Source organism: Dipodomys merriami, unplaced genomic scaffold (genome assembly GCF_024711535.1).
Source record: "Dipodomys merriami isolate MVZ:Mamm:240054 unplaced genomic scaffold, mDipMer1.0.p SCAF_4, whole genome shotgun sequence".
In the NCBI taxonomy this organism is placed as follows: Eukaryota; Metazoa; Chordata; class Mammalia; order Rodentia; family Heteromyidae; genus Dipodomys; species Dipodomys merriami.
This window is the reverse complement of record NW_027205603.1, coordinates 30,950,051-31,022,139: the sequence shown is the minus strand read 5'-3', so window position 1 is coordinate 31,022,139 and position 72,089 is coordinate 30,950,051.

The following is a 72,089-nucleotide window of genomic DNA, read 5'->3' as shown; positions in this document are numbered from 1 at the left end:
CAGGGGTTATACTGTGGGGGAGGAACATACAAAGCAACAAAAAAATCATCTTATAAATATGTTAGAAACAATAGCAAGAAAGAAAAACCACTTGAGTCCTTATCTTGGGGTTCATTTTACCTAACATCAACTTATCTGACCGTTTCTGCTTGTCTCAGGCATATACTAGTTATTGCAAATAAGGGAAACCATGGGACCTATGCTTCTTTGGGCCTGATTTACTTCACTTAATATAAATTTTTCCAAGTCTTTCTATTTCCTAACAAATGGGGCAATGTCATTCTTTCTGGTGGAGGCATAGAATTCCATTGTGTATATATGCCACATTTTCTTGATCCATTCATCTACTGAGGGGAATCTGGATTGGTTCCATATCTTAGCTATGGTAAATAATGCTGCAATAAACATAGTTATGCTGGTAGCTGTAGTATGGTCTTGTTTGTGATCATTTGGCTAAATGCCCACAAGTGGGATTGCTGGGCCATAGGGGAGCTTTATATGGAGTCTTTTAAGGAGAGAACTCTTGAGTTTTTCTCAGACAGTATAAACTATAGAATCTGAAGACTGGTAATTTGTAAATTATGTTTTCTGTGTGGTTGAGGGATTCTCAATTCTAGTACTGAACACAATGATTTTCTTCTTTAAGTTCATAGCCTTAATTAAGTCTACAGAATGCATTTTTATTTTGTTTCGTTCTGTCAGTACAGGGGATAGAACCCATGGCTTTGCACATGTTAACACGTGCCCTATCTAACCTATACCACTGATCCTAAAATATAATGATAATCATAATTATTATATGATTATAGCACATCATCATTATTATTACCATTGTTATTGCAGTACTGGGGTTGGAAATTAGGACATTGTCCTTGATAAGCAGGAATTATCCTACTTAAGTCATGCATCCAGCCCTAGAATTGCACTCATGTAAAGTCTGAGCTCTGCAACTAGTTTCTCTTCTATCTTCCTCACTTGATAACTCTGAAACATTAGGTAAGCTAGCGTCTTCAAGCCTTTGATACTTGGAGATAATAATAATTCCTATCTCAAAGGTTTGTGAAGAAAAGAAAGCAAAATTACTATAGTATTTAACCCAGAAGAAGGATTAGTCCATGGGAACTTCCAGCATAGGTATCAGCTTTTATTTCCATAGGACATTATTAAAATTTACTGAAACTGCAAAAGCATACAATGGTGGAGAAGACAGAATGAAAGAGGGTTAATCTGATGAAAGTATAATGTATGCATCTATGAAATACTATAGTGAAACTTCTATTAACAATTAACGAACATTAACAATAAATTAAAATAGCAAAAAGCTCTTCTTTGTTTTCTAAAGACAAAGTCAGGTAGACAGGGTTCCATGATTAGAGGAAGTACCGCCACTAAACTTCAGGTCTCTATGTATGGATGAGACTTTGGAATGTTGTTTCCAGATTATCCTCCACTGTACATCTTCCATCAATTCCTGCCATTATCCTGATCCAGCCTGTAGTCACATGGGAGCCAGGATCCAGCTGGAGAGCCCAGATGGTTACTGCCTGCTGAATGTTCATCAATTTTCTGCCTGCTCTGAAAATGTTCTGGCAGCCCAACAAGACATTCTAAACCAGAAGAGGGAGTTTCTGCCTTCTCCAAGCTTGGCTTCCTAGAAAGAAGGTTTTTCTTCCAAATTGCTGAACACTGGGAGCAAACCTGACAAAGTAGGTAACATGTCGTGCAGGTGCATGATTTACCACTCAAGTCAGAGATCCTCCAATCATCAATACCCACATCTCTTGAGCATTGAGCCATACATTAGACTTTTATTTAAACAAAAGGTTATGATCAGAGCCTTCCTGACTTAGTTTCCTTCTGCAGCTATTAACTATCCACAATGCCTTCTTGGACTTTATCCTAGGTAAAGCTAACTAGACCAGAATGAGAATTTCCTCACTCTCCCTTCTATTCAACTGTGCACTTGTGAAGATTTTGTTGAATGACACAAAAATCTGTGACGCACTGACCAGGTCCTTCACCTGGCATGATGGCCCTTCCAACTTCCTTCCACTGGCCTTCACTTCTGTAATGAAATGTTTCATCATGCCCTTCCCCCAACACACACATACACACATCTGTATTCCAGATTCCAGAGAAGAAAAGAAAGGATAAACTGCTTTTTGGAGGTCTGTGGTTATGCTTCAAATCACAAAACCCAAAACAACAGAGTGAGATGGAAATGGAGGGATGCTGAGCTAAGTGCCTATCTGGATCATGTGTTTCAATTTAAAGTAAAATCCAGAAGGGATAACATGTTTTCTGCTTCTGTGAATTTCCTCCAAACAAGGCTGAAGTACTATTTCCACACAATGGCTTCACACATAAATATTCTAGTATCTTTTTACTTCTGGAAAATTCATTTTAAGTCTACCAGTTGTTGCCAGAAACTGAATAGTATTGAATCCTACACACAAATATGATGATTTTCCCATATATAGTTATCTATAATAAAGTTTAATTTGAAAATTAGGCACAGTAAGAAATTAATACAATAGTACTAATAAAATAAAACATTTGTAACAATAAAATTTTAAATATATACATTGTTTTTGTATAATTTTTTCACTCAATTTTTTTCACTTTGGATGATCATAAGTATCTAAATCCAGGGAAAACTGGGATAATCATAAGTATCTAAAACCAGGAAAAACTAAATGAATGATGGGCACAGGGAAACTACTATATTGTCATAAGATAAAATAACACCAGATTTGAAGACCTTAATTAGATTTTGTTCACCATACTAGAATCAGAAACCCTCCAGTCCTGAAAGTCTTCAAGAATTATATGGTCAGACACAATGTGTAGGAAAATGGAAGCAAGAGATCAGGTTTAAATCGTTTGTCATGTTTAAAATTCTAATTACACAAAACTCAGTCATTAGTTACATGAGTACACTCTTAATTTAGTCCTGCTTAGCACAAATGACACCATATTGGTCTGATTCATTAGGCCCCTTACAAAAGCATAAACCAAATCAATGGCCTCCTGCAAATTTTATTTTACAGTATAAAAGGGGGAAAATCCAACCAGTCACAACAAATATCCCAGCCTTTGAACAATCACAGAATCATTCACAAAAATTTAACTAAATGCTTTAAAACAGCATTGAAAATAATTATAAATGATGCCTAGGACTTAAGAAATATTTTTTATTTTTAAAAATCACTTTTTTTTAATGAAGAAAGACTGTAGAAAGTATCAGTTTCCCTGAATTATAAGATGTTCTCAGAAGCAATTGAAGTTTTCAATAGTACTCTTGAAAATCAGGCCAGAAACCTCTCCAATTTCAACTTACTTTCTTCGGTGACATTTTCTGCCTCCCCGTGTTAAAGTTTTATTTTTCAAGGGCCCTCAAAATTGTGACTATCTATGACCTTCATCCCAATCCTTTAGATTATAATGAAAAATACCATGCTCTTCATTTTCAGGATTTGTGACCAAGAAACTTACATGCAACTTTCCTTCAACTTTCACAAAAATTTCAGACTAAGATTCAAACCCCTCTTCAATGTGACTCTATTACTAAGTATCTCAGATTAGAATCTTATGTTGAATTGTCACTGAGTGACCAATCCTAGAGAACAATGTTCAAGGCAAACCAGGAGCTATCCCACAGGGCTGGGGGATGTGCTGAGGACATAATGAAAGAAGCTGCTATCCTATGCAGCCAGTCACCAACTGTGGCTTGTTCATGAATGCCTAGGAATGTGTTTGATTTAACTTCAAATCCATTCAAGCATTTCTTTGTGCCTTGTGCTGGTTGCAAAGGAACTGATTGTCACCTTTGTATTCATTGAAAAGCTTATTTCCCTCTGGTTTATTGTTCCCACCAAATCCTACATTTCTTTAGGACTGGAATATATAAGCCTTTAACCACTGGCTGGAACAATGTTTTGTACCCATGAAGAGCGCCATGAAACTACGGAGTGATGAATAAATATCAGTCTTCCAGAATTCACTCACTCATACCCCAATTTTCTCTCATGTGTTAACAGCTCCTTTGTTACAGAATAGCAAATCTGATTTATTCCAGGTATTGAAAGAAAAGGCAGGTTCTACCTATTCTGGAAACTGTTGGAGAAGCAAACAAGAATGAAAAGGATGGCCTCACTGAGGGTCATGACAGGTGAGAGAAGACAAGGAACTGCGGAATACTTAAGAACTCTGAAGCCATCTGATAGAGTCAGGTCCTAAGATTAGCCACTCATTGTGTCAACATGTGTACCCACTCTTCTTTGTTGTAAGGTAACTTACCAAGAAAGCCACACTTTGGAAGATGGAATTTTGGAGTCTTTATTACACAGTTAGCAGGCCACAGCCATCCAGTTGTTACAAAGGCCTGCAGCCCCCCAATACACTTAACACCTCTAGGAAACAGGCCAGAGAGGAAAGAAAGAACAAAAACAATACCAACAAACCAATTCAACTCCAGTGGAGAGCTGAATTGGGATCTCATGATGACCAAAGACAAGCCAGGACACAGAACATGATCACGAAGATACAGGTGGCATCTATGATGTTCCATGCCTAAATAGGGTCAGGCCAGGGAGCTGGTTCACAGGACACTCAGTCCAAGGCACTGAACTGATGACAGGTTCAGTAACCTATCAGCCAACTGCCTGCCCCTGTCTCCAGGGATCCAGTGCCCATCACCCAAGAAGGGGGGAAGGCATCACCCTCCCCCACCATCAAGACAAGATGCCAGACCTTAAATGGGTATACTCAGGTACCAGCAAAACTTTTCCATCTAGGGACGATAGGCCTTAACCTTCCATTTAGGGTATGCTTAGAGGCTATAGGAGGCTGGTGATTTAAGCCATTTAGGGAGCTAATCAATGCAGCATCAGAGCATATGCAAAGATTTCCTAAGGCTGTGATATCTGCATTTCTCCAAAGCAGAGTTCTCCTAGCTGACCCCATTGAGCCAGGCATCTGTACTTCAAAGGATGGCTTGTCTCAATTCTAGGCATTGGAGCTGGGTAGACAGCCCACTATATCCTGCCCAGTCACTAGGATGCCTCAGCCTTACTTCACTTAAAGTGTGTTAGATACAAAATAAAGACAAAATAGTACTTGTAGGGTGGCCATAGGATTGAAGGTCAGTAAAGTAAGTACACGCTAAACACTCATAAATGTTCATTGGTATTATTAGAGAGGGGGAATCAGAATTTCAAGAGTGTAGCAGTTACTGAGAAAGGGATGGTTGACTACCATTTACCAATTCCTAGGTAACACTTTATCAAGCATTATTCTTGGCTCCCAACTAAAACTGCCTCGATTTTAAGCAGCATAGATAGTAGTGAGAGAGGGGAACTGAAGGACCTGAATTCAAGTGCTTGTTCTTTGTTGATTGGCTGAGTCTTAAATGTGCCCCCAAAATACCTTCTGAACCTCACATTATTTATCAGAAAATGCTGGGAGTAGTAAGTGACACAACAGAAGCAAATCCTTCTCTTCCTCTTCCTCCTTCACTTCCTCATCTTCCTCCTCTTCCCTCTCTTCCTTTTCCAGTTCCTCCTCTTCCCTTTCCTCCTCCTCTACCTCCTCTCTGTCTCTAGGTCCCTGACTCATTGTCTGTCTCTTTTTGCCTGTCTTTCCCTTCCTTTATCCTATTTCAAATAAAAATCTCAAACTGAATGGAAATATGCCTCATGTTTGTTTCTTTACCCCAAGCATCTGAGCAGATGAGAGACAATTGAAATAATACACTCCATGTGTTGAGATCATGCCAAAACCCAAGTGGAACTTGTCTCTTATGACATGATGGAGCACATAGCTGAGACCCTGTTCCTCCAAAGCCTGACCCAGCATGAGAGGCACAAGGCCTTCCAGTACCACCAATGTCTTGAGGCCTCATATTCAAGCCAAGTTTGTCAGACTTTGCCTTTCAATGTACACTGGAGGAATCCTGCTGGGTTTTTTTTCTCTGCTGTCTAGTTTGTGTTGCTTCTTCTCTTTTCCTAGATCATAGTCAGGAAACACACTGGTGACCATGAATAATTGATAATTGGAGATTCTCCATGTGAAAGAACTCTTATTCCTAAGTATATCATAGAAAAGTAATCAAACACCAGGTAAGTAACTGAATGAGTCAAATTGCTTATAAATATATCAAACTACAGTTGTGTGTTCTTATATTACTATGTGTTGAAAGAAAACTCCATAGAGGTATAGGCCCAATCTTCTGTTTGCTCAACAAGGTCATGCATGAACTACTTATTTGAGTCTCCTACCTGGCTGGCAAACTCGATCCCTCCTGGCAGAACAACATGAACATTTTCAAAGGGAGCAGGGAGAAGGGAGATCACACATGCATCTGATGATCAATAATGAATCTTGTCGTGTAACATAATCTTCTCAGTGACTCCAGAAAATAGGATAAGTTAAGCTTCCCAATCACAATATCTGAAATTCAAAATGCTCAGACTTTCTAAGATTTACATGTAGCCAGAGCAAGAAATCCCACTTATTCTCATGTTACAGACAAAGTGCAGATACACTAAAATAAAGAGCACACACCTCAGGATTAAGAGGAAGAGTCTGAGGGTTTTATTACAGCATGGTGAATATAGCTAATAACCAAATTCTGTGTATTGAAATTTTGTTAAGATTATTTTCAAATGAACTGATCACAACAACTGTTAAATATTTGAAGTAATGAGGTAATAGATATGTGAACTACTTGATTAATTATTCCACATTATAATGAAAAATTATAGCAGCAATTGGTGCTGGTGGGTCATACCTGAAGTTTTAGCTACTCAGGAAGCTGAGACCTGGACAGTTCAAGGACAGCTTAGGCAAGTTTATCTTCAATTAACCAGCAAAATTCTGGACTAGAGTCATGTCTCAAGTGGTAGAGCACCAGTCATGAGCAGAAAACCCCACAAAAAACAAAAAACAAGCTAGGTGATGGTGGCTCACACCTGTAGTACTAGCTACTCAGAAGGCTTTGATCTGAGGATTCTGGTTTAAAGCCAGCCTGGGTAGACAAATCTGTGAGACTCTTCTCTCCAGTTAACCAGCAAAAAGACAGACATTCAAGTGATAGAACATTAGCCTTGAGAAAACTAGCTCGGGGACAGTGCCCAGATCCTGAGTTCCAGCCCCAGGACTGGCACACAAAAGAAAAGGGAAAACTTAGCAAGAGCATGAAGTCCTGAGTTCAAGTCCTGGTACTAATACAAAAAGAAAAACATAAAAGCATTCATTACTACTATGTACCCCATAAATATAGATAACTATAATTTGTCCATTTATAAACCAAAACTAGAAAACAAAATGTTTGAGCCTTGTGGCTAAAAGAAAAAAAGTTGATGAGGTCAAATAGGAAACAGACTTACTAAACTAGATTATTTCTTGGCCCTATTCAGACATAGATCACCACTCTGTTCTGCACACTGTAGTCCTATGGAATTTCCTAAGAAATACTTAAAAGCGCACATCTGGACTATAGAAAAATATTGCTGATCAAGTAATTGTAACCCTATTGTACTTGTTTAAATAAGGATACAGGTGGATCCATTGCAACAATGAGATGTACAAGTTGTTATGTGGAAAATGAACTTTACAACTTTGGTTGGGGGAGGAGGAGAATTGGCAGGGGGGAGGAGGTGGGGGGAAGATGGGAAGGGATGGGAAGGGGAAACAAAGGAGGAGGCTACAAGGCTTGATAAGAAACGTACTCATGGTTCCGGGAAGATGGCGGAGGAGAAGCTGGAATCTGAACAAGCTTTCGCATAGAAAGCAATTTTAGAGTTCTAGTGAACAGTCCTAAGCCAGAGAATCACACCAAGTGTGCCATCACAGGACAGAGAGTTAGACAAGAGAGGGGAAGCCAAGGAAACACAGCAGCTGCCGCTACGGCGGCAGGGTCACGGCGGCGACCACCGCCGCGGGGTCATACCTGAGACACAGAGAGTCCGGGACGAAGGAGCCAGACGCAGCGGACGAGCGGATTCTACTCAACACCAACAAGAACCGACAAGGAGCGGACATCTTCATCCTGCTGTTTGCAGACCAGAGACGACCCAGGATCCAAGACTCGGCGTGAGTACAAGCCCGACATCCTCACTCCTTCTCAGGAAGCAGAGGAGGGAAGGCTACCCCTCCCCCCCCAGCACCGGTGATCTCCATCTTGGATACCGACAAAGCTCGGAGGAGCTGCTAGCTCCAGCTCAGGCCTTGGAATAAAACGAGTCATTTAGCAGGTCACAAGAACTTAACGGCGAAGTGACCTGCCAGACTCAGCACCATCCAGGGAAAAGTCACCCAGCTCAGGCGCCAGCCATTGGAGTGCCTTGCCTCACTGGGTAACCAGAGCCAGAGGCTGCCCCTCCTTCTAGCAGCCACCACAATCAATTGAAAAACAGAAACCCTGAGAATGGCTCCAGGCTGGGCGCTGTGAGCTTTATCACAAAATAGCCCCAGGGAAAAGCTACTCTTTGTTGAAAGGCCTCAACTCTACCCATAACCTAGCCCCATCACCACATCCCCCTCTTTTGTGACTCTCAAAGCAGATCACCCTCCCAGAAAACTAACCTGGGAGGGGGATCTCAAAATCTTGGGTAAAGCAGAGCATTTTTCTGCCTCTTCCAACCAACCGACTTAAGAAACCAACCAAGCCACAGGACCTCAAGCTGACCAGAGACTCCAACAAGAGACTGGTTAGAGACAAAAGGGAGATACAGGATTCTTCCCACTCCTCCCCCCCCCCAAAAAAAAAGATCAAAAGACTTTTTTTCTTTTTTTTTTCTTCTTCTTCTTTTCTTTTTTTGCTTGTTTTTTGTTTTTTGCTACCTAATATATATATATATATATATTTTCCCTTCTAAAACTTTTATTAATCTTTCATTTTTGCCTCTTCTGAAAAAATAATTGTTTTCCAGTAACTTTTTTTTTCTCATCTTATAATTTTTATTTTAGGAATATGTGAATGAGCGTTTTCCTTTCTTTTCTTGTCTTCTTTCTCTTTTCATTTCTTTCTTAATTATCTTTTTGTTTTTTGTCTAGCTCTACTGAACTTCTGATCTTTTCTTCTCCCTTTCCCATCCTTAAAGTTTTTCACATCTCCTCTATGTCCCTCCCCTTCTCGGAACATATTCACATTCCTCTCTAAATAGACGGTCTTTTAACTTCTATAATAACATTAATTTTTACATTTCTATTTTTTTTCTGGTCTCTCTCTCTCTCTACTTGCATCCTACCCAACCCATTTCCTGCATTGTGATTAGGACATAGTTAACTCTCCCTGTGCCTCCCCACACCAATCTATTCCTATTTTTTACCCACATCTCTCCCTAATCCTAATAATTTCTGGTTTTCCAAATTCTTTTCTGCGGTTCGAAGTACTTTAACATATAGTTGTTTGATGTTGAATAGATGTATCTGTTGAACTAGATTGTATCTGTAGACTATTGACTGTACAAACGCAAACTTTGGTTGATGGTTGCCTTAAGATAGTGTTCTAGCATAAAACTGGTGCAATCTTCATCTCAAATGGGCCGAGTAAGCCGGAAAAACACAAGAAAAATGGCAAATTCGGGTATCTCAATTCCCAATCTTGATAATCAGGGATTAGAACAGATAAAGAATAATCCAGAGGAGAGTTCCCAAATAGCTCTACAAACACTAATAGCAAACATGATAAATGAGAAGTTTGACAATGTACAAAGGACTTTGTATGAGCGTGATAGGGAGAGAGAGGAGGCATCCCAGAAGTTTATACAGGAATATCATAAGCGTGAGGAAGCTACTCAAAAACTGATACAGGATTTGCGTGAACAACTTGAGAATGCTCAAAGAGAAAGGGAGGAATGGCGTGAGCAGTCAGAGAACACTCAAAGAGAACTGCAGGATTCCCACGAACGGGAAGAAAAAGAACTGCAGGAATCCCACAGACAGGAAGAAGCTAATCAAAGAGTAATTCAGGAATTGAGAGACCAGGTAGAGAATACACAAAGATCACTAAAGGCATTCATGGAATCCATTAACAAAGAGCTGAAGGAAGTCAGGGAGACCACAAAGGGAATGCTGAATGGAACCCAACAGAAGGAATGGGAGTCCAAAGAAACCATAACCAATCAACTAAGTGATTTGAGAACAAACACTGAACACCAAATTAAGGAAGTAAAGAAATTCATACAAGACCTAAAACAGAGCTTCAACAAAGAACTTGAAGCCATCAAAGCTGACCAATTAGAAGGAAAAGAGATAAAAAAACAAAGTAGAGAGACTTGACAGCAGGTTAGACCATGCAGAAGATCGAATGTCAGGGATTGAAGACAGCCTAGATATTATAGAGAAAGAACATACAACCATCCAAGACAAGTCCAAGAAATATGATAGGTCTATCCAACACCTGGAAGACACCATCAGAAGGCCCAATCTAAGGATAATGGGTGTAGAGGAGCACCTAGAAACAGAAGTTAATGGTCTAGGAAATTTGTTTAACAGGATCCTAGCAGAGAACTTCCCAAACATACAAAAAGATAGGCCTATTCAGATACAAGAAGCTTTTAGAACCCCAAATAGACCAGACCAGAATAGGACTTCCCACCATCACATTATAATCCACACAGGATCAACCCAGACCAAGGAAAAGATCCTTAAAGCTGTCAGGGAGAAAAGGGTAATCACCTACAAAGGGAAACCAATTAGAATCACCTCAGATTTCTCAGCAGAGACAATCAAAGCAAGAAGAGCCTGGAATGACGTATGCCATGCCCTAAAAACAAATAATTATCAACCAAGAATACTGTACCCAGCTAAACTCTCCTTCATACCTGAAGGCCAAATAAAAACCTTCCATAGCAAAGAAAAATTGAAACAATACATCTCCACCAAACCAGCCCTACAAAAGATTCTTAAAGATGTCCTACACATAGAAAACCAACAAGACCGCAACAAAGGCCAAGAAACTGCACCCAAACTGAGAATCCAAGAACCTTAGGAAGAACCCAGTTTTCGCAGCCCCCAAGAAGGTGGATAACATGGCAGGAACTCCCAAATACCTCTCAGTACTATCTCTTAACGTTAACGGACTGAACTCTCCAATTAAGACCCTTCTATCTGCTGCCTGCAGGAGTCACATCTTGCCCGTAAAAACAAACACATCTTCAATGTTAAAGGCTGGAACAAAATCTACCAAGCAAACAGCCCTCATAAACAGGCGGGAGTCGCAATCCTAATATCAGATAAAATAGACTTCAAACTAAAATTCGTGAGAAGAGATAAAGAAGGTCGCTACATACTAATTAAAGGATCTCTCCTTCAGGAGGATATTACAATTCTAAATATCTATTCGCCAAACAATGGAGCACCCAAATTTATCAAAGAAACACTACTTTCCCTCAAATCCCATATAGATCCAAAGACATTAATTGTAGGGGATTTTAACACACCACTCTCCCCACTAGATAGATCAACTCGGCAAAAACTCAACAGAGAAACCGCAGATCTAAACAGCTGCATAGATCAACTAGACTTAACAGACATTTACCGAACATTTCACCCAGCAGCATCAGAATACACGTTCTTCTCAGCAGCACATGGAACGTTTTCTAAAATAGACCACATTTTAGGCCACAAAGCAAACTGGTCTAAATTCAGAAACATTGAAGTTATACCTTGCATTCTCTCTGACCACAAGGGAATAAAATTAGAACTCAACACCAAAAGCCACCAAAGAAAGTCCGGTATCACATGGAGGCTGAACAACACACTGCTGAATCATGAGTGGGTCATGGAAGAGATTAGAAAGGAAATTCAAATGTTCATGCTATTCAACAAAAATGAACACACAAATTACCAGCTCCTCTGGGACACAGCAAAGGCAGTACTCAGAGGCAAGTTTATAGCTCTGAGCTCCTACATCAACAAATTGGAGAGATCGGAAACTAACAATTTAATGACACATCTAAACCTCCTTGAAAAAGAGCACCAAGATAAACCCCAATCCAGTAGACGGAAAGAAATAATCAAAATTAAATCAGAATTAAATGAATTAGAATCCAAAAAAACTATAGAAAGAATCAACAAAACAAAGAGTTGGTTCTTCGAAAAACTTAACAAAATTGACAAACCTTTAGCAAATCTAATCAGAAAAAGGAGAGAACACACCCAAATTAATAAACTCAGAGATGAGAATGGAAACATCACCACAGAAACAACCAAGATTCAGAACATTATAAGGGAATACTTCTCAAAACTTTATGCTAATAAGTTTGAGAACTTGACAGAAATGGACCTTTTCCTAGGAAATATTGACATGCCAAAACTAAACCAAGATGAGTTAAACCAGCTTAACAGGCCCATATCAAGCATTGAAATAGAAACAGCAATAAGAGACCTCCCAGCTAAGAAAAGTCCAGGACCAGATGGTTTTACAGCGGAATTTTACAAGGCCTTCAAAGCAGAGCTCACACCAATACTCCTCCAACTCTTCAATGAAATTGAAAGAGAAAGCTCACTACCAAACACATTCTATGAAGCCATCATAACCCTCATCCCAAAGCCAGGCAAGGACTCATCAAAGAAAGAGAACTATAGACCCATTTCTTTGATGAACATTGATGCAAAACTTCTCAACAAAATTTTGGCCAATCGACTTCAACAATTCATCCAAAAAATCATACACCATGATCAAACAGGATTCATTTCAGGGATGCAAAGCTGGTTCAATATACGCAAATCAATTAATATTATTCATCACATCAACAGGAGCAAGAATAAGAACCACATGGTTATCTCAATAGATGCAGAAAAAGCATTTGACAAGATCCAACACCCCTTTATGATGAAGGTTCTGGAAAAATTAGGAATCCATGGAACATTCCTCAATACAATAAAGGCTGTATATGACAAACCTACAGCCAGCATTATACTCAATGGTGAAAAACTAAAGCCATTTCCTCTTAACTCAGGAACGAGACAAGGATGCCCACTCTCTCCACTTCTCTTCAATCTAGTATTAGAATGCCTAGCTACAGCAATAAGACAAGATGCAGACATAAAGGGGATCCAAATAGGGAAAGAAGAAATAAAACTCTCCCTCTTTGCAGATGACATGATCTTGTATTTAAAGAATCCCATGGACTCCACTCCCAAATTACTCAAGCTGATTCAAAACTTTGGCAAAGTAGCAGGTTATAAAATTAACCCCCAAAAATCAATGGCTTTTCTATATGCCAACAATGAGAAAAGTGTGGCTGAAATTAGCAAAGCAACTCCATTTGTAATAGCCCCACAAAAAATAAAATACCTAGGAATTAACTTAACCAAAGAAGTGAAGGACCTCTATGATGAAAACTTTAAAATCTTGAAAAAGGAAATCAACACAGAACTTAAAAAATGGCAAAACCTCCCATGCTCCTGGATTGGCAAGATTAACATCGTGAAAATGGCAATACTTCCCAAGGCTATCTACAAATTCAACGCGATACCTATCAAAATTCCACCCTCATTCTTCAAGGAAATAGAGGAGGCAATCCAAAAATTCATATGGAACAATAAAAGACCCCGAATAGCAAAAACGCGCCTCAACGGAAAGAACACTGCTGGAGGAATATCAATACCAAATTTCAAACTCTACTATAAAGCCATAGTAATCAAAACAGCTTGGTATTGGCATAAGAACAGACCTCAGGACCAATGGAATAGAATTGAAAACCCAGAAATGAACCTACAGACCTATAGCCATCTAATCTTCGATAAGGAAGCTAAAACAATAGAATGGAAGAAAGACAGCCTCTTCAGTAAATGGTGCTGGCAAAATTGGTTAACTACATGTAGAAAACTAAAGCTAGATCCTTATATATCACCCTGCACCAGAATCAACTCCAAATGGATCAAAGACCTTGAACTCAAAGCAGACACTCTGAAAACATTACAGGATGGAATAGGAGAAACCTTAGGTCTCCTTGGCTCAGGCCGAAATTTTCTGAATAGAGACCCGGAAGCACAACAAATCAAAGAAAGGTTGGACAAATGGGATTGCATACGGTTGCAGAACTTCTGCAGGGCAAATGACATAGCTAGCAAGATCAATAGAAAGCCCACCGATTGGGAGAAGATCTTTACTAGCCATACAACAGACAAGGGTCTCATATCTAAAATATACTTGGAACTCAAAAAATTAAACCACCCAACAACAAATCCTCAAAGAAACAACTGCCCAATAAATAAATGGGCAAAAGACTTAAAGAGAAGCTTCTCTGAAGAAGAAAGAAGGATGGCCAATAGACACATGAAAAAATGTTCAACATCCCTAGCCATAAAAGAAATGCAAATCAAAACAACATTGAGATATCACCTCACTCCAGTTAGAACAGCAAAAATCAAGATCTCTAAGAACAACAGATGCTGGAGGGGATGTGGACAGAAAGGAACCTTACTTCATTGTTGGTGGGAATGTAAACTTGTTCAACCACTTTGGAAAGCAGTATGGAGGTTCCTCAAAAGACTTCACATAGATCTCCCCTATGATCCAGCAATCCCACTTTTGGGCATTTACCCAAATGTTTACAAACAAGACCACACTAAAGCTACCAGCACAACTATGTTTATTGCAGCATTATTTACCATAGCTAAGATATGGAACCAACCCAGATGCCCCTCAGTAGATGAATGGATCAAGAAAATGTGGTATATATACACAATGGAATTCTATGCCTCCATCAGAAAGAATGACATTTCCCCATTTGTTAGGAAATGGAAAGGCTTGGAAAAAATTATATTAAGTGAAGTAAGCCAGGCCCAAAGAAGCATAGGTCCCATGGTTTCCCTTATTTGCAATATCTAGTATAGGTATGAGTCAAGCAGAAAAGGTCAGATAATGTGATGTTAGGAAAATGAACCCTTAAATATGTATTTTAATGTTATCGTTTCTTTCATGCATATGTTTCTAACGCATTTATAAGATTATTTCTTTGTTGCTTTGTATGTCCCTCCCCCACAGTGTAACCCCCGCTTTCACTATATTTGATGTCAGTATAACATGTGGAGGAGATGGGGGCAAACAAGTCGTTTAAGGATTCAGGTGGACCTGTTGCAACAATGAGAAGTACAAAATGTCATGTCAAAACCAGCTTTACAATGTCGGTGGGGGGGGAGGGGGGTATAATTGGGTGGGGGGAGGGGGGAGGCTGGGAAGGGAGGTGAAGGGTAAACAAAGGAGGAGGCTGCAATGCTTGGTAAGAAATGTATGCATTATCCTGCCCATGTACTTGTAGCCCCTCTGTACAGTATGTTCTCAAATAAAATAAAATAATATTAAAAAAAAAAAGAAACGTACTCATTATCTTGCCCATGTAATTGTAACCCCTCTGTACGGTATTTTCACAATAATAAAATAAAATAAAATAAAATCTTATTTTAAAAATATTACTGAAAAAACAACAAGAATTTTCTAGAGGTCAGTAATTATTTATGGAATGACTGAATGAAAAGCCAAAATATGATCTCTGTTACCATTATCTTTATTTCTCCAATTTTAGTGTGTACTCCTGTGCTTGTGTGTGTGTGTGTGTGTGTGTGTGTGTGTGTGTGTGTGTGGTGTGTGTGTGTATGTGTGTGTCTCCTTCTGTGAGTGCCTTGACTTTCTCTTGTTGGAGGGAAAAACTGAATGAAATCCTCCTAAAACTATAAACAAAGGTAAGTTATGTTAGTAGCCCAAGAGAAATCCTATGTAAATAGGAAAGACAACCTTAAGGGAAATGAGCCTACTGTAAATCTGGAAGGCCTGGCATATACAGACTGCCTCTTGGTGGAACAGAGAGTCTGTGTCATGATGCCTCTGACTCAACAACAATTATGCACCTGCTTTCTCAGCCCGTTGGTGAAACTAACTCTTCGAGCCAAATTGCCTAATTTGCTGCTGCTACTTCCTACTAGCCAGAAACTTAATTAATTATCCAACAGTTGTGCCCCAGAGCCCTCCTGCCTCTAGCCCCCTTTTACCTGCCCTCCTTTCCTATCTCCATCATATCCCCTACCTCATCAAAGTAGTTAAGTATCCTTTTCCCTTATGGAAACATTCACAAACATTCACAGAAACATTCACAAACATATACCTGGCAAATCAGCCCTTTGTAAATACATAGACCTCAATATTCCCATGATTTCTTCTCATTACATGTTAACTAGGTTTGGCCCATTAATTTATTCAAAAGTATAACATTTCCATTCTTTTCAAACCATGGAAAGAGTTTGGCAGTTTTACTACCAGTGGATTCGATCCAAATTAAAACGGAACCCTCTTTGAAAAGTGATCAGATGACATCATGACAGCCCTTCTTTGCTATGTTAGTGTTCGCTCCCAAGTCTAGACAACAGACTATGGAGGTTCTTGCCTTTTGTGAGATAGCTCTTTGCTAACAAAAAGAAAGCAAAAGGAGAAGCAAAATCCAGGTTACTGGTGGCTTTCCATTGGGTTCCATTGTTTAGTACTTTTATTCATGCTTAGACTTGGCATCTTGAGGAGCTCCTTTGATTTGGAGTGGTAAAATGGAACTAACTCAAAAATACCAGGCCATAGAGTTCTTAAGCATGCACTAACGTGAAGTGGAAATTTCTGGACCTGGCATTCAAGAAATCCTTTGTGTGTCTGAGATCAAGTTCTCTGTGTTATAAATACAGCAAAGAACTCAGAAATAGTAGTTACGACTTTGTGGGTCTTTCCAGTGGTCAAACTTGTGAAGGAGTCCAGTATATAGAACGGATTGAAGCCTGGCTCTGGTAGCTCATGCTTATAATCCTAGCTATTCAGAAGAATGCGATCTGGGGATCACTGTTTGAAGCCAACCCCAGGAAGAAAGCCTGAAAACTCTTACCTCCAATTAACCAGCAAAAAGCTAGAAGCAGAGGTATGGCTCAAGTGGCAGAGTAATAGCCTTGATTAAAAAAAAAAAAAAAAGTGAGAGTGTGAGGCACTATGCTCAAGCCTCAGTACTATACCAAAAGAAAAAGAAAAAGAAAGTTTGAGAGGTTTGAGGTGGGGAAACAAAGAAAAGTTATTTCAAAATCACTAACTAGAGGCTGTATAGAGCTGAGCTGAACAGATGAACAGGAAGGTGACGAGAATGAGGCTGTGATTTGGAGTCCATTGGATCAAATCAGTGCTACCAGTAATAAGAGAAAGGTGGAATTTTGAAAGGTTTGGAAAGAACATTGTTTATTATATATATATATATATATATATATATATATATATATATATATATATATATATATAGTTTAAAGACATATTATAAAACCTACTTGGAGATGTCCAACTAGCAGTGAAAATCTTTGACCTAAAGCTTGGGGGGAAACGGGCTAAGTCCATGTTAGAAACTTCTAGCTGAAAGTGACAGAAAGAAAGTAGAAAAAAGATGAGGACACAAATTAGTCTTTGTAGAAGTTGAGCAGAACAATAACAACAAGCAATAATCCATCCTGCATTTCTCACATTCTATCACCTGTATTTACACATCTGTGCTGCCCATGAAATACTGTGGAAAGGGCAGAGAGGAAAGCTCTGACTCAACGCATTCTATCCGCCTTACATGAATGAAAAGCAGATGATTATGTACACTAAAAGAGAAGGGATTAGCCAGTATTTCTGCATGGGTCAGCTATTCATCAGAGCTCTTAGCAATCTGGAATCTCTCAAGAGTGGCAGGTCCCAAGTTCGGTGTGCCTTTAACTAGTAAGAGAGATCACAGTGTTCCAGGACCATGGTTGTTTGTGAGAAACATGTTAGACAGTTGTTGACCGTATTCCTGAGAAGGGATTCAAGAGAACAGATGACTGCTCCACACATGCTAGTCAACTACCATGAAAGGTAGCTTTGCTGAAGTGGAGAGGGCATGGAAAGCCACACTGTTATCTTGAATATGATCCAAACCCAAGGAACAGCTCTGGAACTACAGAATTAGGCTTTGAGAAACTAATGTTGAAAATAAAATCCTTAAAGTTTATTCCATGCAAAGGGAATGCTATGGTGTTGCTAAAGTAAGGGCCACCTATAGTATTTGGGAAGAAGGATGATCAACCATATATATTACAGACCTCTTAGTTTTTAAACTTCTTAATGAGGAGTAACAATGTATTTATCTTTAATTATGCTTCTGAAATAACACACACATTATTAATATGAAACAAATATGATAAGAATCCCAAGACACTTATATTCATATATGAATGTACTTCTATACGTATATGTACAAATGTAGTTCATGTCAACAAAATATGTGAAGAACTGTAAAGGTGATGTACTGAGGGTTTACAGTTACATACATCAAGTAATGAGTACATTTCTTTTTTAACAGAAACTCTCCCATTTTCTTCCAGTTTTTCCCCTCCCAACCACCCAGCCCCCCAAGTTGTATAGTTCATTTCCCCTATAGTGTCTAGTGAGTATCATTGCTAAATTGGTTCACACTTTGTCCCATCATTTCTATTCTTCCCTTTCCCCTTCCCAAATCAGAGAAACTTATATGCAAGACAGAAATTAAAAACATGATAAAAAGGAACAAACCAAAGGAAAACAATAACCACAAACAGTGCAATAAAAAACATCTTGATCCCATTTCTTGGAGTTCATTACGATATACATCATTTTATATGATCATACACACATAACCATTGAGCCCTTGCCATCCTCCCCTAAGAATATCCTCCTTTGTTCTCACTGTGTGAATGTTCAAAGTTCTGTTTAATTAATGATGTCCAAGTGCAACTAAAAATTGTTTTATTCACATTAAAAGTTAGCATTATTATTTTATCAAAGCAAAACACTGCCCCTGCCACTCATGCCACCTTTATGTTCCATAGCAGCCTTCTTTTTCTTTCCACACTGAAATAAATTTTGGGAGAGTAAAAAGCTAACACAAGGAGTAAATATGCTTAATAATGGATATTTGTTCTGAACTTTTATCTTACTATTTAAGTTTTGTATTTTAGAACAATGACTTCCAGTGTAAGGCCCTCTTTTATAAATAAAGCTACACTCATTCACGTACATATTCATGGCCATTGCAACGGGCACTTTATGGACTGCAAATTATGCCCCATTTATTATTAGTAGAAGACAAAGAAGTTGTTATAAATTTTTTCAGGTTATAGCACAGATATCTCTAGGTACAAACAGGTTGGCTTTTAAGAATCAGTGAGGATTATAGCTGCAATTGATTAAAACAATAAATGCAATTAAATAAAACGTTTCTAATTGTACTTTTATAATGCACTGGTTGTCTTTGAAAGATATGAGTGAACTGCTCATTATTTTGAAGGCTGGTAAATTAAAAGAAAAGCATTTTCCTGCCTTTTCAATGTAATCCTGATGTCAGAATAATCCAAGAATTGATAAAAGGAATTTTCTCTTCATGGAAATCTTCTAGATAATGAATAAAATATAAATGAAGGTTAGATTTAGGGTTGGCTTTAAGGTTTCAACCCCATACCACGATAAAAGAAAAAAGAAGAAAATCAACAATAAATGAAAAATTGCAGTTTATAAGAAAGTAATAGACTGCAGCAATAGGCCTCACCAATGGCTTGGTAAGCTGACAAAAAACGAGATTGCCCAGTCTGTGCATCTCCAGATGAAGGTAATTACCACCATGTTGGACCAAGTCTTGCTCATATTAGCATTTCAAAACTGAGTTTGATCAAGTGTTTAGATCTAATTACCAATTTACAGAAAATTCAAGGGACCAACACCATGTCCATGCTTCACAGATCCATACATGTGCAGTCTACAGAAACATGGAACTTGTATCTCAACAAAAGTAAACGCAAGCAATATAAATGACAGGCATTCTGTTAGATCACTGAAGGGGAGATCACTAGTCTTAATATATGGAATTCACTTTATTCCTGTTAACTCAATCATACTATAAAATAACTTACACCCTGTGAGAGAAATATGAATACTAAGTCTTGATGATGTTGAATAATTTATTTATCTTAGGTATATTAGTGAGTTCTCATTTTTAAGAATATATATCAAAATATGTATAGATGAAATCCTATCATACATGGGTTTACTTAAAATAATCCTTGCCATAGGACAGTAAGTGAAAACATACATGAAAACGATGACCAACATGAAGAAGGTTCTGGAAACAAAAGCTGGAACACCAGATTCATTGTTTCATACCCTTTTCTCTTATGTCTGAAGGCCAATTTCCTAAATAAAACTTATTATTTTTCTTTTCATCCAGATTGCACAGAAATGTACTGAATAGAATTCCAATTATGTGTAGATATATTATTGAATTTCATCAATGAAAAAGAATATAGAAGCTAATTCTCTAGTTTATTGAATTAATTTTATGAGATATCAGCTATAGAGTATATTATATATGATGTTTTAGAAAGCAAGCCATTGTTTTAGATAGTAGAACACTTACAAAACTTTTAGTTTCTGTAGTATTAATTAAGTTGGAGAACACTATGAAAGAGAGATGTAGACCAAAACTCTTTCCTCGAGTGTTTAGTCACTGGAAACACACATGTGGAAGCCAGAAGGTACACAGTTAAAAGACTGTGCCAGAGAACTTTTATTTTATTTTAAATACCAAAGCTATGTCTTATAGAAACAGTAATAATATTATAAACCCAGTCACACAAGTTTCTCAATGAGTGAAGGAAAAATGTTATCTTTTTCTGTACTGTATAACACATGTAGTAAAATGGCAATAGAAGAACTTAGTGTTAATTTATTCATTTATTTATTAATGCTCTTCTAGCTGCCAAGCCATATGCTAGGAACAGGAAACACCAACAACATGGAAATATGTACAGTATTTCACAGTGTCACACCTGACCAACTAAAAGCAAGTGACAAATAGTTTTCCAGAGTGAAGGAAGATGGACTTATTTCCTGGGTCTCTATGACAAAGCCTCGCTTGAAGCCCCTCTTGCTTCTTTGAAAGTGTGCTTGTGATTTCTTTCAAGGTATCCCCAGCACAGAACAAGCTGCTTGAGATTTAACAAGTGTTTGAAAATGTGCTTGTGATTTCTTTTAAGGTATCCCCAGCACAGAACAAGCTGCTTGAGATTTAACAAGTGTTTGAGAAATCTTGTGGGAAAGAAAAAGAGAAAGAGAGAAAGCAAGAAAGCAAGCAAGAAAAGAAAGAGAAAGAAAGAAAGAAAGGAAGGAAGGAAGGAAGGAAGGAAGGAAGGAAGGAAGGAAGGAAGGAAGGAAGGAAGGAAGGAAGGAAGGAAGGAAGAAAGGAAGGAAGGAAGGAAGGAAGGAAGGGGAGAAGGAAAGATCTGGATGTCCATAAAAATCAGCAATAAGCTCAATTTATTGTGTAACCCTTCAGTAAAGATAGAGTAGGCCTGAACAAATATATCTTGTGTCATCACAAACTTGAGACAATAGTTATGATCTATTTCATTTCAGTCCTTTGGTGTAATATGCAAAACATAACTGTCTTAGATAACATGTTGCGTTTCAGGGTAGATACCAAAATGCCATGAATTTAAGTGTAAAACTAATCTGAAATTCTCCAAGTACGTTTACTGTGAAGTCATGACCTCTTAACAAAATGAGGAAGATAATAAATTTACTTAGATTCAGGCAAACTATTTTCTGCTTTCTAAAATAAGGCAAAAGTCTCACTAAATGGAGAGTAAAGTATTTGGGAATTGCAATCCACTTTTTAACTAGAAAACAGATTAAGGTTTAGAAATATGGAATTCTGCAGAGAAAAGGGATTCTGAAATTATGTATTTTCTTTGTTTTCTTCTTACTATTTCAAAATGTAGGTTTTTATAAAGACTTCTCCGTATTCCTTTCGATTTGAAAAAAGAGAAACCATGACTTCAGTTTTTTCTCCAGGATGGACTAATTTCTTCTGAATGATGGATTCAGTCCCAAGGTATAAATGAGTTGTACAAAAAAAGTAAATAAAATAAAGAGGAGCAGCAAAGATCAGAGAATCTAAATAGCTATCAAACTCACAGAACTACATTCTTTTCAATGGAGTGGAAAGAGAGAGAGAGAGAGAGAGCATCGAGTCTGAAGACTAGTACTCTTTCATTTATTTCTCTTGAGGTGGGGGTCTCTCCCCCCCTCTTTCTCTTGAGGTGGTCCCCCCTCTCTCCTTTTAAAACATTAGCTCCCCTAAAACTTGAGACACATTTGGACATAGAATGTACTCTCCAAATTTGTATGAAGTAATTTTAAAGAAATCTGAACCTGGTTAGTGAATTAGGGCTAGGAAAGGACCAGTAAGGCACAGGCCAACAGTGTGGGGTACAATGGAGCAGCATTAATCACCTTTCTTGTTCCTGGTGAATCCAGACAACAGGTTGCAAGACCAACACGTGTGTTTAGACCCGATGCAAAAGCCCCATCACTTTTCTACCTTCATGTTCTCAGATGGGAGGATATCCAATCAGTTGAGGAGATCATTGCTGGGGAAGCCAATCACAAAGTGCCTACATGCCAAGAAAAAGACCAGTCCCTTCACTTACGTCCTCTTATTCCAAGAGGAGAGGGGTCCAGCCAGATAGGAATTTACATGCTCTGGTTTCCAGAAAAAAAAAAAAAAAGGATCCAATTAGAAAAACCCTTGGTAGCATACTGTCATTGCTTACCAAATCAAACTAAAGATTCACCTCCAAGAAGGAGGAAACTAGGGACCAAATATCTGGAGGAATCAGACAAAGAATCCATGGACATATTTCCACTGACAGGGAAATCTACTCGTCAGGCTTGAGTCTCTGCTAAGTCTTTTTTCTTTCTTTTTCTTTTTGCTTTTCCTTTAAGTTTCAAAAAAAACTTACCACGTTAAACTTTCCTGCATTTTTGTTCTTTGATTGGAGCGAAAACAAACCTGCCCCCAGAAGGTATCACTCTTTCCTTCAAATCATAAAATTTACTCATAACAATAAAAAGGAACATAATGAGGTCTTTACAGAACTCCAGAAAATCATGCGTTAGCTATATTCTTCCTCTGTACAAAAAGTCAAAAGTCATGGGCCCAGACCCTGTGTGCTGATTATTAAATTAATTCTGAAAACTGTGTGTGTGTGTGTGTGTGTGTGTGTGTGTGTGTGTGTGTGTGTGTGTGTGTGTGTGTCTTTGCTGGTGAGAACTTAGGGCATGAAAACTACACTTTCCCTTAGATTTTTCATGCAAGGCTAGTGCCCTACCACTTACTTTTTGGTGGCCAGTTGGAGATAAAATTTTCATGGACTTTTCTGCCTGGGTTTACTTTGAACTACCACCCTCAGATATCAGCCTCTTGAGTAGCTAGGATTATAGGCATAAATCACCACCAGCACCCAGCTGAAAACAATTTTTAAACTCATGTTGAATGTATGTATTTTTTTCAATGATGGGTATTTTGAAAGGGTGTAAAAACCCTCTATGGAGCAGGGGAGCAGGGGTATGATAGCCAATTGAACAGAAACTGGATTCATACAAGAATTCTCTCAATATGCAGCACTGCAGATTTTTAAAACTAAATGATTCAACTTGGAAGCTAAAATATTTAAGAATACTTAGAATACCTCAATGTATTGGAAACAAAGTGATGAAAATTTAACTGGCTATATCAATACAACAAAATATGGCTCTAAATGCCTATTTTCTTTGACATTTTGAAGAAGAAATTGGTATTATCATGAATTCACAATTTTTCCCTGCTGTGGAAGGTTTTTATTTGTCCCTCCTTTATGAATGAGAGCTTAGCTGGGTACACTATTCTTGGTTGGTAGTTGTTTGTCTTTAGGGCATAGCATACCTCACTCCAGGCTCTCTTTGCTTACAAGGTCTCTGCTGAGAAATCTGTAGTTATTCTAATTGGTTTTCCTTTATAGGTGATTGTTCTCTTCTCCCTGGTAGTTTTAAACATCCTTTCCTTGGTCTCCATTGATCCTTTGCAGATTACAATGTGGTAGTGGGATGTCCTTGTCTGTTATGTTTGGGTTTGTAAAGGTTTCTTGTATCTGGATAGGCCTATCTTTTTGGACATTTGAGAAGTTCTCTGCAAGGATTCTGTTAAATATATTTCCTATTCCATTAGCTTCTTTCTCTAGGTCCTTCTTAATACCAATTACCCTTAAATTAGGTTTTCTGATTGTATCTGGTATCTCTTGTAGGGATATCTTGTTTCTTGGATTTGTTTTGAATAATTTCCTGTTCCTTTTCTGTGAAGTCCTAGACTACTTTCAATTCCAGAGGATCTATTTTCTGAGCTCTCTAATCTGCTTTCAAGACTCTACTTTGTTTTTTATTTCTCTTCCTTCTATTTGATCCATTTTGATGGCTTCAATTGCTTTGTTGAAGCTTTGTTTTAGATCTTCTATTCTTCCTTGATTTGGTTTTCAGTATTCTCTCTCAAATCTTTTAGCTAAATGGCTATACTTTCATGGGACACCTTTTCCTTCTGTTAGAATTTATTCTACTTTATGTTTGTGGATTCCACGAATCCCTCTATTAATTTTTGGTAAACCTCAACACACTCACACATAGCCATTTGCAGGCTTTCAATCTTTTCATTGATCATGTTTACCAGTAGTGTTTGTATAGCATTTTGAGAACCATCCTCTAGGTTTTTCATTGACTGCTCTGTTGCCTATTTATTTTAAATGGGAGTTGAGGTTCCTTGACTTGGTTTCTTGTGCTTCTATGACTGTTCTACCCATTTAGAAATTAAAGAAAATCCAATAGCACACCAGAACACAATTTTAAGACATGGACTGAACCAACCCAGAGCCTTGCATTTGCACAGACTTTGGTATTTTCACACTCTCTCTCCCTTTTTGGATATAAAAACAGATTCCCCAGATACCACCACAAGATAAAAACCCAACCCCAAGTCCTGTAATTGCATTGATTTTAGAGGTTCAAAATCATAGATAAGTATTCCTCTATCTATCTCAGTTTCTCTTTATTAGGGAAGGGGTATTATGAACCATAAGTGGGGGTTATATGTAGTTGTTACCAGTGAACAAGTCTGTCATGAGGTTTAAAGCAATCTGGAACAAAAGGACAACATGATGAGCTTTTCTGACACTGTCAAAATGAATACAGATATAGTCTAGCTCAACAACAAACAACTAAGGATCAATGAACTAAGAAAAACAAAGAGGGCATAGAGAATCAGAAATTAAGAGGTATAATGAAAAGTAGGAGGAGAAAAGAAGAGTAGCAGAGTGCAGGGAAGGAAAAGAACAGAAAGAAGATAACTAATACCTAAATTCAGAGAAAGGAAAGAGAAAAAGATATGTAAAAAAATAAAGAAGTAAGGCTGGGAAGGTGGCTCAGTGGTAGAGCACTTGCCTTGCATGCATGAGGCCCTGGGTTCGATTCCTCAGCACCACATAAGCAAAAAGAAAAAAGCCAGAAGTGGCACTGTGGCTCAAGTGGTAGAGTGCTAGCCTTGAGCTGAAGAGCTGAGGGACAGCGCCCAGGCCCAGAGTTCAGGCCCCATGACCAGACCCCCCCCAAATAAATAAATAATAAAATAAAGAAGTAAAAAATTTAAAAATATATGTATAAAGAAATAATTACAGGGGCTGGGAAGGTGGCTCAGTGGTAGAGCGCTTGCCTTGCATGCCTGAGGCCCTGGGTTCGATTCCTCAGCACCACATAAGCAAAAAGAAAAAACCCGGAAGTGGCGCTGTGGCTCAAGTGGTAGAGTGCTAGCCTTGAGCTGAAGAGCTGAAGGACAGCACCCAGGCCCAGAGTTCAGGCACCACGACCGGACCAAAAAAAAAATTAAAAAAATAAAAAAAAAGAAATAATTACAATTAAGTTAAATTAATATTTAAAAATACTGATTGAGAAATACAGAATTGAATAATCAAAACATAATCTTAAGTATGCACACAATGAAGGAGGAGGCATTTTAATTACTGTCAGCTATGTATCTAGGAATGACTAGGACAGCAATGAAGTAGAATAAAGAAAAAAATGGGAAAAAATAAAGTAAAAATAATAAAAAATAGAAAAAGTGAAAAAAATAGAAAAAAATCAATTTATTTGGGTGATCTTGTTGATTTCCTTGTGGTGGTCAGTTTTCCTTGTGGCTTTAGTTGGTTTCTCAATGGGTTTGTTTGAGCACGCAGAAAAACGTTCGGCCTTACAGACTTGGGGTCTTTGTGTCCCTCCTCCCAGACTAATTTAGTGGCAGAGTGATCTGTTTTGTGTGCCATGCAGGAGGGAGGTGCTGTTTTCTGTAGCTTGAAGTCACTGTGAGCAAGCTTAAGTTTGGGTGGGGTTGTGGCCTGTCTGGAATCAGTGGCTTTTCCCAAAAGGGCTAACTCCTGACACTCTCTTTTGGCCCAGCCAGGAGCCACTCTTGGCTTTCATGGCCTATCTAGTTTTTTATTTTTGTTTTCTTCCAGTGAGATTTGTTGTCTTTTTAACCCCTGCAGCCAGCTAAGCTGCAGTTTTCCCTGCTGTCTGGAATGTCTTTGTTTGCTGCAGAGGGGTGGGGCTCCTCTGGCTGGTTTACTAGGTAAAGAAATTTGCCCTTTCCTAGGAGAAGCTACCTCCTTCTGGGTGGGACAGCCTTCCCAAGAGCAGAGCTGACTCTCACCTGTCAGATTCCTTCGCCCTGTTGAAAAAGTACTTCAGTCGCTGCTTCTCAGGCTCAAGTTATCTGCTTGCTGCTTTGGCAGTGTCTAAGCCAATATCAATGTTGCTGTTCTCAGGTGGTGGGGAAGGGCTACTGTCCAAATGCTGTTATGTAAGGGGTGCGGGTATCTTTTGTGGGGTACTCATAGTTTCCCTTTTCGGGACCACCTGTGATCTGTGTCCACCTGTGTCCAGCAGGATGTGGATTTCTACTCCTAGTTATCCAGTTCATGCTGGAGGTAAGTGAAAAGCTGCATGAACTCTGTCTCTGGTGCCTTTGTCCCTGCTTTGTCCACTGCTGTGGCTGCTGCCACCAGCACCAGCATATCCTCAAATCTGTCTTCCTAAGCAGGTTTTCTGAATTTTTCCTCTTTAGTCCAAATCTGTGCACTATTATGGCTCACTTAGTGTGACTGTCTAGCCATGGACTTTGCTGGAATGCTAAAACTAGTTTCTTCACGAAACCTCAGACTACCCAGCTACATCTCTGCCATCTTCCTGGTTTTCCTCTCTATGTCCTGCTTGAACAGCTCATCTTACATTTCATTTTGTTTTATTATTTTGACAATACTGGGGAATGAACTCAAGGCCTCGCAATTCTGGTACGCGACAACTGGAGCCATGCCTCCAGTCCTGTTTTTGCTGGTTCTTTTGGAGACAGTTCAGTGAACTTTTTTGCCCAAGCTGGCCTCAAATTGCAATCCTCCAAGTCTCAGCCTTTTGAGTCATTAGGGTTATAGACATGGGCCACCAGTACCTGGCCCATCTATCTTTTATTGTATGCCTTTATCCCGTTTTCACTGCAAGTTCCTTAGCAGCAGGAGATGAGTTTAGTGTCATGTGTAGCCCTCCATGACAAAAAAGACAAAGGCCCCCAAAAGACAGTGGGTTTGTTGAGATTGTTATGAACTGTATGTTGATAACCTTGGCTACCCACGTAGGTTCCAGAGCAGTATGATAAAGTCATATGCAATGTCTAGTAAGAGGTCACAAAAATAACTGCAAGCATGCATATGCCATCCTGTGGCTTCTAGTTTAATAAGAACAATTGTAGGAAGATTTGAAGGATCATAAAGGGAAAACTAATCTGAGTAACACATATAGAAGGCTCTTATAGGAGCTCTTCTTGCAGCCCCTTTCAGATTTCCTGGACCAGGTAGAGAGTAAGGAAGTGCACAAAAAGAAACCTCAACTTCTAAGAGCTCTTTACTCTAGAATCAACAGTCCTTATACTCATCAACAAGAAAGAAGCATTAAATTTAACACAAGGATTAAGCCTGAGAAGGCATGGAATTGACCAGAATCCAGAGAACAAAAACTGCCTTTATACTGATCTGGTCTTTCCAAAATTCTACCATGGAGTCCCTTCTTTATTACTTTTACAGCCACCCATCAGCAACACAGAAGAGTCACCTCCAAGTTTGGCCCACTGTGTTCACTAGTAGAATGCATGCTCTCTACCTCTACCTTTATTTTCTGCTCCTGGTGCAAACCTCTACCCTTCAGTCCTGGCAGAAGAATGGTACATCTTCTCTGCTGTAAATGGGCATATTTGGGTACAGTTTCCATATCTTTAAATGTGTTAAAACCAGTTTGTGTTTCTTCTTGTTTCTTTTCACTAAACCTGGCCACAGTCCCAGAAACCTGCCAGCCTTCTACCTAGTGATTGTAGGTCAAGATGTGAGCCACAAAGAACCGAACCTCCTGACTGTGCTCTGCTAAAGGCCTTATAGGGGCTCCCAATGTGGTGTTTGTTTGGCATATAGCAGAGAGTGACTGGAGATTTTGGAGTTTGAGCCTGTGGCCTCAAACTCTGGCTTCATAAAGTAGTCAACAGCCACTGTATGCCCTATGATGTTTGATTAAAGTCACCACAGAAGTGGTGGCCTCTTCCTCTGCACAGCTGACATCCTCTTCTGACCCAGGGACCCAGCTTATGTCTTTTCTTGCAACTCATAACCATCAGCATTGGCTCAGACAAGATTCTGCTGTTTCCAAGGTTTCAAACACAGACAAGGAGCATCTTGTCCCAGCTCCATCCAGGGAAATCATTGTGGCCTAACCCAGCATTTATTTCCTAGGGCTTTCTCAAGGTCAGCTTACATCCATGGTATGGAGGAATTTGAGTTCAACTGTGAAAGTTTTAGAAGAGGGTAAGAGTAGGTAGGAGGAAAATGTTAGCCCCCTTTCTAAAAAAGTTCTTTGGTCTCAGATTTTAGGCAAACTGGAGACATTATCTTAGTGAGTGAAGACAGAATTTGAAGTTATACATGATATTTTTCTTTCTCTTCAAATAACATTGTACCTTTCAGAGGAGAGGAGTAAGATCCAGAGTCTAAAGTTCATTTTCCAAGTCAGTCACTGCACTCCCTTTTTTTTTTTGGTCAGTCGTGGGGCTGGAACTCTGGGCATGGGCACTGTCCCTGCGCTCTTCAGCTCAAGGCGAGTGCTCTACCGCTTGAGTCACAGCACCACTTCCTGTTTTCTAGTGGTTTATTGGCAATAAGAGTCTCATGGATTTTCCTGCCTGGGCTGTCTTTGAACCATGATCCTCAGATCTCAGCCTCCTGATTAGCTAGGATTACAGTCGTGAGCTACTGGTGCCCAGCTGCAGTCACTTTTTATGGAGATCTTTTCACATTTTCAAGTCTCCACCTGTATCTCATTTATCCTAATAAGAAGAAAGAAGGAAGAGGAGGAGGTGAAGGAGAAGGAAGAAGAAGAGGATGTAAAGGAGGAGGAGAGAAAAAACAGAATATCTTCATATTTTCAAGTCACCACCTGTGTCTCATTTATCCTAAGAAGAAAGAAGGCAGAAGAAGGAAGAGGAGAAGTGGACAAGAAGGAAAACCAGAAGTGAAGGATGAGAAGAAGGAAAAACCGAAAAGGAGGAGGAAGAGGAGGAGGAAGAAACCCTTACATACACTAACTATATCAAAGTTTGAATCCCCATAGCAACTCTATCAAATATTGTCACCATTTTGCAATGATGACTAGAAAGGTTAAGTAACATACCCAAGATCACACAGCTAAACAGTAAGCTAGGATTCAAATTCAGTATCCAGCACCAGACTCTACAATCTTAAACCAGTCTACCAAACACTGATAACTGCATCCTAAAGGTTCAAGAATTTTTCTGGGTAATGATAAAGTGGTAATAAATAGCTATCAATAAATAAGCCTAGAGAAGCAAGTTCCTTTGTTTTATCTGCAAAATCCGTTACTTAGCTCTTTTTTTTTTTTTTTTTTGTCTGTCATAGGGCTTGAATTCTGGGCTTGGGCACTGTCCCTGTGCTCTTCAGCTCAAGGTGAGCCCTCTACCACTTGAGCCACAGCACCACTTCCAGTTTTCTAGTGGTTTATTAGAAATAAGAGTCTCATGGAGTTTCCTTCCTGGGCTGTCTTTGAACCATGATCCTCAGATCTCAGCTTCCTGAGTAGCTAGGATTACAGGCATGAGCCACTGGCACCCAGCCTTACTTAGTTCTATTTTATAACCTAGGGATCCATGGGTCCTCCATGCCTTGTGAGACTGTCAAGAGCTTGTTTGAACCTCTCAGAAGGTGATATTTGAAGCACTAGTCATGATTGTCACAAGTATTGTCAATAACATCATGTAGTATTTTGTCTTTGGACTTCTGTTTCTGTGAGAGCACAAAAGAAACTCTATTCTTGTGACCTACTTATAGATGAATGAAGCTATAATGAAATAGAAATAGTTCCTGATATGTCATCTGATCACCTAACTTTAACATTTCATAGATTTTTCCACTACCTTCACCCTCTGGCCATTCATTTCCCTTTTCTTGCCTTTTTCTCCTCCTAATTTTGCCAACTCCAATCACTCACTAACTCCAAAATACAACAAACCTCCTTTTGGGTTTTATTCTTATTGTTTGGGCCTAATTGTGAAAAAAATCAAGCTTTATCCAAATTGTGTTTTCAAATATATATTCTAGTGCCAGCAGTTCAGATAATAGCATTTCTCCTCCCTCATTATAACTTGATAATGATTTGCATAGGCATGATTAGAAAGAGAGGGTGTACTTATGTAGAACAAAGACCTAGCATACCAGAGAATGCCTAGTTCATTACTGATGTTCATTCTACTCTAAACCCAGCATCATAGTTCTTTTAAGTTCCTTAAAGGCAACAACCTCGTGATGAATGATGTTTGTACTCCAGAAGTGAGATGATTGAATACATAAGCATAAAGTACAACATCAGGCAAGCATAGTGCCCCAAAGGAAGTGAGGGAAAAACAAAAGATAGATAGCATCAATGAGCCAGGTTTTAGTCTCTCAGACCTGTAATCCTATAATCCTAGCTACTCGGGAGGCTGAGATCTGAGCATTCAGATGCAGACCGCCCAGGCAGGAAAGTCTGTGTGAAACTCTTGTCTTTAATTAACTACTAGAAAAGGAAAAAAAAAAAAAAAAAAAAGCTGTAAGTGAAGCTGTGACTCAAATGTAGAATGTTAGTTAGACTTGAACAAAGTGCTCAGGAACAGCACCCAGATCCTGAGTTCAAATCCCAGGATCAACACAAACACATACATAAAATTTTTTAAAGTGGTCAAAGAAATTGATTAAAAGAAAATTGAATCAATTTTGACCAAATCAATTCAAAAGAAATTTGTTCAAAATGCATTGTACTCATAAACTGACATGTTAAATTGAAACTTCTTTGTACAGCCACTTAAAAATAATTTAAAAAACTATAAACAAAGGAGAGAAAGTTAAAATGTATGGGAAAATATTCTGAATAAGGTAGCCAAAGAAGACATCCGTGAAATTCTTACTGCGTAGAAAGTCAAGGAAGTGAGGACCAGAGACACATGAAAGGAAAAAAATTGTTTTTAAAAAAATGAATAACTGATATGCAAGAAAAGCCAAAAAGAATGAATGGGGACTATTCCTCAGTCATCCTAACAATGGCAGTGTGTCCCTAATCAACTCAGATGATGAATTACATTACACATGTTATCTAAGGTTTATTCAAAGCAAGTACAGAATTTTTATTTATTTTTTTCCAATCCTGGGGCTTGAACTCAGGGCCTTGGCACTGTCCCTAAGCTTCTTTTATTTTTTGCTCAAGGCTAGCACTCTACCAGCCACAGCGCCACTTCTGGCTTTTTCTGTTTATGTGGTACTGAGGAATTGAACCCAGGGCTTCATGCATGCTGGGCAAGCACTCTACCAACAGGCCACATTTCCAGCCCCAGTATAGAATTTTTAAGGATATTGGAAGGCATTGTTTCTGCTTATGATTATACTCAACATAATTCATAGCTGGAGTGAAAATAAAATTGCCTTTGCAATATCTTCTTTTCCCTGCTTCATTGTAATTCAAGAATCTTTAAAGCTATCATAAATGGACTATAACTTCCCAATACATCAAAAGCATCACAAAGAAAGACCAGTTGGTTTAATCTGAAAGAAAGGAGCAGAATGATACTAATATTTGCAGATAGAAAAGAATAGTCTGATTTCAGACAACCAGATTTACTCTGGACTTGAAATCCAATTATTTGCATTCTCATTCTGCTGCGGTTTACCCCAACTCTGGAATAGAATGTTGGCACCTTCAAGCACCAATGAAATCACAGAATTTAGACAATTATAATCAATAGATGTTAAGCCTTAAGATAAAGCCAATCAGGCTTGTGGATCAATATTATTTATTATTTATGATTATTGTCGGTCATAGGGCCTGAACTCTGGGCCTAGGCACTGTACCTTAGCTCTTCAGCTCAAGACTAGCCCTCTAACACTTGAGCCACAGCACCACTTCTGGCTTTTTCTGCTTATGTGGTGCTGAGGAATCAAACCCAGGGCCTCAGGCATGCAAGACAAGCACTTTACCACTGAGCCACCTTCCTAGCCCCGTATTATTATTTTTTAAGCCATTATACATCTTCTCATAGAAATAGGCCTCACCACTGAGGAGTTTTAGTTCCAGAAACATTGAGTTTGAATCTGATCAGGTATCCAGTGCTAAACAATTTAGGAGAATATGCTAATTGTACAAGTTCATGTATATCCATACTACTAATCATCAAAGTCTATAATGTAAGCAAGCCCTACAATACAAACCACCTGTTTCTTTCATAAATAAATCACAGGGAACCAAAAATGCCAAGATATGGATGTCTATAGATAAAAAGTGATCTAAGCTGCATGCCAACTAAATGTATTTGTTGAAACTGGTTTGGATTCAATCAACTGGGAAGATGTGTATGACAACTTGGACCCTGATGGGACAATGTGATAATATTTAGCAAACATTATTAAAATACTAGACAAGATGATAGTAGCATGTTCATGTGTTTAGAAATATGTTAAAGAATAGAAACTATTAAAGATGCAATTTATTATTAGTAGTATGAGTATTAGTATTAGTATTAGTATTACTAGTCAGTTGTGGGGCTTGAACATAGAGCCTGGGCACAGTCCCTAAGCTCTCTTTACTAAAGGCTAGCACTCTACCACTTAAGAGCCACAGCTCTACTTCTGATTTTCTGGTGGGTAATTGGAAATAGATGGTCCTTTTGGGGCTGACTTTGAACCATGATCCTCAGATCTCAGTCCCTGAGTAGCTAGGATTACAGGTATGAGCCACCAGCACCCAACAATCTAATTAATTTCATGATATATGGAATTCAAAATAAGCTTGTAGTAGACAGTACATATCATACAAGATGGGTGATGAGCTGATAATAGCTGATATCAATAATTCATATATGGAAGGGGCATTTTATTATTACATATGTGCCTCAGCCCTCTCTCCATACCTTTCTTCGGTTTCTGTCTGGAACCATACGAAGAATCCATTACTTGCACTGGTAAATTTAATCTTTAATAATTTAGTCTTCATTATTCTTTATATTCTCAAATTTCTAGATACCAACTATGTATGTATAGATACCCTCCAATGTCCAATGGGGTTATATCCCAATAAACCCATCATAAAATACTGTGAGTCAAAAAGGCATTCAACATTTCTAACCTCTCAAAATGCATAGCCTTGCCAAACAGTACAATATAGATGATTGATTGTAGGTCTCATGATTTCCTGTGTTCCTGGAAGCTACCTTTCCTTACCACTGCTCAGAATTACAAGGAAAGGTCATAACACTGCATAGCCCACTTGAGACTATTTGTTCATTAGTTGGAGATAAGAGTACTATGGACTTTTCTGCCCAGACTGGCTTCAAGCTAAGACTTCAGATCTCAGCCACAGGATTACAGGCATGAACTATCAGGGCCTAATAAGGATCAGTAATTTAGAGGTTTGATTTTTCATATCTACTAAATCTGTAAGGCACATAGCTTACATTTAAGTCATACTTCATTGTTTATAATACATTTGTATTACTTTTTCCAATTACATGAAATGAGAGCTATAAAAATTCACAAACATGCTAACAGATAGATAGCATTTGGCACATCAACTATCCTTTGTATCCTACCTGCTACAAAGCAGGTAGCTTACCTTGGTATCTCTGTGAGGCATTGTGAGACCTTTGGGCCACAGCTCAACTTTTCTCACACAGAGACCTACACATCCTCAGGACTGAATAACATGAGATGGAAACAGAAAAACAATCATGTCTGTGGAAGATTAATAGCCTCATTTTTTATTATCATGGTCACATAACTGCAAAAGTGAACTTTTGCAAGACCTATCATTTGAGCATTCCCTTATATTTCCAATTTTTTCTTAGAGATACTCTTCCTAAAGCACTGTAGATGATAAACTTTAACACTCACAGTGTTTGCACTGATTCTCCTGTTACTATTTAGCCATTAAAGCAGCAATCTCTATAGAAAAATCAACTGGGCACACATGTGCACCTAAGGTTGAATTACCTTAGGTGGGGGAAAGAAACATTGGATAAAAATAGTATTAGCTGGACACCAATGCACTCATACATGTAATCGTAGCTACTCAGGAAGATGAGATCTGAGGATGGTGGTTCAAAGCCATTCTGGATAGTAAAGTCCATGAGACTCATCTCTAGTTAACCACCAGAAAACCAGAAGCAGAGTTATGGCTTAAAGTGGTAGAGGGCTAGCCTTGAGTAAAAATGCTCAGGGACAGTACCAGGCCCTGAGTTCAAGTCACATGACCACCACTAGTGGCAACAAAAGTATTATTAACATATATGTAAATTTTATTTTTTGTTCTTTCAGGTTTCAGTTCTAAATTTACTAACTCAGAAAAGCTTATCCTTTTACACTTTTAATGGCATTCATAATTCTTGTTGTATATCTAGTTGAATGACTAATTGCTTATGGCAGAGATTTAGTAGTTAACAAACACGTGCTTCAATAAGTAATGCTGACTCAATGATTATCAGAACCTAAATAGTACTGTTAAAGAAAAAGCACTTAAAAACAGAATGAATCCCAAACTGGAAATAAAACTGGATGATAAAAATGGCATAGTCTTTTCCAATAACACATTAAGAACCAAACATTCACAAAGAGTCAGAATCTCTATCCAATAAAAAAGGGAGAAATGCATATATGATCTCAAAATTAATCAAAATGGAGATTAGTTAAAGAGATATTCATTTTAGGTCCTACTTTACTTCCTTATGCTTAAAGAAGTGACATTTATAATTTCTGGGACACGGGAACAAAATATGTTTTATTTAAACATCATTTCACATGCCTTCCACCTGTCCAGAGCAGAGAAGTTTTATCAAGCCCTGTCTAAGTCAGCATCATTCTATTCATCAAGTTGACAATCTGAAATGAAAGTCAGTGTTCTATTTGATTTCCCGCCATCTCAATGTGCCTTCAGCCACAACCACCTTCAAATTGCTTTTTTCTGGGGGAGATTGCAATATGATAAGCTCATAGCCAGAAAGCCTTAATAAATCAATTGGCATAGAGAATAAAAGTGAAAAATGTTCTAAAAGAGGCTATCAGATCTCACTTATTTTTAATTTTACTTCGCAGGACATGTATATTTTTTATGTTGAGATATTATCTTTAAGTCATCCATTCAAAAAGGGGACTTTCACATTCATTTAATTTTCTCTACTAAGAACACATTAAGCAAGAAAACAAAAACAATCTCTCCAGCTATGTATTTTTCTTTTTTACTAGAATGTCTTCAGACTTTATTAATTTTTGAAGGGAGCTAAGGCATTGTTTTAGAGCCTGCAGGTCTTCACATGAATTTATACCAAAGTAGCTAGGAGAAATTCTTTGAGGGCCTCCAGAAAATCATATTTGAACAACCAAGTAGATTCTGTTTCTCCAAAGGTCAGAGCAATTACACACACAGCAATTATTCAGAAGATTCAGAGGCAGACAGTAGTAGGGTTGGTCTGGTTTGCCAATAATGTCACAATTACTCTACACTCTGACTCTTTTGCCCAGAATCCTTGGCATGTGGAATTTTGCCCTCTGCTTGTTTCCTTATAGATAGTATCTGCTCAGACAATAGAATTCAAAGAAATGAAGCAGGGAGGCAAAGTAAGGTACCTCTTTGCCCCAATCTCACTTGGACAGAGCAGAGAAATCTTTCATGGAATCCTCAGCAGGGTTCTTATTTGAGCTTATGAACCAGAACTGGGTTGCTTGCACACTTCAGACACAAATTCCTGCCACATTCCTGGCTCAGCTCATTGGCCATACTTGGTCACAGGCACATGTCTAGACCAATCACTGATGAAAAACAATATGGTTAATACAATTAGTGTTAATCAATTACCATAACCAAACAAAAAGGAGATTCTACCTGGTTTTTAGATGAATGAAGGCCTTCAATTAATCAAAATTTATTTATATATTTCATGAATATACTCCTGTAGTTGCATTTTAAGCAATTCAATTCATTGAACAAAGATCCATGTAGTAAAATAAGATAAAATCAAAGCATAAAAGACTCATAAAATATTAGCAATGAATAGTTGAAACTTTGATTTAAAAAAAGTTAAAATGAGTTTTATTCTTATTTGGAAGATAATTCACATACTTAGGTATGTGATATTTATCTTAAAGACTTCATCATCTTCTTTTCCCATTGTAACCTTTGACATTGACCAAGTGACACTCATTAAATCAACAAGTTCTCCTAAAGGAAACATGAAGTTGGAGAGAAGTGCCTAAATGCTGTTGAAGATGCATGAATGACCTTTACACTGTCTCTGTAGAGATTAGGTTAACCTCTTCATTCTCACCAGAGACACAGAATGCTTTCTTTTTCTATTGTCCCCACCATTACTCACATACTACCTGAGTGTTTTCTACCACATACTAAGTCACCATACCTATTTATAATCACATATTGTATCCACAGAAATATCAAGATACTGAGCAAACCCTCACTTGAACACGCTTTTGTTATCTTCTTGGTGAATTGGTACATGATTATAATTACACATAGCTTAAATCATTTGCCAAAACATGTTCTGACAAATGAGTAGCTATGACATCACTGGGTGTCATAATCTGACAAGACCACTGTTGAATGTGTGGTCTGTCATTGACAAAACCTAATTATGAGCAGAGCACCAGTGAGTTATGCCTGTAAACCTTGCTACTCAGGAGGTGAGATGTAAAGATTTCAGTTCGAAGCCAGTCCACGTAGAAAAGTCCTCCTGAGATTTTTTTCTCTAATTAACCACTCAATAAATGGAAGTAGTGCTGTGGCTCAAAGTGGTAGAGCATTAGCCTTGAATAAAAGAGTTCAAGGACAGCACCTAACTCCTGAGTTCAAGCCAAACAATTGACAACAACAACAAAAACAAACATTATGTAGCACAGGACTGTATTTCAAAAAAATGCATTTTGAAAAGATTTTTCTTGAGAAAACCATGCTGACTCCTCAAGACCAGATCTTCTCCTAGGTTCTCACTTCTGGGCCCACATGAAAATCAACCCATGGTGTGACCTTGGTTGAGTTCTTCAAAGGACCAGTACATCTGCCCTTCTTTATGTCTCAAGGTACAGCACAGTCTGCTTATACACAGACTAAGTGTGGGTATGGTATAACACAGACTCTAGTATACTGAAACATCCCAATTTATCTCTGTCTTCAGACTTTAAAGAAAAGTCTGAAATAGCCTTCTACTAGCTACAAAGCAGTAGTACTAAAGGAGACTATATATTCTCCTGACTGCTCAACTTATATCAGCTGTCTGGTGGATGAAACTATACCATACACTTCTGCGATCAAAACACAGTATTAAGAGGAGCAATAATTTATTCTTTCCCTTCTCTGGAAAATGAAACACCTCTGACAAATTTGTAATGACCATCATTTCTGAGTGAGTTTAATATGCTTTAGAGTTTGTATATATGGATTACATATACATATATAGAGAGAGTGAATTAGACTTTGCAAGAAAACCATATAGACATCCAGGTACAAAGAACAAAGAAAAGGTTTATTGCCAGTAAAGGGACCACCAAGACCCTTTCTCACAAGAGAGAAGTGCTGGCTATGGTCTCAAGTGACTTTTATAACCTCTAAGGTTTTGGCAATCTTGCTGCCTTTATGGGTATAGCTATCCCAAAGGAGTGCCCTCTCAGGTGACCCATATGGCCTGTGAGGTTTAGGGGATCTTGTTGCTTTATGTAGTTATAGCTACCCCAAAGGAGTGACCCATCAGGTCAAGGGGGTAGAGGCTAATCATTTACTGCCTTTACTAAATGGGTCTAGTGTGGTGTAGGGAAAGAGCATGCTGAGCTATGAGAGGAGGCTATTGGACTAACACACACACAAACACATACACACACACATATATGGAGTTTAGATATGAAGCAAAATAATATATGGAGTTTAATACTATTATCTTCCTTGTGCTTTTACAAGTTCTCTATATAAATAAGGCCTTTCAAATCTAAGAGGTTTTGTATAGTAAAGACTTGGCATTTTTAAATTCCCGCTATTTATTCAACAATGTTAAAGCACTTTGAGCTATGTGTTAGACTAGACACTTGGCAAATGCCGTCCCTAGCCAACAGCACTTGGAAGTTTTCTGCATCTTCATGTTGAAAAGTGAATGCATAGAGTTTAAACATCTTGTTTCAGATCTCACAGAAAATAATCAAGCATGTCAAAAATCCATGTTATACCTAAATTTACTTGGGTGTTATTTTCTTGTACTATTAAAATTTATGGACCAGATTCAGTGAGCTCATGCAGATAAGTCTTGCTATTTAGAAGGCAGAAATTAGTCTAAATTATAGTTCAAGCCCTAGACAAAAAAGCAAGACTTTTCCTGAAAAATAACCAAAGCTAAAGGGCCAGGGTTTATAAAGTTTCCTGCTTAGTCTGAGTGAAACCCTGAGTTCAAACTCTAAAAAAGGAAGAAGAAAAGAAGAAGAAGAAGAAGAAGAAGAAGAAGAAGAAGAAGAAGAAGAAGAAGAAGAAGAAGAAGAAGAAGAAGAAGAAGAAGAAGAAGAAGAAGAAGAAGAAGAAGAAGAAGAAGAAGAAGAAGAAGAAGAAGAAGAAGAAGAAGAAGAAGAAGAAGAAGAAGAAGAAGAAGAAGAAGAAGAAGAAAGAAAGAAAGAAAGAATTGGGCTATGTTTTTCCAATTAAGATTAGAAGACTATACCGTGGGGAAATGAGAATCTCTTCAATTAATATATGGTATTGAGAGAATAGTATATCCATGTGCCTAAACAAAAAATGTAAGAAAGTAAAGGCCTTGGACTCTTGAACTAGGCACAAAATATTTTTAATGGCTTGAAGACTTAAATATAAGACCCCAAAACATGGAACTTCTAGAAAAAAAACATAGAGGAGACTCTAGAACTATAGTCTGGGCAAATATTTTTCTGGATATGACCCTGAAAAGCACAGTCAACACAAACAAAAACAGACATAGTATGGTGTGAAGCTCAAAACTTTTGGCTCAGTCAAGGAAACAATTGAAACAATTAATAAAAGAAACTATTGTCAAATCAGGTAAGATGTTAGATAGGGTGTTATTATCCTAAAAATATAAGGATACAAACCACTGAATGATGTGAAAACCTGATTAAAAATAAGCAAAGGACCTGAATAGACAGTTCTCAAAAGAAAACATACAAATAGCCAACAAATCTATGAAACTACTTATCACCACTGTCAGAGCAAAAGTATGCTACCCATAAAATTAAACCAAACACCAAAAAACATTCAACAGTCTCCTGTTGCCTTGGGCTAGTTTTGTGTTTACTGGGTTTCTTTGTTTTGTTTTGTTATTGTCTGTCGTGGGGCCTGAACTCTGGGCCTGGGCATTGTCCCTCAGCTCTTCAGCTCAAGGCTAGTTCTCTACCACTTGAGCCACAGCACCACTCCCAGCTTTTTTCTGTTTATGTTGTGCTGTGAAATCGAACCCAGGGCCTCATGCATGCAAGGCAACCACTTTACCTCTGAGCCACCTTCCCAGCCCCGTGTTTAGTATTTTAGACAATTAAAACCCAAATGTTTTTTTTAAGACTGTTCTAAATGTATTCATTTTTGCTTTGTTTTTAATTGATAACTAATTGTATTTTTAATAGGTGAATCAATAGAGACAAAAAAGAGAGATGTAAGGCCAAATACTACTAAAGTCTCAGAGAGGAACCATATGTTCTGGGATTCCACTGGCCATATGATGACTGTAATTAATAATTGCATTGTATATTTCAAAGGGCTGAAAGAGATTTAAACATTTTCACTACAAAAGAATGGTATTGAAAAAAATGGTTATTTGAGATGTTGAACTTTTGAAACTTAAATTCTAAAATCCTTGTCCTATTAAATGTAGAATTCTGTGGCAGTATTATACTAGAAGATCATTTAATGAGGGGAGCCAAGAGGCAGCTTAGACAAGGTATTAAAAGCCCAGGGGCTGAGGCCACCTTGGCTTAAAATCTTGTTTCTACCACGTTCTAACTGTATAATTTTGTGTAACTCATTCAGCCTCTCCTTGCCTTAGTTTCTGCTTCATATGAAATTAGGTTAAATATAGAATCTACTCAGAGAAATTATGAGGATAAAATGAGTTAATACTTACAGAGTGCTTAGCAGAGCGTCTGGCACTTAGGAATACTACTTAGTGTTCTTTAAATAAATTTTTATAAGGAAAAAAAGATAGCTTTGAATTGTTACAGAACCAAAACAATGTGAATTATTAAGGCCAGATGGAGGATTGCTAGAACGTTACATTCTGTTATATGTGGAAAAGAAAACATGATTCCTTTAAAACTGTCATGCTGAGAGGAAAAGCAAAGGCAATGATTGCTGGGAGAGCAAGGCCACGACTTAGGAGAACAGGCCCTGATGGTCTCCCATGAGTCAGTCATAGAAGGAGACACTGATGAGCAATGTCCAGATCCAATCAACATGAGAAAAAGGAAGGATGCTATAGACATCACCTCTGATAATGCAGTCTGCTAGGAAGTAGCTATCCAACTGAAGTGTCTTCCACGTGGCTTGCAGCAGCCATCCTTTTCACATTTACCTCTCTTGGGAAAAATCAAACTCTTTTTAAAAAAAACCGGTATTGAGTGTAAATGCATCTTAAAGATGGGTCAAGTGGCTCTTGTTAACCACATGGTAGGCACTGCTTGCACTTCCAACACACAGAAATGTCTGCTAGAGAGAAGGCTGCCTTGAGTTCAGAGGCTGGGGAAAGTTAATGACCCTATCTTGGGAGGTGGGGGAGAAGCAGTTCTAGGCCTTGAACTCAGGGACTACGTACTGTCCCTAAGTTTTTGTGCTGAAGCTTAGCACTCTGCCACTTGAATTTCCAGCGGGTTTTTGGTAATTAATTAGAGATGAAATTCTCATGGACTTTCCTATCCTGGCTAGCTTTGAACCATGATCCTCTGATTTCAGCCTAGGTTAGTGACTGAGAGTTACCAAGCTGCTGGGTACTGAAAGAAGAGTCCTCAAAGTAAGTGAAGCAGGGTTGAACTTAAGAGTCAAAGGGCTCCTTCCAGGCTGTTTCCTCAACACATTGGTCATCTGAAGGCCTTGTGCTGGCAAATGCTTGGAAGGGAAAAGAATGTTAGATGGGATAGGGAACTTGCCTCTGGTTCTTGTTGCCCTCAACTAATTGGATTTTTTGGCTCTAATTTACATCAAATGTGGGCTTCTACTTTAGGCTACAGGAGATTAGATTGAAACTATTGCTCTTGAAATTCTGGTAAGACAGAGCATGAATTTTAACTTTATATTATTATTTTAATACCTTATGTTAACTCATTTTGCCATATGAAGAATAGTATACAACCTGAAGACCAAGGGAAGAATACTCAGTTCAGTAACTCTGTGGAGATCTATTAGAAACAAATTCTCATTTCCTCATGGCTGCACAGAGAATACGTTTCTAGAGTGAATCAAAATGCAAACTCAGCATAGTATTCCAGAGAAAAGAGCCCGCTTGGCAACCAAGACAAGGCTGCTGCTGCCTGTGTCCACTACCGCTTACCTTCGGAAGGTGGCAGCACTCAGGACCCACTGTCCATTTCCTGAAAGTTAAGGTGAATTTTATGTCCAAAGGTGGGGAATTAGTATACTCTTTGGCCAAAATAAGAACCCACTCTCCCGTTCAGCAATAACAACTCCTAAAGCTGGAATTTTGAGGTGTCAAACTTCTCACTGGGATTTCCTTTAGAAAAAGCCTTCACCCTCAGTTGACTCGTTCTTTCATACCTTTGGCTAGCCTCACATTTGCACTCATAAATGATGTGCAAATGACAACTTTGGCAACTATCTTCTGTCTCTTCTGCTTTCCAGGTCCTAAGAGAAGCAATCAGGAGAGACACCAGAAACAAAAATCTTCTAGAGAAAATCAATATATCCTGTTTAGCAAAGATAATGCCCTTTTTGAAGCCATGAAAATATTTTTGTCCTCATGGGTATCCTTTTCCAAGGAAAAGGGGCCTCAGCTCAGCTCGGCTCGGGGAGAGAGTAAATTCCCAAGGCCAGACAATCAATAGGAGGAACTTTCTGCCACAGTGTGGTGTGGTGTGGTGTGGTGTTGTGTGGTAGGGTTTCTTAGTTCAAGCCTCACATAACAAATGCACCCAAAAAAAGCAAACACAAAGTATCCCAGGCTCTGTAACCTATCAAAGGTAAACTCTGTCTTTTTTATTCATTGTTTTCATTCATTTCATGTCTTACCAGGGACATTCAATATCTAGCTAGCTAGCTACCTGTGTACTCTGAATAGCTTTTCATTTTAGTATTTAAGTGTTAGATTTCAAGTCCATCCATGTTGCCTGCTTTGTGAAAATGGTCTGGACCATTTAAATAGTTTTCTTGGCCAGTAGTTATGAGTTAAAGCTTTGTCATGAAAGGCTTTGTGAAGATCTTGGGAGAATGTTGATTCCTGCTCTGACAGCCTCTGTAGGCATCCGCACCTCTCTCCTGCAGGGAGGGAGGCCCGAGCCACCCAGCGGCCTCCCCAATGCCCTCACAGAGCCCAATCTTACCTTCCGCTCTCCTCATCACCTTGATTGGAAGATTTCTGGTTAGCTCCATAGTGTAGATTTCCAGCAAAGCCTACGGGTGCAGCATCGCAAGCATTGCCTGACATCCAGTGATGTGGAGCTGTGCCCAGGTTTGGCTCTCTGCCTTCCTGGTGTTTATCTGGGTCCAGGGACTAGGGGCTGCCCTTTAGCATTTCCATTCCTGTATTCTTTAGACTTCTCTACTTCTTACAAGCCCACCCTTCATTACTCCAAGACCTTGCTACAGTTAGTAATTCTTGCTAAATGGCCCCTTTTCAAATTCTGGGATGCTTTTTCTCTCCTAACTGAAACAGATAGATGCAGAGTTTAACCATGATTAATGATAAATTTATATCACACCCATACCCCTTAAAGTTAACCATCCAAAGTATAATGTGTACATGTATCTTGTTATCATCAATACTGTTTTTTATTTTAATTGAAAGACAAATTAATTTCTTAATATTTTAAGTATATGTCAAATATTGTGAAAGTTACTGTTAAACTAATATACAATATTAAACAGTTAACAATTTTACTTTGAGACATGAGGATTGAGTCTCAATATTTTTAGTATTTCTTAATATTAATTTCTTAATATTTTAAGTATATGTCAAATATTGTGAAAGTTACTGTTAAACTAATATACAATATTAAACAGTTAACAATTTTACTTTGAGACATGAGGATTGAGTCTCAATATTTTTAGCTTAATATCAGGGTTTACCACTTAGAAATTGAACCAGTTGTTCGATGAGTCATAGATGGTAGTAAGTCCAGCATATGTCAGACACCAGAGGAAAGTATGAGTGTCACAAATATTGCTTTCTGTATGTATGGATGTGTGTATATACTGGTGCTTGTGATTACCTATGCCAGGGCTTCATGCAAGTTAAGCATGTACTTTACCATTGATTTATGCCACCAGCCCCCAAAATTACTTCACTAGATTCTCTCAGAAAAACATTTTTCAGATAATGTGCCAAATTCATCTCATCAAAACTAAGCTAGACATGATGGTTCACATTTGTAATCTTAGCTACTCAGGAGATAGAGATCAGAAGGATCATAGTTGGAGGGAAGGCTGGGCAAAAGGCTTATGATCTGGATCATAGCTGAGAGTGGAGTGTACACCTATCATCCCAGGTATTCAGGAGGAGCAGGAAGATCATGGTTTGGGCTGACCACAGCCTTAACACAAACACAAGAACATATGCAAAAGTACCTTAAGCAAAAAGACATGGGGCTATAGAGAGTGCTTGCCTACTAAGCATAAGGCCTTGCTTCAACCCATGTGCCAATAAAAACCAAACAAATTAACAGAATCTAAAGTTTTTAAAAACATAAATCCATTAAAAACATCTTTGCATAAGGATACAGGTGGACCTGTTGCAACAATGAGAAGTACAAGTTGTTATGTCAAAAACAAACTTTACAACTTGGGGGGGGAGGGTTGGGGGGGAGGAGGGAGGATGGGAAGGGATGGGAAGGATAAACAAAGGAGGAGGCTACAATGCTTGATAAGAAATGTACTCACTATCTTGCCCATGTAATTGTAACCCCTCTGTACAGTATTTTCACAATAAAAAAAAGAGAGAAAAATACTTAAATAAGGATACAAGTTGGCCAACTATAACAGTGAGATGTACAAGGCACTATGTAGAAAATGAACTTTACAATTTTGGGGTGGAGAGCAGTTAGGTAGAGAGGTGGGGAGGGAAGGGATAGTAGGGGAAAACAAAGGAGGAGATAACAATGCTCAATACGAAATGTACTCATTACCTTACTCATGTATCTGTAACCCCTCTGTACAGTATTTTTTACAATAAAAACATAAAAAATCTTTAAGAGAATAAAAAAAAATCCTTGCAGATTCATCAAGGAAGAAACAAAACCTGCTAAAGTCATCTGCCTTCCTCCAAAGCATTGATGTCACAAGAAATTTTTCCTACTTTTAAACTCAGAAATCACATTTTATATTGTGTTTACTGAAGATGGCTACAGTTTCTGACACTTGAGCTTCAGTTTTTATGTCCATTTTACAGATGAGGTAAGTCAGCCTTTAAGAAGTCAAATAAAATTCAAACTTACGTAATCACTAAATAGTAAAGCCTAGATTCAAAGCCAGTTTCGCTCATATAATTCCAGGACTCTGGGCAGCTGTTGGTGACAGGCTGTGGCCAGTTCAATCCTGTACTGCCCAGTACAAAGCAGCCACATTGGGACTCAAGCTCACTTCTTCTCTTTAGTTTTCTCATTGTTAACTTTAGTCTGCTTTCTTGGGTATCTCTGTGAAATAATAGAAAAGCTCACAACTCTCTTGGATGACTCTAATCTCTTGTTTTTATGACAGTTTTATGACAATTAAAAATCAAGACTATTTTTTACTTTTGTGTTTTCAAATGCACACTTCTCTGTCACAGGTTGCTTAGCGATCCCTAGTTGATACTGACAAGCACAATTTCTATTTCCTCCATACTACTCTAAGAAACAAACATTTCTATTGATTATCTAAAAATAAAACACCCCAGTAGAAGAAAAGAAAGAAATCCATCTCCACGGCTGCTACCCTAATCTGGATACTTTGTTGTCTCTTACTGAGAAGACAGATGAGTAGTATCATCTTATTTGTTGACAGATTACAAAAAATCAAAGAATAAAATCTATCTATCTTGAATTTCACATAAACACTGAGCATGGGTAGCTTTGACCTGAACTTCATATGTTAGTGATTATTAAATGCTTACTTGCTCACAGAAGAGCACTCTCTTAAAACCCAATGCACAGACCACAACTCCAATGAAATGCAGTGCAGGATGGAGGATAGGCTAAGGGGGTAGAGTAACTTCCTCTCCTAATCAGAAGACTAGGGTAGCAAGGAGAAATGAAACAAAACAAACACTACTTGCCAGAGCCATCTCATCTAAAACTCATAAGACACTAAGAAAAAGAAAGAAAAAAATCCATTTGAATCATATCCATGCAAAGACTCAGCCAAGAGGAGGCAGGAACCCGCTGACCTCCTCTACCTGGCCGGTTAAAGATCACAGAGCTTCTTTCCCGATTCCTACTTGGAAATCACACTTCTTCACTGTCCTTACTAGGAACAGTTGCAGTTCCTGGTACCAAAGTTTGGAAATACTAGGCTAATGGCTTGGCCAACTGAACTGTAGAACAAGATGAATGCCAGCTCCTACATCATCCTCTTGCTAATACTCATCCCTAAATAATTCCTTTAAAGAAGGCCAAGATAAGAGCAAAAAATAGCCTCTTCAAAGAAGTGTTCTGTATCTTTTCACCTGATCTTTAATGACTGAGCCATCCAATTTGAATTGCAGATCAGGGGAATCTGCCGTGCAGATTAAGTCAAAGTATAACTCGCCTAATACTTACCACATGATTAGCCATTTAAAATCAACTAAGTATTCTAGTTGTTTAAGGAGAATTTTACTCAATGATATTTTACATAATTCAAGAGGCCAAACTACAATGATGCTGAAGTGTAAACAGCTTAATTCAAGCTTCTATATGATAAAACCTTAAAAATGTAGTCATTCAATCCAATGTATATTATGTTTAAAAAAATAAACTATGTAATTTGAAGGTAGGGATGGGGGTGGGTGAAATGAGGGAGAATGAAGGAAAACGTGACATTGTCTAAGAAGCATTGTGCTCAGAACCCCTTTGTATAACTACTTAATAACAATTGAAAATGAAAAAAATGCTTTCAAAGCTCAATACCCAAAGTTCATTCAGGATATTACAGTCACGGTTTGATCACTCAAAGTGCTTTACAAATTTTGATTGAAAGCAAGACTGACACTGCGAAATAGATTTCACATTATTAGTGACCCATGTGCCCAAAAAGAAAGTTTGCAGATGAAATCAGGGTTAGAGGTTACAGACTGACTAGAGATCAGGCCCTTGTGATTTACTATAATGTCTGGCTATGTGAAATCAAGACTTTACTTTTATGTCCCAAAAACCTAGATGTAGAAGCTGAAATAACTTCAACAAGTATTAAAGCTGCAAGTTTATACTTAATAGCAGTGAGAATTTTCCCCTCTACTTTTTTTTTTTATAAACCTGCTTGGTTTTTAGCAGAGAAACAAATATCCTAAATCCTCAAGTATAATCTACTGTCTTTCAAGATGGCTTCTATAGATAAAGGAAATGATATCACCCAGAGTTTGATGAATACAACTAAACAAACCAAGAGGCTGTCTTTGAAAGAGTTGGTTCATTATTGTAATACATTTCCTTTTAAAGTATGAGAAAGTGTCAATGATTGCCTATGGGGGCGCTGTTCATAAGAGCAAAAATCTGCAATGAATAAGAGAATCCTCGAGAATGATTAATCCAAGTGTCCAAACACAATAGTAAGGTATAGGGCTCTCCTTCTGACCCATCTTCCTCCCATTCACACCTCTTTCCCTCCTTCTTCCCTATAGGTCCTTTCCCAACCCAGATTTCATGCCACTTAGCCCAAGTCTCCCTCTTTCAGGGGTCTCTTTTCACACCCAGGTGCTCTTTTCTGCCCAACTCTTCTCCCTCTCTCTGTTCTGCATGCAGCCTTGAAGCCACGTGCCTGCCACCTAGGCTCCCACAGACTACTGCTGTGTCTTCAAGTCCAGAATGGGATTTAAGCCCAAGCCTTTCTACTTCTACACATTCAATCACATACTATTCAACAACTGAAAGGAGGTGTTTAATAATATTAACATTCTTCATCATTTTATTCCCAGGGCCTAGCAGGGTGCCTGGCATGTAACAAGTGCCCAGGCCCTGGAGTAGAGAGAACTCCTCCTGATAGACATGAGGTCGTGTGGAATCCACCTAACTTCTCAAAGACGTGAAAGACTGTTTAGAGAACTAATGAGAGCATCACAGTGTTGTCACTTTATGGCTATTACTTGTGATTTCTCAGTATCAGTGAAACTACAATGGTACAAAGGAGACAGACAGAATGAGGAACTTCCTACACTAAGCAGAGGAGATTGAATCTGGTTGACCAGCTTGGTGACCAGCACAAAAAGTTTCTGGAATGGAGGTTTGTGGTGCCAGAACTAGGACTATTCTAGTCAATGAGATGATTGGTCATCCTCTCTTAGTGATCATGGGAAGATGAAGAAGATGGTACCAAATGCCAGCCAGCCATGCAAAACTGCTAAGATCTAACAATTTTTAACCTGCCAAAATGGCAAATTTGAATGGCTCAAACTAATAATTAGGTACAGACATAATTGATCCAAGACCAGATACTCCTGGTTGTTGAATGTTTCTTCTTGATATATCTCTGGATATTATCAGTTCCTCCTGTTCTATTGTTAGCAACAAGTGAATTTTCTAGAAGATCCTGAGGATATACTCACCTCTATGGGATGGATCTATAAGAACAGGAGAATCTTACAAGAATTAGTATATCCCCTTGTCCAGACCCCATAGGCCTAAACCTTCTTTTTTTTTTAGGTGTTTGTTTTTTGGGGGGTTATTTTGAGAGAAAGAAAAAAATCTGTCTCTGAACTTCTGAGATAAACAAAAGCTGAAGTAGGACTTCCTGAAGGACGAAGTGATTAATCAGGGAGCTGAGCAAAGCCAGCTGGGTCCCCAGGGTTGTGTCAGAGGGCTGTTGGATGAGATCACTTCTGCACACTCTGCCAGGTGATTTTGACCATCATCTCTGAGAAGATAATAATGCTTCTTCCCCTTTTGGAATTTCTTTTGAAGTAGCGACTTGTCCATATGCACTGAAAACCTCTTGGCTGTCTACATCACACACATTAATTGGCTGAAGTCAATTGGTTTTAAGTTACAAGAAATCTGGCAAAAGAGGAAACCATCCAGCCTTTTCAAATCTCCACAGCAAAATGAGCTCCAATGCAGGGAGGGGAAAGGGGCTGAGAAAGGGGTCAGCAACGGAACTTGAAGTTCCAACTCATTGTTTTGACATGCTGTAAACAAAGCTGGAGTTCGTGGAGTTTGCTTTTTGGGAAATCTAGTTCTTGGCTTCCTTTGAGTGAGAAAAAATTGCGGCTACATTCCACTGTGAAATGGATTTGGGGCTTTGACAACTCACTCCCTGGAGTGAGAAAGAAGCAATTCAAGTCCAGTGAGGCGAGGAGAAACTGTCAATCAAGAAAAGACTTGACAAGCTTCAGTACTTTCACTTATCTCTCAAGTATCTAGGGTATGAGAGCAGGAGTCTGGGATGGGCAGGAATTTCTGAGAGCTTCACCCTGTCTTCAGTTGATAAACAAAAGAGTTTTGATGCAAGTCTAGCCAGTCTTTTGGTTTTCATTAGCATTTATTAAAAACCTGAGGGCAAAGATTATTTCCTGTGCAAGGAGCAGCTGGCTCTTCTGAATTAGGGTCTACAGGAACATACTCCAGTGATTTCAATTCTCATAAACACAGAACTCTTCGCTTTGAAGTCAGCATATAGCCATTCCCACCATCAACAGATGGGTACCATCTCCTGTTTCTGTTCTTCCCCTACTTGGGTAGGTCAACTTCAGAAGGATATTTAACTTCCCTGATTCCAGCCATCTCTTTCATTTGTAATTTGCATAGGAGAAGATGGAAGGGACTACTATTTGTTTTTTTTATTTTTAAATATTTAAATGTTATTCAGTGTTAAATGGAAATGCTCAGCATAACATTTAAACAATGATAACTGTGAACACATTAAAATAGTGTAAAATTAATGAGTTAGTCAATAAAATCCATGCTGAGCAATAGAAACTGTATCCTGCTTCACATTCCTCCTTAGCTCATGTCCTTTTCTGGCCTCACAGCCAGCAGTATACTTTTACAACTTTCTCTCTCTCTCTTCTTTCTTTCTTTCTTTTTCCTTTTCTTTTGTTCTTTTCTTCCTTCTTCCCTTTCCTTTTTCCTTCCCCTCTTTCCCCCTTTCCTTCCTTGCTTCTAGACTCCTATTTATGAAGTACTCACAGCACAGCAGAGCCTAAAGGGAATCTCCAAAGAAAGGAGGACCATTGTTCCTCTCTTTCCAGCTTGGCTCCTGGTTCAGTAATTCTATACTTTTAAACAGATATAGATATATAGATATTAGATATAGATAGATTTTACCATTATTTACACAACCAAGTTCACTGATCAAGAATCTCAGCCATTGAAAATACCTATTGTTACACTGGGAAATAGAAGAGGGGGAATGCTACATGATAGGGGGACAAAAGGGGTAACATCAGGGGAGCAAGAGCCTTTCGTATAATTTCCATGGGGAGGAAGGGTAAGACAAAATACACAAGTCTAAGCTTGGCTAGTTTGAATCATTTTAAGGCTCTGAAACATAAGGATATCTGGTCCCTAGATGTGTAATCCTTGGCCCTTGAGTGATTAGGGCAGATGACAGTGGCCCAGCATGTAAGAGCTCAAAGGAAGAGATAATATGTGGATCCATTGGTTTGCTTCTGAAAGATGAGCTCCCAGGTGAGTTGGTTGTTAATGCTAGGAATTTGCTAAGCCTGGATTGGATAATTCCTAAATCAACAGGCCCTACGTGCCCAAGTATGGAGAATTATTTTTTTAATGCTCACTATGCTAACTATCCTTTCAAATCTGTTCATATTTCCATATAGAAAGTTCCCACTATGCTCTTCCTCCCTCACCTTCACTGAAATTCTCAAAGCAATGACAGCCCTTTGTGAATACTGATGAAGAGCTGGGCAAAAGGCATGCTTAAGAAAGCTTGTTTCTCAGTCTGCAATATAGAGGTCTTGGCTCTGTCAGGGTTTAACCCAGTACTACAGCCCTAAGTTTCCTGGAAGTGATGGGAGAGATGAAGGGCCCATGAGAGGGAACCTGCAAGAAATTGGAGAGGTAATTGGGTGTTATCTCCTGTGCCTACTGAGTATCTAGAGTGAGAGTTAATCAACCTCCATTCTTAGTTAAGAACTTTAGAACCAGACAAATAGATGTAAACATGTCAAATTCATTGTGAATGGAAGTGACCTGAGCAAATGCAGTTTGTACCTGGGACCTACATCCAGCCATTGCTGAATACCCCAGACAGCAATGACCTCTCATAGAGTAGAAGTATGTGGCCCAAGGACAAGCTCTTCTGAGAAAGACACTCCATGGCACATGGAAGCCACCCAGTCCCCCATCTAGTCTCTACTTCTCTCTAAAACATCAGAAAGGGAGGGCTTTCTATTTATTACTATTATTAACATTCCTATTATTGCTGTTTGTTTGGTAACCATGGACCAAGATGAGATGATGAGTAGAAGCAAGAATAGTATTTCCTACAGATGTATTCAGTCCCTTTTGATCAAGAACCCCTTTCTGCCCTGCTGAATGTCACTGGTTCACACCTGTAATCCTAGATACTCAGGGGGCTAAGATCTGAAGATCTTAGTTTGAAGTAGACCCAGCAATAAAGCTCATGAGACTCTTTAACTACTCAAAGCCAGAAGTGGAGCTGTTGCTTAAGTGGTAGAGAGCTAACCTTCATTACAAAAGCTCAGGGGCAACAGGGTCCCAGTGGCTCACGCATATAATCCTAGCTACTCAGGAGGCTGAGATCTGAGGATCGCAGTTCAAAGCCAGCCAGGGCAGGAAAGTCTGTGACACTCTTATCTCCAATTAACCACCAGAAAACCGGAAGTGGCACTGTGGTTCAAGTTGTAGAGCATGAGCCTGAAGAACAGAGGGACAGCGCTCAGGCCCAGAGTTTAAAAAAAAAGCAGCTCAGGGCAGCACCCAGTCCTGGGTTGAAGCTCCAGGACCAATACACACAAAAAAGAATGATGTTTTAGTACTTCTGGGCACAAGCCTTAAAATGCAGAGATTAATTAGGTGGCCTATCTTTTCTAACATTTACAGGCTGACAGGGGACAAGGAAAGATAAACCACATAAACAGAAGCCACACTGCTGTTCATGTTCTAAAGGCATAACCACTATAGATACTCTAGGTTTGTCAAAACTCACCATTGCCCAATCTTACCTCCTGAGACCTGGATAGGATTGCCGTCCATCACCACACATTCTCTCTCTCTCTCTGTCTCTCTCTCACTCTCTCTGTCTCTCTGTCTCCTCTCTCTCTCTCTCTCTCTCTCTCTCTCTCTCTCTCTCTCTCTCTCTCTCTCTCTCTCTCTCTCTCTCTCTCTCTCTCTCTCTCTCTCTCTCTCTCTCTCTCTCACACACACACACACACACTCCTACTAGTCCATAGTGGCCATGTATAAACCGGAAGCTCCCAGAATCTCAAGAAGGCCACTTTGCAAAACAACCAATATTGACCTCTTTTTCATATACTCTGATCCGCAGGCATCCACAACATCTAACTTGCATTTTAGAAAGGAAAATAGGTTAAAAAAATTAAATAAACATTTTTGAAGGCAATTAAGAGTAAATTTGTAGTAAATAGATACCAAAAACATAAAAGAGCAGAAACAGGACTGTAATTTTAACTCAAGCTTCCTGGAAGAGTTGTGTCTTAGTCTATACTTTAAAAAATATGATATCTAGACAGAGAGAGGAGAGTTCCCTGATATGAGAGTTCCTGAAGCACACTGCGGATTAGCTTGGATTTTGGTGGATATTTCATCAAAGCTTGGTACTGTGGTTTGGATGTGGTTTGCCTCAATGTTCTGGTGTTGAGGTTTAACCTTTAAGAGGTGAGACTTGGTTGGAGGTGACTAGGTTATTGGCGGTACTATCCTCTGAAGGGATTGATATGACCTTCTAAGTAGGACAGACGAAACTTCCAATAAAGATCTTGGCTAAATCATCGTTAGTTTCTTGGTTGTAGGTTACAAGTTCTTATTTTAAAAAAAATTCCTAGTCAGGTGCTGCTGGCTCATGACTATAATCCTGGCTCCTCAGGAGACAGATCTGAAGATCACAGTTCGAAGCCAGCCCAGGCAGAAAAGTCTGTGAGACTTTTATCTCAATTAACCATTAGAAAACTGGAAGTGGTGATGTTGTTCAAAGTGGTAAAGCACTAGCCTTCAGCAAAGAGCTCAGAGACAGTACCTAAGACATTGCTCTCATGTATTTATTGTAATAAATCATAATATAATCTTTTCTTTTTGTGCCAGTCTTGGGACTTGAATCCAGAGTCTAGGTGCTGTTCCTGAGTTTTTATGCTGAGAGCTAACACTCTACCACTTAGATCCACATCACCACTTCTGGTTTCCTGGTGGTTAATTGGAGATAAGTCTCATGGGCTTTCTTGTCCCAAGCTGGTTTCAAACCAATCCTCAAATCTCAGCCTCCTGAGTAACTAGGATTACAGATGTGAGCGACTGGCACCTGGTTATTTTATTTTTTTGACAATTAAAATGACATACATTTGGTATTCCAGTTAGACAGAACTCTTAAAAGACCTATGACTGACAAAAAAGCCATCTTGGCTTTGACTGCTTCTGGCTTCCTGTATATGATCCCTCCTTCTTACATATGCTCCATTTATAATGTTCTGTCATGAGATATAAACAGAAGCCTTTTCCTAGAGCCCAGAAAATGCCAGTATCATCCTCTTGGACATCCAGAACTGTATGCTAAATATTTTTTTTCTTTATAAAGAATCAAGTCTCAGATATTTCCTTATAGCAATAGGCACTTGACTAGTGCACATGGGGCCCATTAGAATGAACTTGTGTGCTTATGAAGAGAAATTCATGTGCTCGTGGAAGTAGAAAAGGACCCCATCCTGCCATGGGATGTCCCAATAACTTCTTAGGTCTAAACTCAGATGATGGACAACAGTGGAAGAATTCTTAGCAGACATGAGTATGAAACACACCTAGAATAATGACCCAATCAAGACTGATTTTGACAAGTACTTCATAGTCAGATTTTCCAAGCTTATGCACTAACCACCCAACTGGCCACTATTACAAGCTCAACAGGGCACAGGGACAATGCCAGTGAGCTGCTCCTGCCTCTTTCTGGCATGGAATAGTCATTGATGTCATCTTCCTCACATCTCTGGGGACATGAAAACCACCTTTTCTCTATTTTTCATCACATCCAGCCCACTAACACCTCTCTTAATAGAGTTGTCCTTCTCCCTTTGTATCTGGCCTCCTCTGTGTGCTCACAGTGAGCTGAAATTTTGTGTTGGGGAATGAAACTGCTCCAAGAAGAGTCTAGACAGCAAGTTCATTTCCTTGACAGGTGTTAAGATTTAATATCCCCTGTCATACATGGGGTATAAAAGGCTTGGTTTCTGCAGTCCGGATGTCCCAAAACACTGAAGTGTGAAAGCCTTTCCCAGGAATGTACCCCTAGACTGAGTCATCACTCTGCTGGAAATAGGGCTCTGTGAATATTTCACCTCCAAGGAAACAAGTTTCCTCCAGAACTGGCACATTCTTGGCCATATCACCTAATTCCAACTAAGTTTCCTGGTGGATATTAGTTTATTTTTGCCTTCCTGAGTTTTTGCCTGACAGTCTACAAAATGAACAGCCATGACAGGTGATGCTATTTGAGCTGCTGGTATTGCTAAGATATGGAGGTGTAAGGCATGTCCCACTCCATCACCTCCAAGGTCCTCGGAGAAAGTTTGTGAGTTTTGTGGAGCTTACGCATTTCAGGCTCATGGCTTTTCATTTCCCTGCACCCAAGGCCCAGATAAAACTGTGGTAGCAACCAGCTCAAAGCAAGGGTCTAAAAGATATGCATTCAATCTGACGGTTTAGAAAAATTTGTCCCAAGAGTGTGCTGTCGTGGCACTTCACCAAGCCTAGAGTTCACACTGTCAGGCTTAGTCATACAAAGCAGCTTCATCTTTATCCCCATTGTATGGAGTGCAAATTGAAAGGCTGAGCACTTGTCTAAGGTAGTTGAAACTGCCTTAGACTATGACTATACTAATGTGTTCCAATCGAAGGAGAGTTTACCCCCAGGAGACACTTGACATCATCTGGAGACAGCACTCTGGAAGGTACTACTTACATCTAGTGCTTCTGATGGTTTGGGTTTGCCACACAACCTACGCTGCACAGTGCACATCACAGAGAAAAGATTTCTCCTGAGTGGTCTCCTCAATCATATTCAGACTGAGAAATCTCATTCTATGTAGTTGGTTTCCACACTGAGAGATAGCAGTTGTATAAGGTCTCCAATCATGGTTTCAGGTTGCACAAACAAGGAAAGAAAGAAGACAGTTTTCATTCTGTATGACTTAGTCAAGAGCCTTGTTGGAAGTGTCACATGTTCTAAGAAGCACAATGTTGCTAAACCTTTAGAATGTTTGTATCTCTATGGCCATTTCAGAATAGTAAGAGCTAAAGGATGAGGATGAACTGGTCCCCACCAGTCAAACCACTACAAAAGTGTTCCAGGTAAAGGTCAAAAACCAGAAACAGCCTGCTTGTTGGGTAACCAAAACTTTACTATAGGGACTATAGGAGGCCACAAAGATCATCTTACACACTAATACACTTGTCCTTCCAAAAGAAAATCAGAGACTATACACAAAAGACTTCTACACACAAGAGTTTCTGCCCACAGAAGCTTAGCACTGCCTCATTAATGTACTCAGCCCATATTCTTACAATGGATCTCGTTGTCCTCATTAAAATATGCATGATCTGTCTCCACAATTAGCTGTGGAGTGATTTTTCTGTTTCTTTCCATTTTCAATATTAAGCTCACAGTGGCAGTGAATAAATTCACTCTAGTGCTTGGCTAGTGCAATGGTAAAGTGCATGCAAGGTCTCAAGTGCAATCCCTAGTGCTCAACCAACCACTCAGTCAATAAACCTCTTTCACAACTGAAGGTTTGTGCATCGAGTTTACAGAACTTTTCTGAGAGGCGGAGGCCAGACAGAGCACAGGCATTGGGAGGGCGAAGAAGTGTCAGCATAACCCTCAGGGATCCAGCAGGGTAGTGAAGGAAATACATTAATAAACATCAGTTTAAAATAGAACAAGGATGGGTTAGAAGGGATGGGTAACAATGTTGTCAGACACCTTGTATTCATATACTGTTTTGTAGAATGGGAACTTCTTTGTACAACTACTTAAGGATAATTATAATAATTATAATTATAAATGTTTAAAAATAATCAAACAACAACAGCAACAACAATAGAAACAGGCAGAATAAGACAAACAAAGAACTTCCACAAGAAGGAGCATATCATAAAAAAATAAAAAATAAAATGAAATGAAAGGGGAAAAAAACAGCCAAGCAATGACTATCTGTTCACATGAGCTCAATGATCCAGGAGAGCACACAATGTTGGAGTTTGATCTGAAATGACAAGTCAGAGAAAGCAAATACTACTGGAAATGTGGCTTAGTGGTAGAGAGCTTGCCTAGCATGCACAAAGCCCCAGATTCAATTCCTCAGTACCACATAAACAGAAGTGGTGCTCTGGCTCAAGTGTTAGAGTGCTAGCCTTAAGCAAGAGAAGCTCAGGGACAGTACCCAGGCCCTGAGTTAAGCCCCAGGACTGGCAAAAAAAAAAAAGTCAACCAATAATTAAAAGCACTGTTCATTGACACAATTCTGTCATCATTCCCATGCCCTAAGTCATTGCTTTCTTGGATTTATTGTAATAAATCACAATTTTTTCTTTTCTTTTTGTGTTGGGGCTTGAATTCAGGGCCTAGGTGTTGTTCCTGAGTTTTTATGCTCACAGTGGTACCATTGAGCTATACCTCTACCACTTGAGCTATGCCTTCACTCTGTTTTGATGGTTAATTGGAATAAGAATCTCTTGGACTTTCTTCTTCCAAGTTGGCTTCAAACCGATCCTCAAATCTCAGCCTCCTGTATAACTAGGATTACAAATGTGAGCCACTGGCACTTGGTTATTTTATTTTTATTTGACAAATAAAATAACATATTTGTCACGTATAGCATGTTGTTTTGAAATATGATATGCTGTGGCATGGTCAGATCTATCTTATAATCATATGCATTATCTTTCATAGTTATCAATTCTTTTTGTGTTGCAATATTTAAAATCTGTTCTCTAAGCAATTATCCAGAGTTCAGAGACGTGCTGAGTGCTAGCCACTCAGGAAGTTGAGTCCTAGAGATTTCACTTCAAATCCAGGCCAAGCAAAAAGTCCTCAAGACTGTCTCCAGCAAAAAACAAAAACAAAAACAACAAAACAAAAACTGGTAGAGCACCAGCCATGAGTGAAAAGGCTGAGCTGAGAAGGTCAGGTGCGTGCACATGCACACGCACTCGCGCGCGCGAGCGCGCGCACACACACACACACACACACACACACACACGAAAAATTCAGCACACTGTATTAACCGTAGTCAACATGTTGTACTTTAGATCTCTTGAACTTTTCCTCCTATCTAACTGGAAGATTGTGGCTTCCAAAGAACACATCCCAAACCCATCCATTTTTCATTGCCTTCCTTCAAATAACATGGTATTTGCTTTTATTACACATTCAAGAGCATTCTTTTCTTTGTTATTTGACTTTAATGAAGGTATGCTTTGTGTTCAGTAAAATGTACTTATTTCAGCGGTATTGGAAGTTTTTATGTATAATATATAGGTATATATAGATATGGATATATACACACATATATATATATACCTATGTATATGTGTATATATATATATATATATATATACACACACACACATCTACCTACCACCACAATCAAGATAGAAATATTTCAATCACCTTTCAAGTACCTCTCTGCCTGTTGACATTCAATCACCCAGCCCCAGCCCCAAGAAACTATTCACACGTGCCATAAAATTTGTTTTACACATAAAATTTACAAAATAAAATTTCCACTTAAGTTAATTCCCAGACTTTGACTTTTTGAATTGACATCATAAAATTGACAACTGCAATAGAAAACTTCTATTTAAAGAATAAGAGAAATGAAAATCCGTGCGAAACTAATAGAAACACTCCCTTTTGGGGGCAGTATCAGAGCTGGCTTCGTGAGCAGCTGTAGGAGTCACAGTCTATTATTTTCCTTTCTTCTTGTTTGTTCTCCTTAGAGATGGAGCATATCTGGAAAGCTAGATGTAAGTCTCCTTATGATCAAAATGTTCCTAAGCCAGGAGCTGATGGCTCAGACCTATAATCTTACCTACTCAAGAAGCTGGATCTGAGAGTCTTGGTTCAGAGACAACCTAGATAGAAAACTAGACAACCTAGATAGAAAAGTTCTCTAGACTTCATATCTAATTAACCAACAAAATGGTAGATTGGAATGTAGCTCACACCAGTAGAATACCAGTTGTAAATGGACAGACCAGAACAAGAATGCAAAGCCCTTTGATTAAGCCCAACTACTGGCATGTGCGCGTGCACGCGCGCGCGCGCGCGCACACACACACACACACCACCACCACCACCACCACCACCACACCATACCATACAAAATGTTCCTATTACCTAGGAGTGCCAGAAACACATTACAATCAAAACCACTCAGTATAAAGTGCTAACTGGGTACCCTACTTAGTTCTGAGTGCTCTAAATCTACAGGCCTGAGTAGGCAAGAAGAAGAACAAGGAGAGTAGATATGCCTCTGCTACTGTAGAGAAAAGATTACCCTGAATCTAACCTCAGCTAAGCCTCCAGTGGTGCATAACTGGCAAGATCAAACCAAACTGGATCTGCATTCTATTGCACTTTCAGAGTAGATTGTGTTTTGCAATCTCCTTAACTATCCCTAAAAATATAACATTCCAGTTAGCCTTCTGATATGCAAGCAGGGACTGGAGCCTGAAAAGATGAAAACATATTGCACCTCAACTTGACCAACCTCATCCATATTATGGCTCCTAGCTTTTCCCAGGACCCAGACTGATAAACTCTAAAAGATCTCACTGAGTCACAGGCACAGGTAGATGCTGTAAGAGGCAGCATGAAACAGCCAGAGAAGTCAGAGATATCTTTCTCTGTGTCTCTGTGTCTTTCTTTCAGTGTTTCTCTCTATATGTCTTCTATCTCTTTCTCCTTTCTGTCTCTCATTGCTGTGTCTCTTCTCTCTTCTTCTATGTCTCTATGTCTTTCTCTGTCTCTCTTTCTCCTCCCTCTGTCTCTTTCTTTTCTACCTCTCCTCTTTCTCTCCCTTTGTTTTCTCTGCTTATTTTCCTTTACCTTTCCTCAACTTTCACCTCCCAGCAGCTGCTTGAGACCAGACCAGCCTCCATCTATCCTAACTTTGGCCTAGAGGATCATCTGGCCCAGAAACTGGAGTTTGCTGTTGAGCTGTTTGGCTGTGGAACCAGCTGCTCAGCTGGAGAGAGAGCGCGCCTTGTCATAGAGACAGCATCTGTTTTGCCTCATGGGGAAAGGAGAAGGCTAGTTACTCTTTTTATTATGAGAACACTAAGCTGTGCCAAGGAAATTATTCCAATGCAGGGGAATTTTACAAGCTGTATTTCTTCCCCTCCCCACTCCCTTCTGCTTCTGCTCAGACTTCTCCCTCCCTGCTTACAGTGTCTTTGCAAGAGTTTGCAGATGCCATCCCCTAGCCTGGTAGTCCTGAAGGGGAATGAAAAAATGCATTCAATTTCACCAATTATGTTCTAGGATTTTTTCAAAACAAATTCGTCTTAGTTTCAAGAGGCTTTCAAGCAGGAATCCAGATCAGTCTGATCTATTACCAGATTCATTCCTTAGTTCCTTTCCTGGAATCATAATAAGCAATGAAGCAGAATAAGAAGCCAGCTTGCAGATTAGCGAAATCCCCAACATTATCCCTTTACATTTCCTTAAAGCTTTCAGCCAGATAGATAAATAGACAGACAGACAGACAGAAAGACAGACAGACAGACAGGATAGGATGGGATAGGATAAGATGGGATAGGACAGGACAAGACAGGACAGGACAGGACAGGACAGGATAGGATAGAGCAAGCCATGGTCACTGCTAACAAAGGTTGAAACACTCATCTCTAGTTCATTAAATCAAGCATATGTTTTGATCTCTCCAAAATCAAATACTATATTAGGGAAGGAATGGGAAGTTTCAAAAAGCATGTAGGAAATTTTCATTTGGCAGGTGAGCAAAATGAAATGATTCATCCCATATCACAGGCCCAATAAGAGAGTTAGCACCAGAAATCAGACTACCAATAAAGTCAGATACAATCAGCCCCCAAGTTTACAGTGGTTGACTATAAGTAAAAAGGAAAGCCATGAAACCTATATTTCTCTGGGACTGGCTTGCTTTCCTTAATATGATTTTTTCCAGGTATTTCCATTTCCTTATGAATGGGGCAATATCATTCTTTCTGAAGGAAGCATAGAACTCCATAGTGTAAATATACCACATCTTCTTGATCTATTCATCTATTGAGAAGCATCTGGGTTGGTTCCATATCTTAGCTATGATAAATAATGCTGCTGCAATGAACATGGTTGTGCTGGTAGCTTTATTATGACCTTGTTTATGGTCATTTGGGTAAATGCACAGGAATGGGATTGCTGGGTCATAGGAATGCTCTATGTTTAGTGTTTTGAGGAACTTCCATACTGCGGCTGAACAAACTTACACTCCCACCAACAGTGTAGTAGCATTCCCTTTCGACCACATCCCCACTAGCATCTGTTGTTAATAGATTTCTTGATAATGACCATTCTAACTGGGGTAAGGTGGAATCTCAATAATATTCTTTGATGGGGATCACAAGAGCCCAATCTCTAAGTGCATATGACCATATATAAGGAAGCATACCAAAACAAACTACGAGAATTGGAAACAAGAGGTTCTTTTTTTTGGTGGGTGGGGTCCGGTTGTGGGGCCTGAACTCTGGGCCTGGGCGCTGTCCCTCAGCTCTTCAGCTCAAGGCTAACCACTTGAGCCACAGCGCTACTTCCGGCTTTTTTCTTTTTGCTTATGTGGTGCTGAGGAGTCAAACCCAGGACCTCATGCATGCAAGGCAAGCGCTCTATCACTGAGCCACCTTCCCAGCCCCAAACAAGAGGCTCTTATTGTGTTCTGTATGCAGTTATTTCTTTTAATCTTTCTGTTTTAGTTTTCTATACCCTTTGTCTTGTATATAAGTTAATCCAATTTGTGAAAGGGAAAGGGAATCACAGGGACAGCATGACAAAGTACGAACTAAAGGAACAATGATACTCATTAGACACTATGTTGGAAATGAACTGTTCAACTTGGGGGAAGAGGAGTGGAGAATGTTAAACAGGAGAAAATGAGGGAAGAGGCAACAGTGTTTAAAAAGAAATGTACTCATTACCCTACTTAAGCAACTGTAACCCCCTGTTCATCACCTTTACAATAAATTTTTTAATAAAAATAAAAAACAAAAGTTAAACCAAATAGACAAAAGCAAATGGAGAACAATTCTTTTCTACTACTATGAGTCCATCCAAAAGAAATCATCGGAATGGTGACACAAAACTCCCTACTGAACAGAGGCTAGATTTTGCTTTCTAGAACAGGGGAAACAGATGTGTTGCATAAATTATTGGTGAAGTGCTTTAGTTGGTAGTTTGAGATAGTCAATTGTTATCCAGTAAGTATTTTAAAATGGTGCATTGTAACATGTAGAAGATTTTAAAGTATTCCTTAATTAATTGATTTGGCACTGAGGATTAAAACCCAGGGCCCATGCATGCTAAACAGGGGCACTACAAGATCTACATCTCTAGCTCCTAAACTATTCCATTGTAAACAACTGAAAATTTCTTTATTCAAAAAAGAAGTGAGGGGCTGGGAAGGTGGCTCAATGGTAGAGTGCTTGCCTTGCATTCATGAGGCCCTTAGTTCGATTCCTCAGTACCACATAAGCAGAAAAAGCCAGAAGTGATGCTGTGGCCCAAGTGGTAGAGTGCTAGCCTTGAAGTGAAGAGCTGAGGGACAGTGAGCAGGCCCAGAGTTCAGGCCCCATGACTGAAAAAAAAAAAAGAAGAAGAAGTGAGGATGGGAAAATTCCATCATTATACAAATGAAGCATCTCTACATACTAGCTTGTTGTAAGTATTTGCAATACTTTCTGGTTTATATTTCATAACCCTTAAGGGAGAAAATAAACACATCTTATAGATAAAGCCTCTAAGACCCTTGTTTTCCATGCATCCATTCATTCCATTCAGCAAACACTTTCTTGGTGCCTAATATGTACAGAGAATTCTCTAAATTATGTAGGGTGAGATCTGTTTTATCCTATGTTTTTGGTGGAGCTTTTAATCGACTATCTTATGCTATGCTTTTGATTCTGAACCCAGGACCTGTATCTCAATCTCATAGCTATTCTTTGAGCCCTGGTAGTAAAAGCTTTCTGACACTGCAGAGCTGAATTCCACTGTACTTTCTGACCCATGTCAAAAATTTTCCACTCTTGAACTTGGCCACAAACTACCAACTAAAGCACTTCACCAATAATTTATGCAACACATCTGTTTCCCCTGTTCTAGAAAGCAAAATCTAGCCTCTGTTCAGTAGGGAGTTTTGTGTCACCATTCCGATGATTTCTTTTGGATGGACTCATAGTAGTAGAAAAGAATTGTTCTCCATTTGCTTTTGTCTATTTGGTTTAACTTTTGTTTTTTATTTTTATTAAAAAATTTATTGTAAAGGTGATGAACAGGGGGTTACAGTTGCTTAAGTAGGGTAATGAGTACATTTCTTTTTAAACACTGTTGCCTCTTCCCTCATTTTCTCCTGTTTAACATTCTCCACTCCTCTTCCCCCAAGTTGAACAGTTCATTTCCAACATAGTGTCTAGTGAGTATCATTGTTCCTTTAGTTCATACTTTGTCATGCTGTCCCTGTGATTCCCTTTCCCTTTCACAAATTGGATTAGCTTATATACAAGACAAAGGGTATAGAAAACTAAAACAGAAAGATGTAAGCACTGGTTCAGTGCTTACATGGTTTCTAACAGCCTTGTATCTCACCATCCTTCTACATGCAAAAAACACTTGTTACTCTACCTATATCACATATTTCTAATTTACAAGTGAAAATAAGGAGATGAAGTGTGTTTTTATGTTTACATGTAGGTGCATTCATAGGTATACGACAAGGAAGTGGAGCAGCCAAGTTTGAATCCTAATTCCTTGAATTCTATTTGCAATTCTTTATTTTTTCTCCTCCATATCTATTTGGTGGTATGGGCATTTATATTTTTGCTTTCTTTTCATTCATTTCCAAATCCCCAAAATTTTCAGGTTTGAGAATAGTGAACAAGGTGAAAGGCAGAGAGTAGAAGCAGAAAAACAGGAGGACGTGCAGATGAAAGAGAGGAGTAAGAAACAGAGCCAAAGAGGATGGAGTTCGTCCTTGATAATTGCCTGTGTGTCAGTGGGGAAACTGAAGGCCTGAATGATAACTTTTCAAGAATTAAAGTTCTGGGTTATGGTTAATGTGGGATTCAATTCACCCACTCATCTCCCTAGCTTGAAGAAACGTTGGAAGGTGGAACTTGGTGGCAATATACATTCTGGAGGTTTGGAAGTCCTGGCAGAGAAATGTTCAAATCTTACCTGCCTCAATAAGAAGGGATATAAAAATCACAGATTTCTGTACAATAGAAGTTCCGAAAACTTTTTAAAATTTGATAAGTCTTGGCTTGTTTACCTGTGAGATCTCAGGCCTGGAGGATAACCAAGAAAGTATTTTTGAGCTGGTTTTTAAAGAGGTTGATGAGTAAGAACAACACCACGCAAATGGTAGTCAGGTAAGGGGTAGGTTTATTCAGAAGACCAGCTGGCATTAAGCCAAATTGGCACTCCATGGGGCTGGCAAAGAGAGCATCTGGCCACCGGCCATGCCTCATCTAGGGGAGGGGAGGGGTCAGGTGTGGCCAGGTAAAGGGAGGTGGGACCAGGTGGGAGAAAGGTGTGGCCACATCGGATCCTTATGTGACCTCAGCGGATGTGGATGTGACCTCTTCCAGGTGTGCCAGTTGCCTAGGCAATGCAGGTACTGGGCAGAGACTTGGCTGCAAGTACAGAGTCTGCTGGCCAACCAGGAGCAGACCTTACAATGATGAAGAAGAGGAAACTGGTCTGCCTGAGTAATAGGAGGAGGAGAAGGAGGAGGAAGAGGAAGGTGAAGCAGGTCCAGAATTGGGAGAGAAGTGGGCCTTTCATATTTAATGAAAGAAGAACTTTAGAATAAAAAGATGATGATGACTATTGAAGGAGGGGAAAAAGAAGAGGAGGGGGAAAAAGTAAAATCTTCAGGAGAGAAGAGAAAGTGAGATGTTGAAGATGGCATAGAGGAAGAAGATGAGCATATGGTTCTAAGATCAGATTCCCTAGATCCCCTGGTATTCCACAGAGTGACCATATCTTTGTTTTTTTCATAGTTCTCCTTACCAGAAGTTAATGTATAACTTTTATAAGAAATATGTGCTTTTACTACTTTTGTCTTTGCATTCCAATTAATGTTTACCAATTTGTTTATAAATGTATACTGAGAAAAGATTTTTATTAGCCCCTCCATTGTGAAATTATCTAGCACTGTATTTGGAATCTTATTTTCCTAATTGAGATTTTTGTATCAGATATTTTTGTTCCATAATTAAAACATAATCACTCTTACCTAGGTATTGTTCAAAGCATTTCATTTATAAAGTTTCAAGTTTTTTATACATCAACTGAAATTACAGTTAGCTGTAATATGAAAGAAAATGGCCTCTTGAAGGATGTTAATTATGCTTTAGAGGTGATTCAGAGATTTTATTTTAGTTTGAAAGTCAGTGGTTTTTTTTTTCTCTTTTGGCTGAATTTCAGGGCTGCTTTGTCACAAATAAATTGGAAAGTAGGAGCAGTAGTTCTGTTCAGTAGTATTGTTCAAGGATTTGGACATAATATAGCAGTAATACAGTTAGGGCTATATAGTTCATGGTTTATATGGTAACTGATGAGAGAGATGATTTATACTAAGTTCAGAGACATGAAGATATGCCCTTTCTTCAGGCTGAGGATCATTACATGTTAATGATTATTATTTTGTTTTAACAATGAATGCTGGCTAGGCATTGGTGGTTCACACCTGTAATCAATCCTAGCTACTCAGGAGGCTGAGATCTGATGATTGCAGTGCAAAGCCAACCCAGGCAGGGAAAGTCCATGAGACACTTATTTCCAATTAACCATCAGAAAACTGGAAGTGATGCTGTGGCTCAAAGTGGTAGAATGTTAGCCTTGAGTCATAAAGAGCTCAGGGACAACGCTCAAGCCCTGAGTTCAAGCCCCACGATCAATAAGAACTCTTTCTAACCACCATCCCTTATAATTCATTTTGTCTCTTTCTACCCCAAAGAAAGAAGTGTGTGGCTATCCAAAAAATCTTTAGTCTTATCCCTTAACTATATCTTCAGATCTGTCTAAATTTTAAACAAAATGTAAGGGATAGAGTATTTTCTAAGGTATAACCATTACTAATAATATGTTTTTATACAACAGGATGTGCTTTCCATAAATCTTTCTTGGATGACAACATGTAAGATTGTATCAGGATAAAGAAAGAAAAGTCGGGAACAGTTCTGCGAATAGTGTCAATGTTTCTCCACTCAGAAAGACTACCTATTGAGAGTTAAGTCAAAGTTTTAAGTTGGTTTCCCAAATGACTTGGAAACTAATCTTGAAAAGTATTTAAAATGTTTCTGAGTGAAAAACTTTTATTTCCCGCCTATACTTTTCAAGCATTATCAGATTCAGCATTTACTTGAAATATAGTAGGCAGTTGGAAGAATATTTGAAACTAAATCAATATTAAAACTGAGATGTATTTTCTAACAATTACCTATTAAAATAGAACAGTATTTGGGATAATCTGTGTGCTTCTTTTGTGACTACTAACTAATACGTAAGAGTGGAGGAGGCTAATCCCCTTCGTCATGGAGACTCCATGTTCAACCTGTGCCCTCTTTTTTGTATGTTTATAAACTTCTTAAAAGTATCAGCAATTTAACTGAAGTTCTGTTTGTCTACTGAGACACAAATTGCTTAGTGTTGCTGTTACATTTTTTTTAGTTTAAAATGTATGATTTCGTGGTTTAAAATAAAAATTATGAAGTTTGTGGAGAAACCAAGAAGGCAGTATAATAGACTGAAATAAAACACTTGAGATAAACTTAGTGGAGAAATTGGAATCTCCAAAAGCATAGCATTTCCTCATAACTTTCACAGCTGAGATTCTTGTGTCTCTAAAAATTCTCGTGGCTCACTCTGCTAGTTTTTAAGCTCAACTCCGCTTATTTTAAAAGTAAAATCTGTATTTTGGCTTTCTTATCAATTAAGTTAGTGAGAAATCCAAATTAGAGTCCTTTGGTTTAAAGAAAGTATTTACCACCACCACCCCACACCTTCATAGTAACAAAAGTAAGGATGGCCTTATATTTTGTACAGATTTGTCCTGTTTTAATGCTCTTTGTAAGGCACTATGTGCATAGTACGTTAGCCAGAAGTAAACACAAAAGAATTAAATCCTTGAGAGTAGGCTTGTTCTTCATCTATCCACTGTGCTTTTTCTGACATGACTTATATAAGAGAGTACTGTTCCTATTTTGTTTCAGTTGGGTTGCACCATGCAAACATTTTTTTATTTGATTTTTTTTTTATTTTCCTTGACTCCTCAACTACTTTGGCTTAGCAATGATAAGCTTATACCAAGCTAAGTACACCAAAAGGAACTACATGGGTGTTTAACTGGCCAATGAGGACAATGTTTATTTTGTTCTTTTTGTTGTTGTTGTTGTTGTTTCATACTTTTAACATAACCAACACCTATTCATAGTGCAGCTCCATACTCCGCTCTGTACTGGAAAGGTCAGAGACCCAGAAGAACCACCTATTTTCCATGCTATGTCATCTACCCGGAGACAGTAGCTGAAAAAGATTTATTAGGTCACAAGGAAGTACCCTCTTAGAAAAGCTGGCATTTTTTGCAACTTTCCTGCTTATTGTGCATTAAAATAAAGCATTAGGCAAGAAACAAATGTCACAAAATACCCTTGACTGGTAAGTCCTCTATCCCCAGAGTTTATTATCACCCACATGGACCCACTAACCCAAGAAGCGGTGAAGAAGAAAAAACACATCCATTTCCCCCAGTCCTTTAATTGTGGTGAGCCAAATGGTATCTTTCAGGTCTTTTCTGTGTTGGTTAGGCTCTTCCTTTATTCTCAGGCCCCCTAAGCTGTGATACTCTTTCTTGTGCTACTGTGTCTCTAAGGGATGACAACCACATAGCACTGTGTCCAGGCATTATGCTTCCTCTGAAGCTAGGATAAAAAGCATAAGCCACAATTCCTAGCCAGTGATTGAGATGAAGTCTCACAGAATTTTTTGCCCAAGCTAACCTCAAACCATGATTCCCCAGCTCTGTCTCCCAAGGATTACGGGTGTGAGCCACCACGTCTAATTTACTGCTGTTTTTTAAAGTAATAGAAAATGTCAATTTTCTCTTCCTCAAAATATCTTTCCATCATGGAAGGATTGATTTTGCTATAAAAACCAAATTATACACAATGTTTAAAGTGCTTGGCTTTTTTGTATGACTCAAGGACGGATTATAGTATGATTTCCAAAAACAGCTTATTATATAAGGATGTGAGTTTTTTTATGTCCAAAAATGCTTTTAAAAAAAGATCTATGAGAAGAAATCTCTCAGGACCTGCAGTTATCTCTCAATGTCCTGGGCAAAGTTCTACACCTTCAGGCACACCAAAATCCAAGAGTGCTCAAGTCCTCTATGCAAAATGTCACAATGTCTGCACACAAGCTAGAGACAATTTCCCATATACATTAAGTCATTTGTAGAATACCGTTATGTGAATTAAATTGTTCTGCTGTACTATATGGCAGAATAATAACATGAGGAAACTATACATTTTCAGTACAGATGGAATTTTGAAAAATTCTTAATCCATATTTGTTTGAATTCATAAGTGCAGTATCCATGGATATAGAGACTACCCCCCACAGACACTGAATAGACAAGATACCTAAGCCATAGAATGAAAGATTTCCAAAGTTATTAAAAGTCATATTGCTCAATTATACCAGTAGAAGTCTTCTGTGGAAAGTAAAGTTTGATGTGTGCTTTTATACAAGTCGTTCTTGGACAGGAATGCAGCAAAGAATCCTTGGCATGACCCCTAGATTTGTTAGCTCACAAACTACATCTCCCCACTGAGCTTCTGATCTTGTAAGTGACTGTACAACAACAGCATAATCTCTAATGTCTATCAGAATCTTGAGTCTATGTGTACTCAAGATTTTGAGTTGAGGTCAATAGCTGACATGTGAGGTCTGATAAGGTGTGATGACACATTCTTGAGAGGAAAATAAAGACATCCAAAATTATCTTATCAAAGCAAAACATTCATCACTCACGAGGCAATCTACATCTCTGGAATTATTTCAAGGCTGCATTACACTGGCACAGAACTGGCACAAATCAGGTTTTAAGAGTCCTGGCTTTTCAAAAAAACATACAGAAAGCCAAGGCAGCTGCCTCTGGTTATCTGTTCTTTTCTAACTGTTGCCCAAAGCAAGTATATGGTTCCCTTCTGGCATAGACCCCTAAAGAATCCTTCCATACAGCTCAGTGTAAACAGTACACTGGAGATATAGTCTCATCTCTCTTCCAAGTGTAAACTTTGCATAAAGGATGATTGGCTATGCCCAGTGTTGTAATTGTAGCTATTCAGGAGACTGAGATATGAGGATCATGATTTGAAGCCAGCCTGGCCATAAAAGTCCATGAGACTCACATCTCCAATTAGCCAGGAAAAAAACCCCAAAGTGGAGGTATGGCTGATGTGGCAGAACACTATCCAAGAGCAGAAAAGCTAAGAGAGAGTTCCTTGGCACTGAGTTCAAGCCCCAATTTGGGCATAACAAAAAAGAAAAAAGTACCACTGACTAGGAGAGAGACCAATTTCTGCTGTGACTATTAAAATGTATACTCATTGTCATATCCCTAATTTGGAAAATATAAACACTTCCAGAATTTAAACTAGCTCTGTAGGGTTCCAAGAAATAAAATCTTTATATTGAATTACAGCAAGAATTTGCCATTTAAAAAAATTCATCATTTGCAAAATAGTAAAAAAAAAAAAAAACCAGTTTGACTAAGGCTGTATGTTTAAAGATCACCATGCAAAGATATGGCCTAGCCTTTGAGAAGATTGATAGACTTGCCTAGTTATCTATAAATAACTAAAATGTCTAAAATGTCAGAATTGGGGACATGACTCAGGCAATAGAGCACCAGCCAATAAGTGAAATCAAGCATCAGATAAGAAGTTGGAGTTTCAGCCTCAGCAAAGAGACAGAGAGAGAGAGAGAGAGAGAGAGAGAGAGAGAGAGAGAGAGAGAGAGAGAGAGAGAGAGAGAGAGAGAAAGAGAGAGAGAGAGAGAGAGAGAGAAGGAAGGAAAGAAAGAAAGAAAGGAAGGAAGGAAGGAAGAAAGAAGAAAGAAAGGAAGAAAGAAAGAGAAAGGAAGGAAGGAAGGAAGGAAGGAAGGAAGGAAGGAAGGAAGGAAGGAAGGAAGGAAGGAAGGAAGAAAGGAAGTAAAAGAAAGAATCAAAACATCCAAGTGATATAAAACAAGTAAGTATCAGGAAGATATAAGGAGGCATATGAAGAAAGAAAGCATTTACCTGGCTGATTATCCTTTGAAATAATCTCTAAGTAATACGTGACAAATGTTGCAAGTACATTTCCCAAATATAACAGTTAAAGAGTTATTTTCCTCAGGATTACAAAAAGGGTAAAATCCTTTATTAAAACTTCCACTGGGTGAGCTCTTAAGGCTTCACCCTAATTGACAACTTGCCTAACCTTAGGTTATATAGCATTTTACAATTCTCAAAGACACTGCCCTGGAACCTCAAGTCTTCTAAGAAGCTTGACAGCCAATCTGCCTACAGATCAGGATGATATTCTGAGATACTGGAGTCTCTTCTATAGCATTTGTAAATGGATGCAGAGTCTTTGGCCTCTGGCAGGGATCATCTCCCACAGTAGGAATCTCATTTTTCCCCAAAAAGTTCATTCCATATTGATGACTTTCTTACCTTGCAATAATCTTGCAAATATTTTACCTTTACCACAAGGCACTATATAAATCATACATCTGAAAGAGTTAGAAGAGTGGTTTTGCGAGTTGGTATAAATTTGGTCTCAACTTGCACCATTTTAAAAAACATTAGAATATTATCAAAATTTAAGTATTGCTCATGGAATCAAGGATTACTACTTCTATGTTGAAGAACTTGCCTCTCTCCTCTTGGCCCTATCATTTTATGTATCTAAAGATGGAATATGAAGGATTGACCCCCACCCTATTGTCCCAGGCCCGTACAGACTCCAGGCAAAATCCCAGGTATGTGTGAACTCGTTTGAACTGCAGACAGGGCAATCCACCTAAGCCCAGTTGTAAACATCCCATGTGGGCCCAACTGAAAGGCCTCCACCTTCCCTGACCTAGTGGCTTTTTCATTAACCTCTGCTTCCTTGCTCGGACCTCCTGTAAAAACCCAGCTCCTATTCCAACTCACGAGCACTACCTCCAAACCCGCGGGAAGGTCTGAGCCCCTCGCTGTTCCTCAATAAACAGTCCGCGCCTTTGGATGATCGAGTCCGGCCTATTCCTTTTCCATTCTCCTCCATTTTCCTAACATATGTAGATGAGAAAATGAGCTATAACCCATGTCATGTGATATCCTACATCTCTCAACTAATGAATAATTCAGCTGAAAACAAAACTCAGATCTTCTGCTTCCTAGTAATTCTATTCAATAACATTTCACAGTCAACCAAAGGACCTCCAACTCTTTTGTAAGACAATAATCATGTCTCAATACCTGTGGCAACCAAAATCCAGGCCCCACAGATTAAATGAAAGGTTGTTCAAGCTCTTCACATAAAATGGTGTCGAATTTGTATAGAACCTATACACCCTTCAAATTATCCGGATTATTTACAGCACTTAATACCATGTAAATAGCTCAGTCATGAATCACTGGCCCAACATGCATAAGGCACCAGGTTGGAGCTCAAACACCACAAAACAAAATAAGCGAACACACAAACAAAAAAGCCTGTTCTCTGATAGAGTATCAGTTCTAGGGAACTAGTTGTAACACTGTTTGTTATTTATGAAAATAATAATAAAATAAAAACATCTTTACTCATCAGTATAGATACATTATTTTTCTTTCCTGGTTATTTTTCAGTCCAACTTGATTGAATGTGAGGATGCTGAACCTGTGGATGCAGAGCGCTGACTTTGAATGCACCAAATAAGGAAATTAGACATAACCAATGTGGTCTTTCTCCATGTTTGTGCAACCAGAAGTGACAAGTATTTTTTGAAGCCTAACCCTCAAGGTTTATTTCTGAGAAGAAACAAATCTAAATATTTCTAAAGAACGCAGACTAAGTTGGGTTTAGAATTTTATTTGGGGCTAAATGCATCCGTTGCATACAAGAACTACTAGAATGTCATGGAAATGCACCTACTTGAAATTAAAAAAAAAATGATGTCTCTGAGATCCTTGCCAATTCCTAGAACTTTTGATCCTATTTGTGTTTTGTTTTGTCAGTTATGGGACTTGAATTCTGGGCGTGGACAATGTCCCTCAGCTCTTCAGCTCAAAGTGAGCACTCTACCACTTGAGCCACAGCTCCACTTCTGGTTTTCTGAGTGGTTTATTGGAGATAAAAGTCTCACAGAGTTTCTTGCCTTGGCTGGCATTGAACTGTGATCCTCAGATCTCAGCTTCCTGAGTAGCTAGAATTATAGGCGTGAGCCACCGGTGCCTAGCCTATTCGTGTTTTTTAATCTGCATGGATGTGAGGAGCAGAAAGGCTACACTTAGTTCTCAAAGATTCTTCATTTGAAACTAAAAATTCTTGCTTTGTCTATTACTTAGGAGTTTAAATTTGTGTACTAACTGGCAACATAAGGAATTAGCCTATGTGAATCACAAATAACTTTCAAATAAAGCCATGAACAAAAGTTTAACAATTTTCTGAGTTGCACTTCATTTGTGCCCACAATGATTGCAGAAATTTCCTTCCAAAGAACTTTGCCATTAATT